This window comes from Neomonachus schauinslandi, chromosome 4, assembly GCF_002201575.2.
Source record: "Neomonachus schauinslandi chromosome 4, ASM220157v2, whole genome shotgun sequence".
Classification (NCBI taxonomy): domain Eukaryota; kingdom Metazoa; phylum Chordata; class Mammalia; order Carnivora; family Phocidae; genus Neomonachus; species Neomonachus schauinslandi.
The window spans coordinates 167,689,860-167,761,948 of NC_058406.1; the positions used below are offsets into that span (position 1 = coordinate 167,689,860).

At 38.4% G+C, this 72,089-nt stretch overlaps 1 protein-coding gene across 1 annotated transcript; it reads left to right on the top strand.

Moving 5' to 3' along the window:
• Window positions 1-22,712: 22,712 nt before the first annotated feature.
• Window positions 22,713-58,949, top strand: COLEC10 (collectin subfamily member 10). Its single transcript, XM_021688591.1, has 6 exons — window positions 22,713-22,935; window positions 45,012-45,083; window positions 46,746-46,817; window positions 54,808-54,861; window positions 56,596-56,691; window positions 58,558-58,949. Exons 1-6 carry the CDS (start codon window positions 22,788-22,790, stop codon window positions 58,947-58,949), a joined length of 834 nt encoding a protein of 277 aa, XP_021544266.1. The 5' UTR covers window positions 22,713-22,787.
• Window positions 58,950-72,089: the final 13,140 nt, after the last annotated feature.

The following is a 72,089-nucleotide window of genomic DNA, read 5'->3' on the forward strand; positions in this document are numbered from 1 at the left end:
CAGGGAATGCTCTATTGGTACAGTTGAACCAGCTTTTGGTAGGCTTTCAAGGCTGAAGTTCATGACTTGGCTTTTTGTAAGAATCTAGTTCATATATGTAAAAAACTTATATGTATATATATATATATTTTAAAGATTTTATTTATTTATTTGACAGAGAGAGAGAGCATAAGCAGAGGAAGCAGTAGGCAGAGGGAGAGGGAGAAGCAGGCTCCCCACTGAACAGAGAGCCCGATGCGGGGCTCAATCCCAGGACCCTGGGATCATGACTTGAGCTGAAGGCAGACGCTTAACCGACGGAGCCATCCAGGTGCCCCTGTAAAGAACTTATAAAATGGGATGGTCCCCTAGCACTTCATAGATCTTAGCTATGTTATTTTTTATGAGATTACTAAAAGTAAACATTCAATTTAAAGCACATGTCATTTATAATTTCTAAGAATTTCCACAGTAACCAGAGAATAACTGAGTTTCTTTTTAATATATTCCTGGATGTCAAGGGAAAAAAAATAAGAAAGTAAATTTTCCCTTTAAAATTTTAATTATAAATCCAGTTACTTTAGGAAATCATTTTATGGTAACCTTAAAGTGATACAATTTCTTGGAAGTTGATCTGTAAAGAGATTTTTCTATCCAAAAAAAATCTTATAAATTATTAGCTAGCATCTGGAAAAAACAGTATATACATATTTATAGTCTGATTAAATGTCTGGGTGGATATGTTTTTTTTGGAAAAAAATTTCATCTTCTTTGGCTTGATAATTTATTTTACTTTAATAAAGCTACCACCTTTTAAGACAACACAAAATTAAGTAAATGACTGCATGATTCTAAGACTCATGTGAAAAAAAAAATATATTTTTGGAGATAAAAAGGCCAATAAATCAGTCCACCTTCTGGTCACTAATGCAAAGGAATTCTCTGCCACTATGGAAGCACGTCGGAGTGGTTCTGTCCTGGGTTTACTGACTTGTTGGAATGGAAACAAGGCCAAAGTCATGTTTTTGCTGTGTGTGTTGGTCAGGCTGCTGTTTTGTGCCCATTACTCCTATAGGGCTCCATATTCAATTCACTCAATTAATTTTTCATACATCTAAAAAAATTCTGAGAAGTCTCCTCACCAATAAGAAAGACTAAAGTATCAATAAATACTTGGGCTAAGGAAAAAAGAGAATAAAAGAGAAAACGAAAGCCTTTTTTTTTTTAAAGATTTTATTTATTTATTTGACAGACAGCGAGAGAGGGAACACAAGCAGGGGGAATGGGAGAGGGAGAAGCAGGCTCCCCGTGGAGCAGGGAGCCCAATGCGGGGCTCAATCCCAGGACCCCGAGATCAATGACCTGAGCCTAAGGCAGACGCTTAACTGACTGAGCCACCCAGGTGCCCCAAAATGAAGTGCTTTTTAAAAACGAATGAACCCTTACTTCCATGCTTTTCCCCCCGAACTAAGTGTTTAAGGGAAACACATGTGTCTTTCAGAGCTATTGACTGAAGCTCATTTCCAAGTTGGTGGAGTAAGAGCTGCAAAATTCAAAACATACCTGCATTGACTTATGGACATTAAGAGTCTGTAATAAAATGAAATTTAAAAATTTAACCGATTGTGGGAATTGGAGTATCAAGAAAAGCATGAATTACAAGTAATGTACCCATTCTTGACTCTTCCCAAGTAACTGTTTTAAGTAGTACTTGGATGACTGCAACTTTTTTCCTTTTTAGGGCTGCAGGGAGATAAGCACAAGGTAGCAAATCAGAAGATCTGGTCTCAAGTTGCCTACTATTTCCTAACCATCTGGCTGAAGGCAAGTCTCTTGACCTTCCTGAATGTGAGTTATTAAGGCAAGTCTCTTGACCTTCCTGAATGTGAGTTATTATCTTTATAAAATCAGGTTTTTATGAGGAAGCCGGAGATTATGTATCTAAAGAAAATGTTACCAGTGTTTGACAACATCAACAAAAACACTTTACTCAGGAAGGCTGGGCCTTCATCACAAACGAGAGTGCCTGGCACACAGATGGAGCCAAATAAAGGTTCGTTGAATGCTCATCATTGCATGAATGAATAAATGAATGTACAATAGATAAAGGATTGTAACATTATCTTAGCATGAGGAAAAAAATAAAAAATGTATCTCATATTAACAGAGGCCGAAACATCACCCCCATGTGGGGCAGAGAGTGCATTATTTAGTTGTCAGTTTTCCCAATGCATCACATGCACATTGCTAAACATGGTGAAACAATATGGCACACTGTAAAGGTAAAGATTCTGAATCTAGTGGCAGAGCACGGAGATGCTCAGGCTCAGCCTAAGTACAGCCTAGATATGGTACAGACTTGAATCCCAGCTCTGCACCTCAGTTGCTGTACGTTATTAAGCCAGTCACTCAAACACTTTCTCAATTTTCTGTCATGTACAATGGGAAAGATAACAGTTTTATTTTTATTTGTTTTTATTTTTATTTTTTTTAAGATTTTATTTGTTTATTTGAGAGAGAGAATGAAATAGAGAGAGCATGAGAGGGGGGAGGGCCAGAGGGAGAAGCAGACTCCCCACTGAGCAGGGAGCCCGATGCGGGGCTCGATCCCAGGACTCCAGGATCATGACCTGAGCCGAAGGCAGTCGCTTAACCAACTGAGCCACCCAGGCGCCCAATAACAGTTTTATTTGTTATAGATTTTTAATATCTTATAGCATCAAAAGAGATAGCTGAGGCACTCAGTTCTCAGCAAAATACAACCTTTCCCGGGTAATTTGGTCAGCCCCTGAAGAACCGATAGAAAACACATCAGGCTGGTAAAATTGCTGTGATGATCCTCATCTACAGGATTATTGGCATTTCTCAGGCAGTCATTTGGCTTGGTGATTGCCAAACATTTTATTCAATATGGTTCCACCAACATCCTGTAGTTTTAGCTACAGCTTGCAAAACACGTGCACTTTTTTTATAGTAGGTCATAGCAGTGCCAAGTCTGTGCAAATGCTGATCTCTCACAAAGATCATGTTAATGCCACCTACTCATAGCTCTGAGAGCTACTTACAAGTCTTGCCTGCTGGGTAAGCGTTTTAAGATAGAAATGACAGCTCCTTCCACTATCTGAGGCATTATCTCATTTAATTTTTAAGGCTCCTACAGCTATCGTTACTGACCTCAATTTTTTTCTGACACATTTTATTCATTTTACTTTATTATCTTTTAATTGAAGTACAGTTGACATACAATGTCACATTAGTTTCAGGTGTGCAACATAGTGATTTGACAATTCTGTACATTATGCAATTCTCACCACAATGAGTGTACTTATCATTTGTCACCATACACCATTACTACAATATTATTGACTATATTCCCTATGCTATACTTTTCATCCCATGACTTATTTATTTTATAACTGGAAGTTTGCACCTGTTAATCCCCTTTACCTATTTTGCCCATCTTTGTACTCTCCTCCCCTCTGGCAACCACCAGTTTGTTCTCTGTATTTATGAGTTGATTTCTGTTTGTTTGTTCGTTCTTTTATTTTGTTTTATTTTTAGATTCCACATGAGTGAAATAATATAATATTTGTCTTTTTCTGCCTGACTTTTTACTTAGGTCCATCCATGTTGTTGCAAATGGCAAGATTTTATTCTTTTTATGGCTGAATAATATTCCATTATCTGTCTATCTATCTATCTATCTATCTATCTATCTATCTATCTATCTATCATCTATCATTTATCTATCTACATATCTTAATTTCTAAGTTTTGAACTCAAGTTCTGTTTGTGGCACTTATTAGTTAAACAAATTTATTATGTCACTTAAAGTTCCTGAATCTCCATTTCTTCACAGTTAATCAGATTCTCAGATTAATATAATATCTATGGAACAAATTATAAATAGCAAAGCAAGCTGATGTTCTCTCTCATTAGCTGGTGATGTTGCTTTTGTGCCCAACCCATTTTTAGAGGAGAGAAGAATAAGCATTTTTACACTTTAATTGAATTGAGAGAAATGTTGCTGGTGGCAATTCATACCAGGAGAAAGGTATTTTATTTTAGAAATCATTGGGCAAATTTAGTGGAAGGCACACAGTGAGAAGGCCAAAGTATCTGCAAAATGAAAACAAAACAAAAAAATGGTTTTGTAGCGTCTTTGGCAGCCCCAAGAAGATGGAAAGTGAGGGTACTGGGAACCAAGAAGAGAGGAGCAGGGGTAAAATTGCCAAGAAAAATGTCGAGAAGGAAAGCCAGAGAGAAGGTGGCAAAGAGGAAAATCCTAGTATGTCAAAGACTCCACCACTTTGAAGAAGAGGAACGCCTGCTATTCAGATTTAAGTTGCTTGATATTCTCTAAAATAGTCAGTCTCTGGTATCCTCAGAACTTCAGTAGAAAGACACTACATGTAACTACCTTGTGCTGGTGATGCTTCGGGAAAATCAAAGTAAAGGATTCACCTACCTGTGCGTGAAACAGGGTGGAGTGCTGAGATGAGGCACATGTGATGGACAAGGAGCCACTTAGCAGAAACACCATGGATCTGAGACTGAAGAACAGAACACAAAACCCAAATTGAGTAGAGCCCAGTGGTATGGCCCTAACAGCCTAACGCATTAACCTATATACATGCCCTCATGGTTCCCAGAAACATAAGCAAAATTATTTCTGGGAGTCACTGAATTCTGGCTTCCATTTTCTACAATGTGTTCTTGCCTCTTAAATGAACATGTTTAAAAAATATTTTTAGTCACAAAATGCTCATTTCTAAACAAACTTGTCCTTAGGTGTTGTATACATTATAACATGTCCTTGTGAGCTTTTGGAACCTTTGAATGAAAAAGTAATTACATCAGTAAAAGATTTCAAGATCTCTGCATGTTATCAAATAGACATTTGAGAGTAATTTATGGGAATTTAGGAAATGAAGGATATTTGCTTAGTTATTAAGTTTAGATATTCTCAAAAGTATTTCATGAAAATATGTTTGAGAATTATATATGATGTCAACGACCAAGATTTGTGATGTGAAGTCCCTAAAACATAAACAGGCCATTAAAAAAAAATAGCATGTTATTTATTGGTTACATGCTTCCCAGCACAACTGAAATAAATATTTATCTCCATAATGCAGGAAATATTTTCCCAGGAATGGGTTATATTCTGCATTTCCTCAGTTCAACAAATGCCTGATAGTCTCTCTTAACTCCTCTGTTTGAGTGTCAAACAGATACAGCAGGTCAACCACATACTCTGTCTGTGTGGAAACCCTGCTGCTTCAGGCTTTTCAGAAGCAAGGGGTAGGGCAAGAGTTCACAGTAGCGATTACCCTGAAGAATACTCATCCCTGACTTCTGTGCACAGGGAGGAGAGAGGCAAAGTTGCCCTTTAGTTACTCAATTTATATCTATTTTGTGCCTATCTCCTGGAGCTCAGGTACCGTGAACCTTTATCTGACCCATCTCCACAAGCAGAGCATGGGTGTTGGCTGGATATTTGCAAAATAGAGAAGTAAGATGTAGAACAAGTAAATAATCTTCCCAGAGGCAAAATCTGTGATGGAATTGAAAGTTGGGCTCAGGCCTCTTAAATGTCAAGTCATGACTACTGTTTAACAGAGTTTCTGTTAAACACATTCAGTTTAATCATCTATTTGTCCTAGAGAGCGTAAAGCAATTCGAAAGAGATCATGTATTTGAGCTGACCACAAACAATAAAAATGCCTTGTCAAAAAGAAAAAAAAAGTGCCATAAAGAATAATTTCTTTTTAGTGCTGCCAAAAGCATCCAAGCATCTCCCAGTTATAAAATGTGAACTCTCTTCAACACAGATTTGACAACTTACCAAACTCTATTGATACTTCCTTTAAAATACTATGACAGTTTTTTCTTCTCACTTTTTAATCTCTCAAGATCTCATTCACTCCCATGGCTTTAATTACAATCTATATGTGGGTGACTTTCTAATCTGTACCTCTGGCTGAGATATCTTTTGGCCATCAGATGCATCCCCTTGAATATTACAGAAGGATGTTGAACCAATTTAATTCAGCATCTTTTCTCCCAAATTTGCGTTCCTGTACCAGTAAATGGCACCACATCCAACTGTTCCAGTTAGGAACTTGGGAATCCCCCAGGCTCCTGTCCCTCTCTTCCCCTCCATTTTTGAACAATCAGCAAGTCTTGCTATCTCCACTTTGTTTTTAAAATCCATTCGCTTCTCTGTATTCTCATTGCCACAGCTAAAGTTCAGGGCATTCAGAGAGTCAGGCACTACTGGTTACCTACTTAAGATCCATTCTTGCTTCCAAAGCCCTGGTTTACCTAGCTGAAATATTTGATCGCTTTGCTGCTACCATAGGACCTAATCTTGCCTGACGAGATGTAAGTTTATTTCACCCTGGAAATTTTCAGGAAGGTTCTTTAAAAAAGTGACTAAGTTAGCAGTCTTGTTGTCTTCGCCCTTTGTCACAACAATGCCCTTCATCCTGCATGTAGGTGCAATGTGTGAACTGTAGCAGTCCTTTTGTGACTATGAGGAGAGAAGCCACAAATAAAATGGGAAAGGCAGAAAGTGGAAGTCACGGTCCCTGGCGATAGCATGGTAATACTCTGTTGGGATTCTCTGCCTTCAGATTTCTTATTATCTGAAAACAAAAACAAGCAAAACAATCATATCTCATTTCACTAAGTCAATAAGTTCACATTGCTGGGTTTCTATTACATGAAGCTGATGAAGTTTTGTCTCTGACACATCTCTCCTATTCTGATTACCAGTTCTAATAGTGACATCCCCTTTCTTAAAATCCTTCATGTGTTCCTACTGCCCTTAGGATATTTTTCAAACTCTTGAGCAGCACATACAATGCCTTGTTGGGTCTAGTTTTTATCATTAGCTTGAGCCTCATCTATCCCACCAAGTTCCAAACTCTAGTCTCAGTGAACTACTTTTACTTCTCACAGACTTGCATATGCTAGTCTGTGTACGTGGAATATCTTCCCTTTATTCCTTTTCAGATTTGTTTGGGTAGTTCTGACAGGTTTTCCAAAACCCTGCTTAGGAAACATCCCCTAAAAGAAACCTTCCTGATCCACCAAGCCTGGGCTAGCCCTCTCTCTTCTAGGCCTCCATGAGAACTGGAAGCCTGGTATTTATCTCTATCCAAATGGGACCAAAAAAAAAAAAAAAAAGTAATGGCAACTACTTTAAACTTCTCTGTCTTCTCAACAAGATGATGGTAAATTCCTTAAAAAAGAGACTGTGTCTTATGGACTAGCGTAACTCCAGATACTGTACCACAATATCTGATAAATAATATATAGTTGTTGAATGAGTAAGTGAATTAACTCATCTTTACCTCACATTTCTATCATTCAAACTCAAACTCCCATCATTTTGTGCCTGTATAATTATCCATTCTCATTCATCCAATATTATTCAAGAGATTAATATATATAATTAATCACAGAACAGAAATAATGAAAATCAAGAATTTGCCCCTTGCTCCCTTAGGGCCAGAAGAAGGTATTGATTCCTTAGTAAGTGAAAAAGATTAGGGATACCTGTGCTTTTTAATGTAATTAATTTTTGTAATTAACTTTATACTTAGACGTATTTAAGTAATATAATTTATTTGTGTGTCTAGAGTAATATTTTTTCTTTTCTCTGATGATTTTTTATTGATGTTTTAACTGAAAAAAAAAGTCTCACATAAAGACACTCTTTAGGTGTGCTAAACCAATACACACTGAACTGGAAACAATCTTGAGATTGATGACTTACTGAATCTATAAGGACTGCTTTCTAAAGTAGAGCAAAACCAAGTTTGTCTCATTCATGATTTCCAGGCTTATAAACACTTCTCGAGTATTAAAACATTCCAAGAGTTTTGAATACTGAATACAATTTTAATGTTAATTTTTTTACAGTTTTATGGAGGTATAAATTATATACCATATAATTAACCAGTTGTAAGTAAAGAGTTGGATTCTTCAGTGTATTTATATAGTTGTGCAACCATCCCTGTAATTCAGTTTTATAATGTAGCTATCATTTGTAGAAGTTCCATTGTGCCAAAATGCAATCAATCCCTGCTTCTACCCCCAGTTCTAGGCAATCACTAATCTACTTTCTATCTTTAAAATCTTGCATTTTTAGGGGTGCTTGGGTGGTGCAGTCAGTTAAATGTCCAACTCTTGGTTTTGGCTCAGGTCATGATCTTAGGATCATGAGATCGAGCTCCATGTCAGGCTCTGAGCTCAATGAAGCGTCTGCTTGAGATTCTCTCTTTCCCCCTCTGCCCCCTCCCTCCTGTGCTCTCTCTCTTTTTTAAAAAAATCTTGCGCTTTTAGAAATTTTATGTAAAAAGAATCATATAATATGTAGTCATTTTTTTCTTATTTCTTTCACTTAGCATAATTTGGAGAGGAGGCATCATCCATGTTGCTACATCTAAGAGTAGTTTGATCCTTTACTATTGAATAGTATTCCATTGTATGGATATACTACTTGATAGACAAAATACCTTCATTGCTGGAAGGAACTTGTATCGTTTCCAATTTTTTACTTCTATGAATAGTACTATTATGAACATTCATGTACACATGTTTGTGTGGACACATGTTTTAATTTCTCTTGGATAGATATCTAAGAGTTGAATTGCTGAGTTATATTTTAAGTTTATATTTAACTTTTCAAGAAACTGCCAAACTGTTTTCCAAAGTGACTGTACCATTTTACATTCTTACCAACAATATATCAGAGTTCTACTCTATTACATCCCAGTCAACACTTACTCCTATCACATTTTTTATTATTATGGCTAGTCTTGTCTGTGTGTAGCGGTATCTCATTGTGATTTAATAAATAATGATTTAAGGCATCTTTTTATACATATATTAGCTATTTGTCTTCTTTGTAGATATGTCTGTTTAAGTATTTAGCTCATGTTTTTTTAGTCATTAGTATTCTTATCATTAAATTGGATACAAGCCCTTTATTAGATTTATCATTTATAAATATTTTCTTCCAGTCTGTGACTTGTCTGGTTTTTTGCTTAAAGATGTGTGTGTGTGTATGTGTGTGTTTGAAGCACAAATGTTTTAAATTTTGAATTAGTATGGTTTATCAAATTTTTTTATGAACCATGGCTTTGGTGCAATATCTAATAAATTTTTACCTAACCCAAGGTTACAAAGATCTCTTATGTTTTCTTCTATAAGTTTTATATTTATGTTTAATTGCTTATGTTAAATACAAGTATATATAAATATATAAATTAAGTATAATATATACTTACCTATATATATATTGCTTATATGCAATTACTTTTTAAAAATACTTATATTAATCTCTTATATTTATGTCTTTGATGTATTTTGAGTTTATTTTTCCTTACAGTGTTAAATACGGTTCTAAGTTCATTTCTTTTCACATGGCTATCCAATTTTCCATGTGGCACTGTTTGTTGACTATCATTTCCTTCACCAAATTGCCTTGGTACTTTTGTCAACCTTCAATTAGCCATCAATGTTAGGATTTATTTCTGTACTCACGAGTCGCTTACATTACATTAACATATAACTGTATTTTCACATTCTATTCCATATCTCCCTGTGGCAGCAAAGTTGCTGGATTTTTTGGCCATCCTTGTGCTGATAAAACTGCTATTTTCACCAGCAGAGGTGGGGGAAGGTTGGAGTTGGCTCCATGCATGAAAGCCTCATGCTTCCACTATTCTTACACAAAGCTATGGCATTTTTTCAAGAATAAATGTTTCTAAGCTTGTCTTCTTTGGTCAATTTTCAGAATCCCTAAAGGCTATTTTTTTTAAAAATTTGTCTAGTTTCATACATGTTATATGGATAGCATACTCTGAACTCTTCACATGGTCAAGTTGGAACTCCCTCTCTAAGACTGATTTTTTAGGGGGAAGAATATCCTTGTTGAACCTCACTCATAAGAATTGCTTGAAACTGTATTATAAGGTAATTGAAATATCTGAGTCTATATAGCATATTGAATCTACATGTTTATGTTCTGCTCCCTACAGAATGTCACCAAAATAGCAGTAATGGAATAAAAAATAATAATAATCTACAATGACAAAGAGAAGAGAAGAAGCAACAGAAAAGTGACTACAGACTACCCAGTGCAGTGAATGCAAAAAGACCCATATTAAGGATATACTACCAAAATTTCAAAACATAGCATATAAAGAAATGCTCCTAAAAGTTTCCAGAGAGAGGGAAAAAGTATTCTGTACAAAGTATAGAGACGTTGTATGACATCAAACTTCTTAACAACACCATAAGGAGCTAGAAGAAAATAGAACATTTTTACACCTCAGGTGGAAACTACTTTCAACTTGGGATTCTATACCCAGCCAAAATATTATGTAATTTGGAGGTAGAATTATTATGTTTTCAGATGTGCAACATCTCAGAAACATATCTACAGCACCATGCTCTATAGGAAATTACTAGAGAACATGCTACAATAAAATGAGAAGTGAAAACCAAGGGAAAAAACAAATGATGAAACCAAGAAAAAAAAAAGATGTGGATACAGAAAACGGACTTATAACACAGATTTCTAGTCAATGGTGAAGACAAATCCCAGTTGAATAGCTCTATCAGAAGCCTGAAGAATATCCAATCCAGATGGAGCAAGAAGCATGAGCGTTCCGAAAGAGGTATTTCTCAGAAAAGCAATGAAAACTAGTTGAACATTTTACATTTTCCACAGAACTGACAAATCTCAAAGAATTAGTAGTTATTGTGGGATTGGTACATAGAAAACTATGCAAAAGAAAACAACCCAATTACTAAATCCTGTGAAAACAAAATTAGTACAAGCAACAAAATGTAATCATAATGCACCACATGATTCAGCTATGAATAATTATTACAGAGTCATTATGATATAAACATTGAATATTATATTAAATGATAATATTATTAAATTATAAAGAGAAAGAAAAGAAATGTGTGTCGAGGGGGATGTGGGGCTAAGAATGAAAGAGAAAGAAATCTCTGTCTTCCATATTAAGAAGACAATGAGTATCCAAATTGAATCAAATAAAAATCAAGAACATTAGCATAAATTTATTTTAAAATACAGAAGAGATAAAAGAAGAAACACTAAAATTATTAAAATAATTTCCTTCCAGAAGTCAGAATCAAGAATGAGACAGGAACAGCAGGAGGCTTCTATTTAATCTCAGAAGCTTGTTAAAATCATTTTTTAAAAATACACTTTTATAAATATGAAATTTCAAAAGCAAACAATAATAAAATAATTTTATGAGTGTGTTTGCCAGCATGTTGCTTTCTAACTATATGTCATTTTAAAAGCTGTTCTACTAATTCCCATTTTTTATAAACTGCATTCAATTAAATTAACTCACAAGAGAGAACTTTAATCCAATAAGATACTTATGTGAATGGACAAATACAAAACCATGTCCAAAGCTGAGGTTTATCAATTTGTCAGGAAATTCCTTCAGGAGAGGAGGTTGTCATTTTGTTGCTATCCTGTTTTAACTAGTAAATCACTTCTGCTTTAGGATGTGCTGGTTTCATATCCTGTATTTTATCTCCCTGCAGATATCATATAAGCTGGATGCATGATAATTAAAATGCACAAGAACAGATGTTGCTCAATCTCTGTTGGGCACTGAGTAAATGTTTTGATGTGTCATTCCTTCCAGTAATTGTGGATGAATATCACAAAAATGGTGCATTAATTTCCTAGGGTTGCTGTAACAAATTACCACAACGTGGTGGCTTAAAACAAGAAAAATTTATTAACACAGTTCTGAAGGCCAGAAGTCGGAAATCAAGGTGTCAGGAGAGCTGAGTTCCTTGTGAAGAGTCTAGAGGAGGACCCTCCCTTGCCCCTGCTAGTTTCTGGCAGGTCCAGATGTCCCTTAGCCTGCAGCTGCAGAACTTCAACTTCTGCCTGTCTTCACATGGCCTTCTCCTTTTGTCCCCATGTCTCTCCTTTGAGTGTCTCCTAAGGACACTTGTGCCTGTCACCCAGATAATCCAAGATTATTTTATCTTGAGATCTTTAGCTTAATTACATCTGCAAAGACCCTTTGGTCAAAGAAGATCACATTTACAGGTTCCAGGGATTAGGATGTGGACATATCTTTTATGGGCCCACCACTCAGGCCACGAAAAATAGGTAAAAGAATAACAGGGGGGAAATATCACATATTATTCACTTTCGTGGCATGTCATATTTAGACAAGCACAAAACCGAGCCTGAAATTTCAATGCTGCGGGAAATGGAAGAGAAGTTTTTGTCTTTCGTTTCAGGAAAATGTGGAATCACAGAGACAGTTTCATAAGCCAGTCACTGATGTCTGTCTTGTTAGAATTACCATTAACTTCTTCCAATTTTATACCTGCTGAAAACTTGATTGGCTTATTGTCTATTTCCAAACCTTGTTTCAAAGAAAAAAGCAGTGTCACTTGTAACTCTCAATGACTTTATTTTCTAAATAACAAAGTGGGTTGTTTTAAGTCTCAGTAGAAATCTTTCGGGGCATTAGATATTATCACATACTAAGAAGAATACACTTAACATAATTTGACCCCTTCCTTTCATTTATCCAATCATCTGTCCTATTTTAAAACTTATGCCGTTATTTACTCCACCCCGTATGTACTGGGTTATCAAGGAACCTGTAGAAAGTTCTTAAATAATGGCATCAGGCTCATGATTTTGATCCATATACACCACCCTTTCAATGATTCAGATAGGGTTCTATTAATACTTTCTTTACATTATTTTTTTTTCCCTGCATCAACAAGTTTGGAAACTTAGTCTAGATTCCATTGCCTCACATGCCACCCCATTCCATTTTAACTGCACTCTTGTTTAAACACTGTTTAGAGCTGTTAAGAAGAAAAAAAACATTCTGCGAGTAAGAGAAACCTGGTCAATAAAAGTAAGCATTATTATTACTAATTGTTTTTATCATTTTATTATTATGATTGTTCAACAATGACTTTCCCAGTGGTCACAGGACTCTGTCAGTCCTTTCCTTTCATTTTTATGAAATTTCTCCACTGAATGATCTCTTTCATTTATAAGGTTCTATTTGTATATTATTGACCCCTAAATCCCATGGCTTGTTGTCAACCTTCATCTTACGGTTCCATGCATTAATTGCCACCAATTATATGTTTAAACTTTCTTGTCCTTTGGCTTCCATGACATTTTGCTCCCTCTCTGATTTATTTGTTAGCTTCTCCTTCTGGCCCCTGAATATAGAATCTGACATTTATACTCTTGAACTTCTTTACTCACTCAACATTCTACTTTCATCTATAATCTCCATACCTTGTGACTCTAAAACTGAAATCTCAAATTCTAGATTTTCTCTTAGCATCAAGACCTGCATTCCAAACTGCCCACCTATTATCTCCATCCTGCTATTTTCCTGACCCTTAAACTCACCCAGCTTCATTATTGTCTTCTCAAAACTAGTTTTTTTCTTAACTGAATTTTCTTAGTGGCAATAGTGTTTTTCCAATCATCCAGATTGTAGCTGAAAAGAGATTTTTAAGATCACATTTCTTAGTAAATCCTAGCTAAAAGTAGAGCAGTCCTCTCCAGTTTATGAAAAGTATTCTTCTTTGAACATCCACCTAGTTATAAGCTCCTCATATTTATAAGTCAGGAAAAAAGGGGACTGTAATTTCTAAGTTAGATAAGAAAAAATCAACCATGGAATCCATAGTCAAAGGAGAAAGGAGAAAGAAAATATAACTATAATATATGAGTTTTGTTTAAAATTTTCTCCTTATATGTTGCTCTCAACATTCAGTGAGTTACCAAGCCATATACATTTGTCTTCTTCAATGTTCAAAAGGAATAGGCACAAAGATTGAGTTCTATGGGGCGCCTGGGTGGCTCAGTCAGTTAAGTGTCTGACTCTTGATTTCCACTCTGGTTATGATCTCAGGATTCTGAGATCAAGCCCCACTCAGTGCAGAGTCTGCTTGAGATTCCCTCTCCCTCTCCCCCCACTCACATGCTCTCTCTCTCCCTCTCAAATAAATAAATAAATAAAATCTTTAAATATGTTCTTTACAGTGTTACTTATATTAATAATATTATAAATGTTAAATTTCCAACAATAGAGCATTGGTTGAATAAGCAATATTTTTTTAAAAGATTTTATTTATTTATTTGAGAGAGAGAGAGCACAAGCAGGGGGAGCGGCAGGCAGAAGGAGAAGCAGGCTCCCCGCTGAGCAGGGAGCCTGATGCAGGGCTTGATCTCAGGACACCGGGACCATAACCTGAACCAAAGGTAGCCGCTTAACCGACTGAGCCACCTAGGCGCCCCTGAATAAGTAGTATTTTACATACAAAATATGTGATGAATAAACTGTAGCAATTTAAATCTTGGCATAATAGTCCATTCATATAGAAAGATATTTATATGCATTTTTTAAAGTTTTTATTTAAATTACAGTTAACATACAATGTAATATTAGTTTCAGGTGTACAATATAGTGATTTAACACTTCCATACATCATCTGGTGCTCATCACAACAAGTGCACTCCTTAATCCCCATCACCTATTTAATCCATCCCCCCTGCTACCCCCCCTTTCCTTATCAGTTTGTTCTCTATAGTTAAGAGTCTATTTCTTGGTTTGCCTCTCTCTCTTTTTCCCCTTTTGCTCATTTGTTTTGTTTCTTAAATTCCACATATAAGTGAAATCGTATGGTATTTGTCTTTCTCTGACTGACTTAGTTCACATAGCATTATAACCTCTAGATCCATCAATGTTGTTGTAAATGGCAAGAGCTCATCCTTTTTTATGGCTAAGTAAATATATATATATATTATATATATATTTATATATAATAAATGTATATATATTATTTTGATGTAGTCAAAATAGTTTATTTTTGCTTTTATTTCCCTTGCCTCAGGAACTATATCTAGAAAAATGTTGCTATAGCTGATGTCAGAAAAATCATTGCCTGTGTTCTCTTCTAGGATTTTTTCACCTCTTCTTTTTTTTTTTTAAGATTTTTTATTTATTTGACAGAGAGAGACACGGCGAGAGCAGGAACACAAGCAAGGGGGAGTGAGAGAGGGAGAAGCAGGCTTCCCACCCAGCAGGGAGCCTGATGTGGGACTCGATCCCAGGACCCTGGGATCATGACCTGAGCTGAAGGCAGACGCTTAACGACTGAGCCACCCAGGCACCCTTTTTCACCTCTTCTTTATCCATTCATCTGTCAATGGACTTTTGGGCTGCTTCCATATTTGGCTATTGTAAATAATGCTGCAATAAACATAAGGATGCATATATCTTTTTGAATTAGTGTTTTCATATTCTTTGGGTAAATACCCAGTAGTGGAAATACTGGATCATATAGTAATTCTATTTTGAATTTTTTGAGGAACCTCCATGCTATTTTCCAAAGTGGCTGCACCAGTTTGCACTCCCACAAACAGTGTACAAGAGTTCCTTTTCCTCCACATCCTTACCAAAACTTGTTTTTTGTGTTTTTGATTTTAGCCATTCTGACCAGGTGTGAAGTGATATCCCATTCTGATTTTGATTTGCATTTCTCTGATGATGAGTGATGTTGAGTATCTTTTAATGTGTCTATTGGCCATCTAAATGTCTTTTTTGGAGAAATGTCTGTTCATGTCTTCTGCACATTTTTAAACTGGATTATTTGATTAGGTTTAGTTTAGTTTTTGTTTGTTTGTTTTTTGTTTTTTTGGAGTTGAGTTGTACCAGTTCTTTATATATTTTAGATACTAACCCTTTATCAGATATGTCATTAGCAAATATCTTCTCTCATTCATTAGGTTGTCTTTTAGTTTTGTTAATTGTTTCCTTTGCTGAGCAGAAGCTTCTTATTTTGACGTAGTCCCAATAGTTTATTTTTGCTTTTATTTCCCCTGCCTCAGGAACTACATCTAGAAAAATGTTGCTGTGGCCTATGTCAGAGAAATTACTGCCTGTGTTCTTTTCTAGAACTTTTATGGTTTCAAGTCTCTCACATCTAGGTCCTTAATCCATTTTGACTTTATTTTTGTGTATAGTGTAAGAAAGTTGTCCAGTTTCAATCTTTTGCATGTAGCTGTCCAGTATTCCCAACATCAGTTATTGAAGAGATTGTATTTTCCCCATTGCATATTCTTGCCTCATTTGTCAAAGATTAATTGGCCATATAACTATGGATTTATTTCTGGGCTCTCATTCTGTTCCATTGATCTATGGGACTATAAGGGGTGACTGGGTGGCTCAGCAGGTGAAGCGTCTGCCTTTGGCTCAGTCATGGTCTCAGGGTTCTGGGATGGAGCCCCAAGTCGGTCTCCCTGCTCAGTGGGGAATCTGCTTCTCCTTTTCCCTCTGCCCTTCCCTCACACTTGTGCATGCTCTCTCTCTCTCTCTCACACTCTCACTCAGTCTGTCTCTCAAATAAATAAATGAAATCTTAAAAAAAAAAAAGACCAAGTTTTATCTACATGCTGCCTGCAAGAAATGCATTTCAGTCACATACAGACTGAAAGTGAAGGGATGGAAAAGCATTTATCATACAAATGGAAGTGAAAAAAAGGCTGATGTAGCAATACTTTTATCAGACAAAGTAGACTTTAAAATGAAAACTGTAACAAGAGACAAAAAAGGACACTACATAATCATAAAGGGAACAATCCAACAAAAAGATATAACAATTATAAATATTTATGCACCCAACGTGGGAGTACCCAAAGAAAGCAACTAATAACTATCATAAAGGAAGTAATTGACAGCAATGCAATAATAGTAAGAGATTGTAACACTCCACTTACATCAATGGATAGATCATCCAAACAGAAAATCAACAGGGAAACAGTGGCTTTGAACGACACATTGGACCAGATGGATCTAAAAGATATATTCAGAATACTCTTTCCTAAAAAAGCAGAATACACATTCTTTTCAAGTGCACATAGAACATTCTCCAGAATAGATCACATATTAGGCCACAAAATAAGTCTCAACAAGAATCATACCAAGCATCTTTTCCAACCGCAATGTTATGAAACAAGTAATCAACCACAAGAAAAAATCTGGAAAGAACACAAATACATGGAGGTTAAATAACATGCTCCTAACTAATGGATGTGTCAACCAAGAAATGAGAGAGGAAATCCAAAAATACACAGAAACAAATGAATATAAAACACAATGGTCCAAAATCTCTGGGATGCAGCAAAAGCTGTTCCAAGAAGGAGGTTTATAGCAATACAGACCTACCTCAAGAAGCATGAAAAATCTCAAATAAACAAACTAACCTTGCACTTAAGGAAGCTAGAAAAAGAAGAACAAACAGGAAAGAAGGAAATAAATAAGGTTTAGATCAGAAATAAATGACAGAAACTAAAAAGCTAAAAATTAACAAAGTTAAAAAAAAATAGAAGAGATCAATGAAACAAAGAGCTGGTTCTTTGAAAAGATCAACAAATTGATAAATCTTTACATGGACTCATCAAAAGAGAGAGAGAGAGAGAGGCCTCAAGAAAATCAGAAGTGGAAGAGGAGACCTAAGAACTGACAGCACAGAAATACAGATTCTAAGAGAATATTATGAAAAATTATATGTCAACAAATTGGACAACCTGGATGAAATGGATAAATTCCTAGAGACAGATAACCTCCCAAACTGAATCAGGAACAGATAGAAAATTTGAACAGACTGATTACCAGCAATGCAATCAAACCAGTTTTCAAAAAACTCCCATCAAATTCCAGAACTATATGACTTCACAAGTGAATTCTACTAAATGCTGCTTTCCATTACTCTGTCCTCCCAGTTGCTGATCTGTTCTTTGTCTTCCTCTAGTCTGCTCTTTATTCCATCTAGTGTCTTTTTAATTTCAATTATTGTGTTCTTCATTTCTGATTGGTTCTTTTTCATGTTTTCTGTCTGTTTGTTATGGGTCTCACTGAGGTCCTCCACACTTTTCTCAAGTCCATTGAGTGTCTTATGACCATTACCTTAAGTTCTTTATCAGGCATATTACTTACCTCCATTCCATTTAGGTCTCTTGCTGTGATTTTGTCCTGTTCTTCATTTGGGACATATTCCTGTCTCCTTATTTTGTTTAACTCTCTGTGTCTATTTCTATGTGTTAAGAAAGTCAGCTACCTCTCCTGCTTTTGAAAGCAGTGGCCTTATGAAGATGAGCTCCTATGGTGCCCTGCAGTGTAATGTGCCCTGTTCATCAGAACCTGGCACTTTAGGGATGTCTCCTATGTGTGTTGCATGTGCCCTATTATCATGGCTATGCCATGTTTACCTTCAGTCCCGTCATCTGCAAGGGCTCTCTTTGCCTGTTGTGGGCAGGTTTTGGTCCCTGTGTTGTGAGCAGGACAGTCTGGGGCCACCTTGGGCTTGAGTTGAGTCAGACCAGACATTTGCCAGAGATGTGGTAGCACCAAACTACTAAGCACTTTCCCTGTGTTGTCCCCTAAGAAATTTTCACTGTGGGCAGGGCCTGCAGTCAACCAGATATCTGTCCCCACCCCATTGCTGGGGCTGCAGTCAGACTGGTGTGCGACTGGGGTAGGAGTCACTTTGGAGTGGTACTGGCCCCTGTCAGGGGTGCTTGTACCCTGACAGGCCCGTGGCACCACTTTGGATTGGCTCCAGCCAAGGGTATTTTGGAGGGGGCAGGGTGTATAGTGTTAGCAAGGTTTGCACAAGTTTGCTGTGGGAGGGGTCCTGGAGCAGAGGCCTGGTTGGAGGGGGTGTGTCTGCAGGAGAACAAGGGGGTGCAGTGGGGTCTGTTAGCAAGTTAAGTAAGGAGTGCCTCGCTGCTTCCTGCAGGTGTCTGTATCTAGGCTAGGGGGAAGGGGAGGGAAATGGTGCCTACCAGCTCCTTTGTTCTTGGAGAATTCTCCCAAGGATCTCCGCCCCTGCAGCACATACTCTAAGATTAGGAAACAAATCTCCCTCCTGTATAGCCCAGGCATTTTTCAAATTGCTGCTTCTATGCTGTATTCTGTGGGGCTGTTTGTTGTGCTGTCTCTCTAGGGGTGGAGAACTCAGTTTCCTCTTACCCTCCTGGCTCTCCCAGAGCCTCCATTGCTGATTTTTAAAGTTCTAGGTGTTAAACCCTACTTATAGTAAGAACTCATGAAATTATGTCCCTCTGGTTTTCATGTGGGTTCCCCATGCCTGGGGTGCCTGGTGTGGGGTCTGGTCCTCTCCTCTCTCCACACCTGCAGTGTCCCTCCCTCCCATGGACAGTACCAAGGGTCCGTTTGGCTCCTGACTGCATCTTCTCCCTTCCTACCCTCTTCAATCTGGCCTCTTCTCTACACTTAGCTGGAGAGTCTGTTCTGCTAGTCTTTGGGTCATTTTCTGGGTTATTTTCACTGATGCCAGTGTTTTCTAGGTGTATCTGTGGGATGACTGAGTTTAAGGTCCTCCTACTCTGCTATCTTCCCTGGAAGTCTTTATACTTTGTTGAACTGAAAAGAGAGAGAGAGAGAGGTTGGAAAAAACAGCCATAGCATATCCCAAGGAAAAATACTAAGGACTATTATATGCTTCAAATTGTTACCAAAGAATTTCTACATATAAATGTAATGAATGCATTTCACTATATGCCAGGGAATGCTTGACAAAGAAATGAAAGAAACAAAATAGATTTAGAATGATTTAAACAACTTAAAGAACACCTATTTTCAAAGAATCTTAGAATTCAGAAAGTACATTAAATATCATGTCTAAACTCACTTTATATGCCTTATGGCAACTGAAGTTGAGTGATTTGCTCTATGTCATTTATCTGGTTATGATATAGAATTTGAGTTTCTCACACCATTCTATGGATTCCCACTATTTTCCTATCACTGTTAATATGACAAATGCAACCATTTTGAGGTTTTAGGAATGTGTAAAAATGAGTGCATCTTCAAAGCTTGAGCCTATTCACCTTTATGGAATACAAGTAGCATTTTAAAGCAGGAATTTTGGGAAAAAATTTATATTTGAATTTTCTTTGGTCCCTTTTTCAATTGGTGAATTTTAATCAGGGTTCTCCAGGGAAACAGACCATCAAGATATATCTATATTGATATCTGTATATATTAATATCTATATCAAGAGAGGGAAAGATTTGTTAGAAGAAATTGGCTCACATGAATATGGAGGCTGAGAAGTCCCATAATCTGACATCTGCAAGCTGGAAGCCCGAAAAAGCTGGTGGCATAGTTTCAGTCCAAGCTAAAAGGCCCGAGAACCTGGGAGAAACTGGTGTTAAGTTCAGACCAAGTCCAAATACCCAAGAACCCGGGAGATGATGCCAAAAGCTCCCCAGTCTAAGTACAGGAAAAGACCAAAATCTCAGCTCCACCAATGAAGCAGAGGGGGATTTCTTTTTTCCTCAACCTTTTCGTTCTAGTAAGGCTCTCCATGATTTGGATGGGGACCACCTAGATTGAGGAGGAAAATCTGCTTTACACAGTCTACAGATTCAAAAGCTAATCTCATCTGTAAACACTCTCATAAGCATGCCCAGAAATAATGTTTGGCCAAATATTTGGGCACCCCATAATCCAGTCAAGTTAACACATAAAATTAACCTTCACAGTGGTGTTAAACAAATTGCTTAGTTTTTCTGAGCCTCAAGTAATTTGTCTGCAAAATGGGGGAGTTACTATCCATTCCAAGGGTTATTTTAAGGCTTAAACAAGATACACTGAAGAGATCAACCTTATTTTGCACATAATGACTATTCAATTAATGTCAGTTCCTTTTGCTCCCTTTCCCTGTATTGCTATTTAAAAAATCCAGTTACGTCATACTGTAAGCCTGTTATGGGTTGAATTGTGTTTTCCCAGACAAAAAAATAAGTTCATGTGTTGAAGTCCTAACTCTCAGTACCTCATGATGTAACTGTATTTAGAGATAGGTTGTTAAGAGGTTTTCCAGTTAAAATGAGATCATTAGCGGGGGGCGGGCTAATCCATTACGAATGGTATGCTTATAAAAAGGGAATAATTTTGACATAGAGAGATACATAGATACACACAGAGAGAACGCTGTGTGAAGATTAGAGCTGTGCTGTCATAGCCAAGCAAATACCAGAAGTTAGGAGAGGGGCCTAAATTGATCTTTTCCTGGTGTCTTCAGAACAAGCATGGGTTTGCACCTTGATCTTAGATTTCCAGCCTCCAGAACTGTGACACAATAAATTTTTGTTATTTAAGCCCCTCAGTTTGTGGTACTTTGTTACAGCAGTCCTAGGAAACTCATACACCTGTATTTCTTAGGTTGACCATTACTTGTAATAACATCTCATGGAAATAATTCTTCATTGGCCCTTATGAGGATATATAAGGTCCGTCTTTTCCAATTTCAAGGAAAGTAGGTCTAAAACCCCTTGTGGCCTAACTCTCAGTTAACATGTTTCTCAAGAATAGAGAAGGTAAGGCATCTTCCTATTATATGTGATTTTTTAAAAGATTTTGTTTATTTATTTGAGAGATAGAGTGAGAGAGAGAGAGCATGAGCAGGGGAGAAGGGTAGAAGGAGAAGCAGACTCCCTACCAAGCAGGGAGACTGATGTGGGACTTGATCCCAGGACCCTGGGATCATGACCTGAGCCAAAGGCAGTTGCTTAATCGACTGAGCCACCCAGGTGCCCTATAAGTGATTCTAATTCTAGTTTTTAAATATCTCACTAAGATTAGGCTATTCGTACAGGCCATGCGTTGATGGGATAGATAGGTGGATGGATGGATGGATGGATGGAGAGAGAGATGATAGATGATAGATGATAGATAGAAAGATAGATGATAGATAGGAGATAGAGAAAGGAAGAACAATCTCTATTTCTATCTCTGTATATATGTCTATACCTACATCTCTATTATCTATATCTATACTGCTTTTTAAGAAACATAATAATAGCATAAGCTTCTCCCCCCCCATTTTATCAAAAACTTGCTACAAACATCATTATGATAAAATTTTCAAGTCGTACTCTCTCATATGTTTGTATTTACTATGATTTGTCAACCATAATGTATTGTTAGGCAGTTGATGCCCCCTCCTCTTTTTGCCATATTTTCTCAAATAAAACTTTGTTCACATTTCAGAATAATTTCTTAAAATAGTGTACCAGAAAGACAATTACTAGATCAAGGCTATAAACATTTTTAATATTCTTGATACTTATTGCCAAATTGCTTTGCAGAAAAGCTGGTGTTCCTTCCTTTGGAGTTTAATCCCAAGACGGTTCTTTATAACAAGAGAAGGAAATAAGGTCATGAAGAGCAGTGGGAGTGCTAGCATTCAGTTGCCACAAACAATTAATGAATATTTCCTTACAAAAAAGCTCAAAGCCCTGCATAGTGTATCCATAACATGCAGGTAATTCAAGCAATCTCTGGCTCCATCTTTCTGGAACTCAACATAAAAATGCAATGTGGGATATTAAATTGTCAGCTCATGTGCTGAGGAGAAGTCATCTCTATCCTCTCCATTCTCTGGGTTGTTTCTTCTCGAGTGTTTAGTTCAGAGATAATTTTCAGTAAACTGTTGTCACTTGAAAATAAACAGTCTGGACAATGTACGGTCCATTCAGAATACTGAGAAAATAAACAACCTAGGATAAGCTCCCTGCTTGTCTTTGGAGCCCTTTTTGGAATGTGTCCTCCAGATACTTTACTTTCTACCCTAAAGCAGAAGTTTTATTTAAAATAAAGCTACTTCTTTGGCACTTCTGGGCAATCCTTTTTTGAAGAACCACAGCAATGAGTGGCTTTGGAGCCCTACTTCGAAGAAACCAGTCCATCCTTCTGGTGCTCTTTCTTTTGCAAATTCAAAGTCTGGGTTTGGACATGGATAGCCGTCCTACCACTGAAGTTTGTGCTACACACACAATTGCACCAGGACCCAAAGGTGAGGAAAGAAAAACAAAATGTTCATATATAGTAAGTGAACTCTCTTCCCTCCTCCCTCAACCCTACTGTAACTCTCAATGACTTTCTCTTCTCCTTAGTGTGCGCCTTCCTTCTTTTCCTTCTATTTTGGAAAACCAGTGGCCTGTTATTTTTGTAAAAACCTTCCCTGATGCTAGGTAAGAGCATGTTGGGAGGGGGTGGACCTCACCCAGGGCACGGGAAAATTCCCTCCTCCATGCTGTTCTAGGGGGAAGGTACACAAGCCAAGACGTTAGTCTTTCAGGAATGCTTTCCTTAGGACCCTCTCTATTCTTTGGCTCTTTTTATTCCAACGCCTTTCTCAGCACTGATTTTGGTAAAGTTACCAGGCAAAAGCTATGTAAGGAGAAAATTAAATCTTCTGAATATTTCATTCAATGAGTGGGCTTCCTGTGAAGAAGAAAATTTTTGTCGAGGATGCAGGTAGTATATAAATGAAATTTCTTTATTGAAAGTGGAGTCTTTGGGGCCAAGTGCCTTCAGCTGAAGGGTGATAGACTATTGCAGAATTTTTTCAAGTAGAGCCAAGGTCTAAATGTGCTTCAAGCAACTGGTTGATAAAAAATGCTGTGGTTTTCCTGGTTTTAGTTCTGACCCTTTTGTTCTGGAAGTGGTCACTGCAGTGCAAATTGGTGCTCCCTTATTAGTAATTCATGCTATGTTTCTCCAGGCTATAGGGTGGAAGAATTGCAGCTGCTTAAAATTTTAAATAGAAAAAAAGGGTCTTTCAGAAAAAGCAGAAATACATCGCCCTATGCTTGTCAGTTATTTAAATGTGTATTGCTTAAAGTGCATTTTTCTTAATCAGTGAATTAATTTCCTCCTAAGATTGCAATCCAAGCTTTAACCTTTGATATCATAAAATAAATGCAGGGAGGAAAAATGAGACCTCGGGGCTTCCAAATAATTTCTTGGGTGAATAAATGAATAATGTGAGGGCAAATGTTCAGAAAAGAAAGTTTTGATTAGAATTAAAAGTATTTACTTAGAACTATTACTGGACTTTCCAATATTGTACAAGGAACTTTTGTGTTATTCCTGAGGTATCATGGAAAATGCTGAAAATTAAAGTTTTCCTTGTCCCTGCAAATGGGAGTGTCCATTTGAGAATAGCACCGTTAATTTTCCTTGCAGAGAAACTACAACTTTCAAGCTAGAGGAAGAATGGACAAAGTGTTGTCAAAATAACATCCCAAATATCATGCATTCCAGTACAACAATTCTATTTATTCCAATTCAGCCAACATATATCAAATACCTATTAAGTGCCAAGCATTATTTTAGGCATAAGAGATGCATTAAATAACATATATTAGTGTCATGAGCAGTAGAGAAAGAAAAAATTTAGGAAGGAGGAGTGGGCAATTAATTTTTATTGGATACCAACAGCCTGTTCATCATGGTCTTCCTACCCTCATTTCTTAATGCAAAACATCCCCCTTCCCACTAGAAACCTTGCTAAGATTTCAAACAATGTAAATCTTTCATTCTTTTCCTGAGCTTGTGTCATCTAGAACCCTAGGGGTTCCAGAACAAAGTCTGCTAGGAACCTGGTATGATTTTTTCTTCCCCCAGAGTCTGAGGACTTTGCATCAAAATGAATTCTAAGTTCCTTTCTTATTAAAAATATTCCACAAGTCTGGAACAGAATGTACTGAATACCTCCTACATCTCAGGCCTCATGTTCAGTGCTAAAGGTTTCAAATTAAAGCCCTTGTCCTAGAACATGTCTACATTTCAAGCTTTGTATTAGATGGTAAACTCTTGGACTCAGGGCTCAGTTAACTTGGTTTTTTCTTTGCAAATTGCCTGTATTCATGCATATGGAGCACCATGCCTGTGCTCATCACCGACTCTCTGCCACCCTAGGCATTGGATGTTGTGCCTACAAATGAAAAACAAGACTTAGTCTTCGTCTTCTCTCAAGATATAAACTGCCATCTACCCTACCTCATTCCTTCATGAACATGGTAATAGCACCTCCCTACCCTTGAACAAGGCAGATTTGCATATTTATTTCTAAAAAAATACTAATAATAAAGAAAAGGGGGAAAAAAAGCTTGATGGCTAAGGAAATATTTAAAGGATGGAATTATTGCTTCTGTTTAATATATTTTTCCTAAGAGCAGGCTGGTGTGTATTTTTCTCCATGGCTAATCATGTCAATACCATAGTTACCAGCACTGTGCTCAGAAACTTCTAGGAGCTCTGAGAAACAATAAAAGGAGTTTTCCCTAAATTCATTTGGGAGACTGAGAACTAAATAAACTATTTAGAGTTGCAGGTGGAAAACAAGTAATGTTAACCAGTCATATAATATGTTGTCCAATACAGACTCACCATTTTCTTACTGCATTATTTCCTAAGCATGACTTGGTGGTAAGAAGGATATGGAATTAAATCTGTTTTGATCTTCAGTATGCTATTACATCTATTTATGCTTTAGTTTCTTTATTTGCAAAGTGAGCTTCATTAGAGAACTGTTTTAAGAATAATATAAGCTAACAAATATAAACTTTAAGCCGTGTAGACAGTATAAATAGATAATTAAATTCTATTTGTCTTTCCTTCCTCTCCCTATTTATCTGTCTGCTAACAATTTTGGGAATAAGCAATGTTCCAATTATCAAAACTTCTTTGTTGAAAACCATCTTTATTTTTCTCTCTATGCCTTAAATTTATTATTTTATGCTGTTCAGTAGAAAATGTTCCCTTTCCCACCTGTGTCGTTTCTTGAAACTATTCGTGTACAATTCTGACCTCTAGTGGTTTCCCTTGAGAACAGCAGTGGCAAGAAATTTTAACAAGAAATGTAAGAGCAATAAGAAATATTTGAGTGATGATTCACAATTTCCAAAGTATTTTCAAGTAGATTATCTTGTTTAATTTTCATAATTGCCCTATGTGGTAGCAATTACTTTAAACTTAAAAGATAAGGAAACAATGTCAACAAGGCCAAGTGAAACCCTTAAGGTCTCTCACATACTTACAGAACAGATAAGCAATTTGAAAAGCCCTGGCCTTCTGGCTCTGGGTCCAGTGCCATTCCATGACACCCACTGGCTTCTATTAGAATCAGGTTTGAGAATATAGTCCACTGACCCCTATGTGATAAGAAATGGATGCGACGATGCCTGAGAACATGGCATTCATGCCACCTCACAGCTCAACATTGTACTGGATACTGAAATATGCTGAAAGTAATGATATGCCTTCTTTTTGATAATCAACTCCATTACTTCATTAGTTTGCTTGGAAATTAAAGATATTTTGCCTTATTGCTTATGCTGGCTTCCGTTAACCTTTTTGTTTAGGAGCTTTTTTTTCAATGACTTTTGTGTGTGTGGCCTAAAAGTTGCTTTGCATTCCATCTGGCTTCTCCCTACTTCTCCCACATCAAACTGCTTTTCCACTTGTAGTCTGATTCAGGCATCCCTGCTTTGTCTCTCATTCCTGGCCCAGGATCTTTGTATTTGATGCTCCTTCTGTCTGGCCTAAACTTAGCCCAGCCCAGATCTTCCTTCCCAAGGATCGTTCCTTCTCCTCATTTAGGTTTTAGCTCAAATGCCATTTGCACAGTAGGCCCTACCGGATACCCCCTCACTCTCTGGATCCTAGCTATATCGAGTTATTTCCAGGAATCTTTTCAGCCTCCAGTGCAAACAAGCTTCTCATGACTTCCCCAAACAGATGGCCAGATATGCCCAGGAATGTCTGGATCACTTTCACAGCCAATTTGGAAGTCTCACGACCTGTAATGTAACTATCAGAGGTAACTTGGTTTAATTCCATTTATTTTTGCATTTGTTAAAGCTGAAGCCCAGAGAGTTAAGATTACTTGTTCTAAGTCATACAGAGATTAACTGGCAGCAGGACTAGAATTGGAACTCCTGTTCTAATCACCAGGCCAGTCATTGTTCCATTCTGCCAGGTTGTATCATCACCCTCACATTTCATCAGTCTCATTAAGCATGAAATGATCCTTCCTTTAGCTTTCTAAATTAACATTAGAAAAGGAGTTCTGTGAGGTCAATGCATAAACATCATACGGAATTGTTTTAGCTCGGTCACCTTGATATAAATTAAGTTGCTAATTTCTTTCTGGTGGCTTTATCAGAGAGGTTAAGCAAGTAGGTATTTTCCCAAGACCTTTATATTAACTATATTAATTCACTATATTCTTTCATTGAGAGTTTTAATATGTATTTTATGCATAAAGACAGACCGAAATTTTAAGTGGCTCGGCCAGGGTGTTCCAAACCATTTTTTCCTCTCCTTTTCCCTTTGGGTAGATGCCAAGAAAGCATCTCAAGGTTAGACCAGAAAGGGAAGAGTAAAACTCCAGGCAATCAAGGTGTGAGCAAAGATGATTCAGGAGATATGATGATAACGTTAAAAAACATTTAGCTTGTTTCATTTTAATAAGCATGTATCCTTTCCCCAGGCTTCCCCTTTCCTCAACTCCCTTGCACAATAACTTGGCTATCCATCTATCACCTCTAGGGCCATGGTAGTAGTAGGTACTTGCATGTTGGCAAAGATCATGGACTTTGAATTTGAGCTCTGCCACTTACTGTCTTTGAGACCTTAAGCCTCAGTGTTTTCATTCTTTAAATAGAGATAATGTTATTGTCCATCTCAAATGCTTAATTTGAAAATTAAAACATGTGTAGCATATAGCTTAGCTATCCTCATTTTTCCCATCAGCTTCCATTTTCCATTACCATAAGCTCCCTCTCTCCCCACATCCCTAATGAAAGGCTCACAGATTGTAAAGTTGGCTCCTTAAATAGAAATCCATCAGGGAAACGCCACCACCTTCTGCTCCTTGCTGCAATTTCCTTTCTATTGCACTACCCCTGCAAAGTCAACTCTTGTCAGTACTTCACTTGAGATCACCCTTTCTCTTCACTCACGTTGCCTTCTTTCCCTTGTTCTCCAACTGAGTCTGGTGTTCTTGATCAATTAAGTAGGAATAACAATAGTGTAAATACCCCTAGGGATGTAATGGGATTAAATGAGCTAAAACTCACAAAACCAAACCTCAGTTTTCTTTTCAGCAATAAAAGATTGGATGATAAGTGTGACTACCTTAAGGGGTCTTGGTGAGGAGAAACGAGTTAAGCCACACAAAGCACTTAGTACTGTCCCTGACATATTGCCAAGGACCCTTTAAATATTCGAAAACCATGGATTAGCAAAACTCAAGAGAAAATGAGAATGTTTTTCCTGCTTTCTGGTCTTTTTTCGTCCTTTAGGGAATATTTTCCTGTGCCCCAGGCAGGCAGTTTTGTTGGCCTTGGGTCACCGACCATACATGTAGGCCAGATACAACTTAAGTCTCTCACTCTTTATTTGTGTTTATGAAATTCTACGTCTGTTAGAAATGGTGTTGTTTAGCCTTTTCACATATTTTCTGGATATTCTGATCCATAAGCAGTCTTGTCTGGTTTTTGCACCACATATTTGATCTGTAATATTCTATAATTTTACAAAACTATTTAAATTATATTCTAGAACATTCTCTGCTCTTTTATAAATTATAATTATAAGTATGTGCAGTAAAAATCTGACACTCAGAGACTCAACTGAAGTCGCATCTAAAGAATTTAATTGTTTTCAAATTATTTACTGTGATTGGTCTTGACTTGAAAACTCTAGAACCATTATTTCAGATCTCTTGTGGCCCCTTGAGAATACTTTTATCTGTTAAACAAATTATATGAGTATGAGTCTTTAGAATTTACCAAGGATTTATCAATTATTTTTCTTTAGTTCCACTGACATACTCTAGGAATCATTATCCCTACTTAAAGAGAGGGATAAATAAATAAAGGAAGGAAGCAAGGAAAGAAGGAAGGAACGAATGAACGAACGAACGAACTAAAGCCTGTGCCTGTGACTCTTCTGAGGGTCATTTGTTTGACATCAGCCAGGGATGAGTGTATGTGCAAGACATTACAGTATGGAGTGCAGTCAAAAATAGTTTAAATGATGTTGTTCTGCCTTGCTTGAGATGAACAAAAATCTAGAAAAGGATTTTGACGTTCAGAGCCAAAGTACCCTCCCCTTAGACCACATGCTGAGTGTCCAAAGAGGCCCTTATGTCCAAAGGGAGCTTGGGAGATGGAGAAATGTCACAAGTGTAACAATATGCTGCAGACCAAAGTGAAAGTCTCCAAAGAGAAGGAGGGACTTGGATATATTACAAAGGAAGGTCTCTAGAATGGATTTATCCTAGCATTTGAAGAGCAAGGCTAGACCATGCCACCAGTGATCTTGGGGCAAACTACTAACCCATAGACACAAACCAAATACACTGAAATAATGCTCACATGGAGTGTACAAAGGCAAGGGATATGACCTTTTTTCTTAGCTTAGAGGACCCTGAAGGGAGGCAATATCATGTTGATATTATTCTAAGGTGACCCAACCATGCTGTGGAACTTTCTCCTGATCCCTCATCCTGTTTCTCTAACATTGTAGCTCTGCACAGATGAGGGTATGCAAAATTAAAATGCTCAGCATTCATTGATGCCAGGGTATTCCTGCACCTGCCTACAAGGCTTTACCACTGAGAACCGAATCACCCAAAATGCATCATTTTACTGCCTGTTTTCCTGTATTTCTTCCTATCTTACTCTTTGGAATTAGAAATATGGGTGGATATGGGAGGTTAGGGCACAGTACTCTGCCATGTTGAAATGCATCACTAATGCAACAAATTTATTGACTTAATTTGCAGGTCAGTGGAGACTTACTCTTAGAACAGGGGTGTCCAAAGGAGGAGAAACTAAGTGTTATTCTACCTCAATCTTTTAATAAGGTGGAGCACAGAATGTTTTCCCTATTCTAGCTCCAATGGCTTCATTGTAAATGGAAACTTACTGCACTTTGTTAACCTAATTTTCATTATACCTTGGGTTTTCTTTCTTCTTCTTTTTTTCTGGTTTTGGTTTTCACAGCTACTCTGTAGAAGTTTTAAAATTGTATCAGGTCTGACTAGCCAAATGGTAGTTTAAAGCAGAAGAGTCAATGGAAGTCTGAGTAGGAGAATGAAGCAACTTAGATATTTTTTTAGGTAGACAAATCTCTTGGCAGGGCTGAAGATAGGCTGAAGGACTGAAAGGATGTGAGAAGATCCTGGTGGGACATGAACTAAAAATGAGAGATGAATCAGGGCTGTTGGGATAGGGAGAAAGAGGGGAGATTAGAGAGAGATTTCAGAAGCAAAACTGGCAGATGATAATGAGTTCTAAACAGTTTGAGCTGCCTTTGGACATCCATATGGAAAAGTCCAGTAAGCAGTTGAAAATAGAGGTCATAAATATTTTTTAGGCATTTCTTCTCTACAAAAACAAATCACACTATTTGTCTTGACTCATGGTTTTTGTAACTTGTTTCATTTAGTGGAATCATCAGGGAGGACACTGTCATTCTCACAGATGGGTGGGGTGTCCATGGGTTGGGATGTTGGGATATAATCGCATAGCTATTACTTACAATGCTATTCTTTTTCTTTACATTAGCTTCTGCCCCACTTTGTACTGAAAGGAATTTTAGACAGAATATTGTGTGTTACATCTACAGAGTGCTGTAAATGTTTCAATGCCAGATGCACAAATCTCTGGAAGCAAAAATACACATCAGCCAGGGAGTTGCAAATCTGCACAGCCAAGGTATGGGCTAAAGAGGCATTGCCTGCCCTTGGCCTCTTCTTTGTATCCCTCTAATTTCTAGTGGCTAGAAATTCTGGGTGACCTAGTGGATGATACTATCATATCATAAATTTCTCGAGCGCTCACTGCATTCCAGACACCGTTTGACCCTTCATATGCATTAGCACATTTACTCCTCTCAAAAACACTGTGAGGGAGATATTTCAATATTCTGGTTTACTAGTGAGGAAACTTCGACTTAGAGAACTTAAGTGGGTTGCCAGTGATGGAACCAGGACTTGAACTAAGCCCTCAGATCCCAGATCTTCCGCTCTTAACTACTGCCAAATAAAAATGTATTGCAGAAGCATGCCACTTTGTCCTGGATGGATGGGATTCCTCCTTGCATTTGTTTCTACTGACTTGGCTGTGAATGCATTTTAATAATGAATGATATGTGCAGGAGGAAGAAAACCTGCCCAACAAAACTTAATATTGTATTTTTCATTAAGTACAATGTTAGTTGTTTTCTTTTTTTTTTAATTTTTTTTATTCTTATGTTAATCCCCATACATTACATCATTAGTTTTAGATGAAGTGTTCCATGATTCATTGTTTGTGCATAACACCCAGTGCTCCATGCAGAATGTGCCCTCCTCAATACCCACCACCAGGCTAACCCAACCGCCCACCCCCCTCCCCTCTAGAACCCTGTTTGTTTTTCAGAGTCCATCGTCTCTCATGGTTCGTCTACCCCTCCGATTTCCCCGCTTCATTCTTCCCCTCCCGCTACCTTCTTCTTCTTTTTTTTTTTTTTTTCCTTAACATATATTGCATTATTTGTTTCAGAGGTACAGATCTGAGATTCAACATTCTTGCACAATTCACAGCGCTTACCAGAGCACATACCCTCCCCAGTGTCTATCACCCAGTCACCCCATCCCTCCCACCCCACCCCCCACTCCAGCAACCCTCAATTTGTTTCCTGCAATTAAGAATTCCTCATATCAGTGAGATCATATGATACATGTCTTTCTCTGTTTGACTTATTTCACTCAACATAATACCCTCCAGTTCCATCCACGTCGTTGCAAAGGGCAAGATCTGATTCCTTTTGATGGCTGCATAATATTCCATTGTATATATATACCACATCTTCTTTATCCATTCATCTGTCGATGGACATCTTGGCTCTTTCCACAGTTTGGCTATTGTGGACATTGCTGCTATAAACATCGGGGTGCACGTACCCCTTCGGATCCCTACTTTTGTATCTTTGGGGTAAATACCCAGTAGTGCAATTGCTGGATCATATGGTAGCTCTATTTTCAACTTTTTGAGGAACCTCCATACAGTTTTCCAGAGTGGCTGCACCAGCTTGCATCCCCACCAACAGTGTAGGAGGGTTCCCCTTTCTCCACATCCCCGCCAACATCTGTCGTTTCCTGACTTGTTAATTTGAGCCATTCTGACTGGTGTGAGGTGGTATCTCATTGAGGTTTTGATTTGGATTTCCCTGATGCCGAGTGATATTGAGCACTTTTTCATGTGTCTGTTGGCCATTTGGATGTCTTCTTTGGAAAAATGTCTGTTCATGTCTTCTGCCCATTTCTTGATTGGATTCTTTGTTCTTTGGGTGTTGAGTTTGATGAGTTCTTTATAGATTTTGGATACTAGCCCTTTATCTGATATGTCATTTGCAAATATCTTCTCCCATTCTGTTGGTTGTCTTTTGGTTTTGTTGACTGTTTCCTTTGCTTTGCAAAAGCTTTTTATCTTGATGAAGTCCCAATAGTTCATTTTTGCCCTTGCTTCCCTTGCCTTTCACGATGTTTCTAGGAAGAAGTTGCTTCGGCTGAGGTTGAAAAGGTTGCTGCCCGTGTTCTCCTTTAGGATTTTGATGGACTCCTGTCTCACATTGAGGTCTTTCAACCATTTGGAGTCTATTTTTGTGTGTGGTGTAAGGAAATGGTCCAGTTTCATTCTTCTGCATGTGGCTGTCCAATTTTCCCAACACCATTTGTTGAAGAGACTGTCTTTATTCCATTGGGCATTCTTTCCTGCTTTGTCAAAGATGAGTTGACCATAGAGTTGCGGGTCCATTTCTGGGCTCTCTATTCTGTTCCATTGATCTATGTGTCTGTTTTTGTGCCAGTACCATGTCTTGATGATGACAGCTTTGTAATAGAGCTGGAAGTCCGGAATTGTGATGCCGCCAGCTTTGCTTTTCTTTTTCAACATTCCTCTGGCTATTCGGGGTCTTTTCTGGTTCCATACAAATTTTAGGATTATTTGTTCCATTTCTTTGAAAAAAGTGGATGGTATTTTGATGGGGATTGCATTGAATGTGTAGATTGCTCTAGGTAGCATTGACATCTTCACAATATTTGTTCTTCCAATCCATGAGCATGGAACGTTTTTCCATTTCTTTGTGTCTTCCTCAATTTCTTTCATGAGTATTTTATAGTTTTCTGAGTACAGATCCTTTGTCTCTTTGGTTAGATTTATTCCTAGGTATCTTATGGTTTTGGGTACAATTGTAAATGGGATCGACTCCTTAATTTCTCTTTCTTCTGTCTTGTTGTTGGTGTATAGGAATGCCACTGACTTCTGTGCATTGATTTTATATCCTGCCACTTTACTGAATTCCTGTATGAGTTCTAGCAGTTTTGGGGTGGAGTCTTTGGGGTTTTCCACATAAAGTATCATATCATCTGCAAAGAGTGAGAGTTTGACTTCTTCTTTGCCAATTTGGATGCCTTTGATTTCTTTTTGTTGTCTGATTGCTGTGGCTAGGACTTCCAATACTATGTTGAATAGCAGTGGTGATAGTGGACATCCCTGCCGCGTTCCTGACCTTAGGGGGAAAGCTCTCAGTTTTTCCCCATTGAGAATGATATTCGCTGTAGGTTTTTCATAGATGGCTTTTATGATATTGAGGTATGTACCCTCTATTCCTATACTCTGAAGAGTTTTGATCAAGAAAGGATGCTGTACTTTGTCAAATGCTTTTTCTGCATCTATTGAGAGGATCATATGATTCTTGTTCTTTCTTTTGTTAATGTATTGTATCACATTGATTGATTTGCGGATGTTGAACCAACCTTGCAGCCCAGGGATGAATCCCACTTGGTCATGGTGAATAATCCTTTTAATGTACTGTTGGATCCTATTGGCTAGTATTTTGGTGAGAATTTTTGCATCCATGTTCATCAGGGATATTGGTCTGTAATTCTCCTTTTTGATGGGGTCTTTGTCTGGTTTTGGGATCAGTTGTTTTCTTTTTTTCTCCCTGTTACTCGGACATGCAATGACTACAAAAAACTTGCAGGTTCCAGGTAGTAATTCTTCTTAAACCAAATAAACCTGGAAACAAAGAAGAGGTGCTTTATAATTCAAGTAGGAAACATTGCAGGATCCTTGAAATCCTCACTTTTTTTGCTAGGTTATACAGGAAATAGCTGAAGGGGGAATAAAGTTTATGGATCTCTGAGATTGATGGGGCACAATAAAGGGATTGGTTGACATCATGGTCATGCACATCAACAACCTGGGTTGGATCATAGGAAGCACCCAGTAAACATAGTTGTTATCAATATTGTCATTGATATTGTTATTAGATAAATTAATCACAATATATGTCCTTACATATTATATTTCCTTACATTGTTTAGAATATTAATATAGAAAAAGCATTTCTATTCTATTTCCTTATTTGATACATTATCTTATCATCTGAGGAGAGAGCCTATAGATGAATAAAAGCCAAATCTCCTTACCAGGGAGAAGAAAAAAGATCATCGATCTTTTCAAAATCTCACCTTGTTAGATGCCAACAACACACATGGTAATTTCCCATTCATAGTACTCATAACATTTATAAGACCTTGTTTGGTGTCTCCTTCCCACCAAACTTTTAGGCTTAGATCATGTCTAGTCTGAGACAGTGTTGTATGCCTAGGACTCAACACAGGACTTAGCAGCTGGTAGAAACTCAATAAATATTTGTTCAAGGAATGAATGAGTGAGTGAGCAAATTGTGAAGCTTTGAGCAGCTCTCGAGAACAGAGTATAAAATACCTGCCCTCAAAACAAGGAACTTGCACTCTAATTGAGTAGTTGACATTAATACAAAAAGTTAAATAACAGTGTGCTTTAAAATAATACTCTAAGGCAGTAATTAGAGAGTAGTAACAAGGAACCAGATGGTGAATTACCAAGGAAGTAATTCTATCAATAAATTCAGAGAATTTAGAATTTGAGACAAGACTAATAGGTAAAATTTACAAAAGAAGAGAAGATCCACAGTTTCTTTACATTATTTATGATTTATTTTTCAAATTGCAAGAGTATTTCATGCTTGTTGAAACACATAGCCTGTGTATTACGCTAAGCGAAATAAGTCATTCAGAGAAAGACAAATACCATATGATTTTACTCATATGTGGAATTTAAGAAACAAAACAGATGAACATAGGGGAAGGGAAAGAAAAATAAAATAAAATGAAAATAGAGAGGGAGGCAAACCATAAGAGACACTGAACTCCAGGAAACAAACTGAAGGTTCCGGGAGGGGAGGTGGGTAGGGGAATGGGGTAACTGGGTGATGGGCATTAAGGAGGGCACTTGACGTAATGAGCACTGGGTGTTATATGCAACTGACGAATCACTAAATTCTACCGCCGAAACTAATAATACAGTATATGCTAACTAAATTGAATTTAAATAAACAATTTAATTAAAAAATACCATGTAACATGTGTAAATATGTGCAGAATAAAAATGTGTAAAGAAAAAGCTAATGATTTCACTTTTCACTGTGACTCTTCCATTTTCCGAACCATTTCACCTATGTAACCATCATTAATAGCTTGGTATTAACATGTTTATCTATATTTTTTCTGTTTATTTATTTTTTCTTTTAAATGGGATCATATGCAAATGACTCTCCAAGAGACAGTCTTTATATAATATAACATGGAGATCACACCTTCTTCAGAGGTCTTTCTCGCACTCATTATTTTTGGCAACTGCACAATATTTCTGTTTCACGATGATGATACACTTTCAGATTGTTTATGGTTTTTGTTTTTGCCACTATAAACATTCTCATATATATAAATACACACACATGTATATACATGTATATATATTAGTTCTTATAGTTATTCTCATAAAATAGGTTCCCTAAGGTACAATGGAAGGTGTGGATTCTTTATTTTAATCCTTATTGACAGACTAGCTTCCAGAAATGCTGTAGCAATTCATGTTACCCCAAGCAATGACTGAGTGCTCTCTGCATCTATGGCATCTTCGAATGCTGTTAGTTTTTTAGATTATTACTAAATCTGATGGCAACATATGATAATAGACATTTCCATATTACTTTTCTGACTAATAGTGAGTATGGACATTGTTCATCTATCATTTATTGTTTATATTTTTAGATCATCTTTTTATTTCACTTATTGTCTTTTTGCAAAAGCTGTTCACATGTTAACAATATTAATCACCTTATATATGTCTTAGTGCTTGATTTTTTTCCTTGTTTGTCATATATTTGTTTATAAACTCTATATAGTTATGTGACTTCTTTTACCATATAAAAACTTTTAATTTCTCATATGGTCATATATGTCTTTCTTCTCTTTTATGACTTCTGCTTTTTTCCTCTGGAGAGATGAACTTCAAACAGAGAGAAAAGTCTTTCAATGGTGGCATGAATTGAAAGACCTTTTAATGAAAAATGAATAAACAAGTTGAACAGGCATAGAAGGTTATGCAAGTCAATGTCAGAAAATAACACCAGAAAGTTCCATTGATGCCAGTCTGTGAAAATCCAAACTCTAGACTAACTAGTTTGGACTTGGCCTATAAACACAGAGGAACTGCTGAAATGTTTTGAATGGGAGAGTTTTGTAATGAAAATGTGATTTTTATAAAGATTCGTCTGCAAGATGGCTTGAAAAAGTGAAGCTCAGATCTAAGGAAACTAATATTTCAACAATTATTCATTGAACAGACACTATTCTAGGCACTTGGAGTCACCAGTGAATAAAACACCATGAAGACCATTTAGGGACCACCTGCAAGGAATGGGGGTTAGAGTATTAGCACAGGGAAAGGTAGAATAATGGCAGCAGGGTTGGAGGAAAAAGAAAGAACGCATGTGAGAAAAAGTAAGAATCAAGGTGGGAATTCAGAAGGAGGAAGTGCCAAAACCCATTTGGGGACTGAGCCTGGCAGATGAGAGCATGGCGGTGACATTGGGAGAGATGGGCAAGTAAGAGGAGGAAACAAAAGCATGGGGTGGAGGGAACAGTAGCGCCAGGCTGGCTGCCTTCCTAGGTTACGAGCCATCACACAGACCTCTCGGCTGCCTCAAGTCCATTCATTAATCAGCCATTTGTGAGAATAACATTTTAATCAATGACTAATTTATTTGGCTGTATTGTCATTAAGCTCACATTTATCGATCTTCACTTTAAGGGTGTTATTCCTTTCCTTTTGAAAACCTTCTGAGTGGCTGTGCCAAGTGCTAAGGATATAAAGGAAATAGTGTATCCTCCCTGACTTTTCCCAGAATCTGACAGGGTGTGGTGGATGCTACGAAGTACAAGGGCTGTTCCCTTCAGGGAATGAGACTCTCCTGATGCTTAGGGAGATGGCAGCAGCAGCAAGAAAGTCTGCACTGAGCAGACTCCTGGGGAGAGGAGGTGACATGTGAGCCAAACCCATGCATAGGATGCATGGTTTGGATGGAAGATAAAAATCCACACGAACTTTTTTTGATGAGAACGTTTTAGTACCAGCCTGCCCTCATCTAATGACAAATTTGTATTTTAGCTTATTTTCTTTTTCACTTACCTGAAGATATAAATTTATTCTGGTGGAGCCCAATGCAAGGGATCCCATTTACTTCTTCCTGAGAAAGACCAGGGAAGAGTTTCAGGTATGAGCAGGTAGAGGCAGGTATTTTGTCCTTCACACTTCCATAACAGCTGCTCTCCCAGCATTTATCCCAGTAATTATAAGCTTACGTGCCCATCCTCTCCTGAGGTTTCCATCTCCTCAGAGGAAGGCCCTTATTTTCCTGATCTGTGTCTAGTAGTTATATTAGTAAGGAAACGTGTTTGCAGGTGAGAGAAACCAAATACAAACCAAGCTTATACTGGTTAATCAAACAAGCAAAGAGAGGAGAGAAGGGGCATGTTTAGTCTCATGTGACAGGGAGGGACTCAAGCTGTGCTACATCCGGTCTGGAGTCAGGTGCTCAGGACTCAGCCTCCGTACCTTGGTTCAGCTTTCCTCGATAATGACTTCATTTTAAAGAAGGTTCTCCCTTCATGGTGGTAAAACAGATTCTGACACTCCAATAATAGTCTGTCTTCTCTGCAACCCTTGCAGAAAGAGCAAGTCTCCATTTTCGGAAGTTGTAACTGCTTGAGTTATTGAGGAGGCTTATCTACAAATCGAGACTCACTGGCTCTTGTTGGGTCCCATGCCCACTGCTGAGCCAATCACTGTGGGTTAGGTTCAAACCACATGGACTAAGAATAAGCAAGTGTGGTTTCCTATGGAAATTTGTGGAGCTGTTACCAGAAGCACAGATCGAGGATACCAGGAAGGTGAAACCTGTAGGTTCCCACTATACACTTAATATTTAGTGGATCAATAAGGGCAAACTCAATGCACAGGGATCCTCTGTGAGCTCTTCCATCCATAATATCATCTAATCTTCAAGCAATCCCATAAGAAAAGTGTTAACTACCTCAATTTTCTAGTTTAGGAAACAGAAGCAGAGAGAGAACATATTTAGTATAATATTAAAGAGCTCTTAAGTGGCGATGTAGGATTTGAGCCCGGGTCTCTGGGACTATGAATTAGTTTGCTAGGGCTGCCATAACAAAATACCACAAACTGGGTGGCTTAAACAACAGGAACTCATTGTCTTGCAGTTCTGGAGGCTGGAAGTCCAAGGTCAAGGAGTCAACAGATTTGGTCTCTTTTTGCTAAGACCTCTCTCCTTGGCTTGCACACGGCTGCCTTCTCACTGTGTCCTTACATGGCCTTTTCAGGGATTAGTACATTCATCCCTGGCATCCTTTTGTGTGTCCAAATTTCCTCCTCTCATAAGGACACCAGACGGATTGGATCAGGATTGTCCGAACAGCCAGAATTTAACTTAATCACCTCTTTAAAGGCCTTCTGTCTAAATACAGTTACATTCTGAAGTACTGGGAGTAGGGCTTCAACGTATGAATTTTGGGGGTGAAGAAACAATCCAGCCCATGACAGACTATAAAGCTCCTGTTCTGCCCATAGCACCAACTTTCCAAAGACCTGTGTTTCCAAAGGCTGAAACCCTTGGCAAACTGCATCTTGGTTAAGAGCTGCTTTCTTCCACATAAGATTCTCCCTTGGACAGCTTTTCTCCTTAGAGGCAGGCAGTTTCCTACTGACTAAAATGAACTTGGTTCTTTTGTAACCATATCCCTGCTCTAGGACTAAAATAAACATTTTGCAAATGCTTTAAATGTATTAGGAAAGGTGTTGTTTTATAAGGATGGTCTTATTTCATATACACTCCTCATAACTGGGTGAGGTAGTGTTAGGGAAGAGCCTCAGAAAATCTCTTAGATGACCCCTGCCCCACTGTCATAGAAAGATTTTTTTTCTATTCATAGAACATAGTGTTTATTATTATGTTGTTGTTGTTGTTAAGCCAGGTTAGCCAAGGTCTTGTCTCCCTTGACCACAGATCAGTTGCCTCATGGCAATGAAGATGCAAAGTAATGTCTACAAATCATTCTTCTTTTGGAAACCATGCCTGCTCATTTTTTATGCTTTCATTAAAATAAATATGAAGAAAAACCCCTCAGTGTCTCAAATGAGGAAAGAGAGCCATGATGAAATCTCACCACGGGCCTGTAATCTCTCCCCAGTTTATGACCACTGCTATCTTTAAGGGTCAGTGACCCATGCTTGCAGATGCCTGGTTTTAAATTACAGATCACCTTCTCCTGCTGGCTCCTGTCAACCAAGTGCTTGGCACCAGTTCTAGGGTATAAGACCCTTGGAGAGCTGAAAAATCCCACCTTTGGGGAATGGGCAGGAGCAATCCAGGTAAGACTACACATTACCTGGCAGTACATTTGACAGGGAAAAAAGGAAATAAGCAAACTTTTTATTGATTTCTTCCTCTACCAGCAATTTCCACCACAAAACTATCAAAATAAATCAAAGTACCATGTGTCTCATAGTAAGCAAGTAGCCCTCAATTTGGGAGACTAAACAGGTAGGTCCTCTTTTATTTCCATTTACAGATAAAACAGGAACTTTGAAAGGTTAAATACCACACCTAAGTTCACAGAGCTGGAAAGGGATATAATGAGGAATTGAATTCAGGACCTGTAAGAACAAAGCCCATGGATTTCACCAATATATCACCCCAGCTTCACAGAAACTGCAGTTTTCTATGACTGACCAATGGACATGTGTCTTCTTCCAGCCACTCTGGTCATGACAGCTTCTTGATTTATTAGTAGTCCTTCCAGAAGAAAAAATGGAATTTTTGTCATAATTTGTATTCACTGAACCCAGGTTTACTCCTCTGAATGTCTGCTCCTTTTTCTAAGGGCTCACTCCTTTTTATGAGTTTATATACAGCAAAGTAGTATGGGCTCAAGATGAACAAGGTCACAGAGCTCTATAAAGGTGACTTTAGCAAATCCCCATAGCCAAGTCGAACTTAAGATTGGCATAATGATATTATGTGTACATAGGAGAATGTTCTTACCTTTTAGAGATTTGCTGAAGTATTTATGGAAGATATGTCATCGTGTCTGTAATTTACTTTTTTAAAAAGTCAGTAAAAATACATGGATGAAGCAATGGCAACATGTTAATTGTTATGTCTCAGTAATGGGTATACATTTATTTCTATTTATCTTTAATTGTGTGAAAATTTACTTAGTGTACATAGTCAAGTACAAAAGTAAGTGATGATTATAGGATAAGGATTGAGGTAGTGAATACAAAGGAAGGTTAAAAAAAGATGTCTTTTCTGGTGATGATGATGATGATGATGATGATCATTCTTATACCTCCTTTCTGTTCTGATTAAAAGAAGAACAGATAACCTTACCAAGCACCAGGCACTGTGCGGAACACTTTTCATGCATTGTCCCCATTAGGCCACAACAATCCTATGAAGTGATGATTATTTTTTCTCCATTTAATGGATGAAACGGAGACTCAGAAAAATGATATAACTTGCTCCAAAGCCCTCTTCACCAAAGGAGGGCACTCCTTTTGCCTTAGGGAGATCTGTGTGGGAATGACTGAGTTGAAAGAATTCAGGACACGTAGGGAGGTAGGTAAAGGCACAGAGGGACTGATAAAGTAAGTGATGGATAGAAAGCAAACACAGTAGTTCCTAAGGATGGCTTAATATTTCAGTGAAAGGATGATGTTGTGATCAAGGAAGTCAAAGCACTGGGAGATAGTCCATTTTATGACCATACTGATATACCTGGTATGTATGAGCAGTCCAGGGAATAATCGATTTGACTACAGAGCTTTCCAAGAGTGAGAATGCAATAGGCAAGAAGGGGTAGTTAGAGATGGGAAGGATATATTTTAGGGAAGAGTCCTGGCCCCATTAATAAAGCACACCATACCACCCACTCCACTCAATTCTAAGGCTGATCAGGAAAAAGATCACTAACAACTTTTCCCTAGTCCATAAGATTATTTTGGCAGTGAGAAAAATACAGGTCCTGGTGAATTTTCTTTAGTATTTCCAAAATCAATTCACTAATTTTTAATAATTGTTTCCTTTGAGCAGGGGGTACTGACCTGGATTCAGCTATTTCATTTCAAACTAGAATTTAATTTTAAAAGACTTTTTGCTTGTTGGGAAAAAAAAAAAACTTTACCTAAGAAAAATTGGTCAACTGTGTGCTCTGCTGGAATTCTGCTGGAAAGATTATCACAGCAAGCTGGTGGCCTAGGGGGGCCGAAACAAATCATTTTTGTAAAATTGAAATGAGTTCATTTCAACTGATAGCTTTTCATTTAATTTTAAAATGTAAGTAGCTATTTTTAAAAGAAAAAAAGAAAGTCTAAATTGCACTACTAACCCAATGAAATATTGCCAAGAGGATGAAAGCAGACAACTGTGAACCATGTGGAGGATCCTTTCCAAAAGCTTGCATATATACCTCTCTTCTGTTCTCATTAAAGCAAGTCCCAAAGATCAAATGATCCCGGGATACAAGCTGAAGGCAAGGGCACAAGTTGTTTACTTCATCTCTACCAGAAGCCTGCTCACCACCAGGTTAGGAGGCAGGCACACAAGTCAGAAGAATAATCCTATTTTCACCCTCCCAGGTCTCCATCAGGAGCCACCAGGGAGCAGTAGATGACTAACTCACTCATCTGGCTGCTTTCAGTTAGATACTTGCTTGAAAATGAATGAGAAAACTCATGGGGGGGGGCAGAAGGAGGAGAAATAATGGCACCAATAGTTCACATTCATGTGGTTTCATGATTCACAAAGTGCTTCACATATATGCCTATGTTTGATCTTGCCCTTTAGTGAGCAGGACATACATCTTTGGTCCCATCATACAGAAGAGCAATCCCAGACCCAGAAATGAATTTATTCCCAATCATCTAGTTTGTTTAGAGCAAGGGCTTTGAAGGCAAATGCCCTGGTTTGAATCCTGGCTTTATTACCTGCAAGCTATGCGACGCTGGGAAATTACTTAACCCTTCTTTGACCCATTTCCTCGTCTGTAAAGTGGAGCTAAGAATAGTATTCTTCTCAAAGGTTGTTGAAGAGACCAAATGACAGAATGCATATCAAGGACTAGGAACCCCTTTGGCACATAGTATTCAATAAACACTACCATTACATTTGTAAAATGTTTTATGGCTCACAAGATATATCCAGTTCAACTATATTTATTAAACATCAGAGCCAAACACTGTGTCAAATGATGGGGATGCTAGAATAAATCACCCATGACCGCAGCCATTCCACAGGTGACAGATGAGTATAAGGAACAGAACCGAAAAATGGGCTTCCTCCTTTGGTAGGTGTTATTAGTTCAATTTGCAGGAGGGGAAAATGAGGCTCAGAAAGGGAAGTCACATATCCAACTTTCTCCAGATAATGAGTGGTCAAGCTGAGAAAGACCAGATCTGTCTTACTTCAAAGCCAATAAGCTCTATCACTGACTTTTGAAGGTTTGCTCAACCCATCAGTGACTAACATGATGTGAAAATCCAGGGCTCCTGATTTGTAGTCCAGAACACTTCTCTTTTCTTTTTTTTTTCTTTTTGTAAAGATTTATTTATTTTAGAGAGAGAGTGTGAGCAGGGGGAGGGTCGGGGGAGAGGGAGATAGAATCCCAAGTAGACTCCCTGCTGAGCACAGAGCCCAAGTCGGGGCTCAATCCCAAGACCCTGAGATCATGACCTGAGCAGAAATCAGGAGTCGGATGCTTAACTGACTGAGCCACTCAGGCACCCCCAGGACACTTCTCTTTTTCTTTTTTTTTTTTTAAGATTTTATTTATTTGTTTGTCAGAGAGAAAGAGAGAGCACAAGCAGGGGGAGCGGCAGGCAGAGTAGTAGAGGGAGAAGCAGGCTCCCCGGCGAGCAAGGAGCCCAATGCGGGACTCGATACCAGGACCCTGGGATCATGACCTGAGCCGAAGACAGATGCTTAATGACTGAGTCACCCAGGTGTCCCTCCAGGACACTTTTCATTAAGGCACTCATTCAGTCCTTGACTGGGCAGGTACCAGAGCTAGACCCATCTATGACTAAGATAGTTGCTGCTCACACAGAACTGCTTTGCTTCCCCATTCCTAGCTGTCTTCTGTTCTTAGCTTCCTGGTCTATGCCTACAGTTTGGGGGCTCTCAAGCATGCAGTCAGAGAGTAGTAATTTATAAAGTGTAAATTATCATTTATATATTTTTATGTATTTAGATAATTATATATAAATATATATATTATTTATATATGTATCACACATCAATATACATATTTGTACATGTACATGCTTCCAGAACTGGCCAAATTCTCCAGCAAAAATAAATATTTGTCACACCAGATGTTTTATATACACACACACTCCCACATGCGTGTATATATATACACATATAATGTATACAAATATATATATACACACCCACAATGGAATATTACTCAGCCATAAAAAAGAATGAGAGCTCACCTTTTGCAACAACATGGATGGACCTAGAGTGTATTATGTTAAATAAGTCAGTCAGACAGACAAATACCATATGATTTTACTTGTACATAGAATCTAAAAAACAAAATAAACAAACAAATAAACAAAAAGTAGAAACAGACCCATAAATACAAAGAACTTGCTGGTGGTTGCCAGAGGGGAGGGAGGTGGAGAGATGGGTAAAATGGGTGAAGGGGATTAGAAGGTAAAGGTTTCCAGTTATGAAATGAGTAAATCACAGAGATGAAAGACACAGCATAGGGAATATAACTGATGCTATTGTAATAGCATTGTATGATGACAGATGGTGGCTACACAATCTATAGACTTTTCAGATCAGTATGTTGTAACCTGAAACTAATGTACTATTGTCAACTACACTTCAATTAAAAAAAAAAAAGATTTGTTAAACCAAATAAAGTTCTCAGGAAATCACCAGCAAAGATATTTCTTTAAACATAATAGGTTTGCAAATTTGGGAATTTCTTGTGGAAAATTTGAAACTGCACCCCCACCCCATACACTGAGGGCAAGGGGAGACCAAGGAAAGAGGCAGACCAATCCAGATTGGTAGGTGGTGGTGTTAATAAGCAAGGGAAGTTACAGATGAGGCTTGTCTTCGGTGGTGGTAAGATGAGGTCTCCACACCCGTATGCCAGAATCTCAAAAGTTCATATAGAACTTATCAGGGTTCAGTCACATATACCAGCCAGATGGTCTCAACAACACCTCACCTGCTCAAGGCTGCATCCTTGAAATGGTTCCCACTGTGGGAATGGTGGACAGCTCATACATTTCAAGACAAGGGAAGGGGTGAAGAGCTTTTGATCGGTTGCCCAGGTCTAGTTCAGAGGTCACTGGGCAGTCACATCCTCTTAATGGATCTCTCCCAACAATCTGGAGAAAAGTGAAAGACAAAAGATCCTGGAAGTGTCCTCTCTTTCCCTGAGTGTCCAGTTCATGTGCACCTGTATACATAGTCACATCAGAGTTATAGGGCAAGCACTGGGCTGAGGAATGGATTCCAACCATGTTCACCACTATATCCTGGGGAGGATGTGCTATGTTATTATCTGAGCTGCTCCACTCTCATTTTCCATTTCAAAAGGAGATGATGGTGAAAAGGGAGATCCAGGAGAGGAGGGGAAACATGGCAAAGTGGGACGCATGGGGCCAAAAGGTAAGTGCAATGACATGAATTTGACACTCTAATGTTAGAATTGCTTTCCTCTCTCTACTGGCCTTGCCCTGGAAATTGGCAGCTTTCCTAACACTCTCTGTCCAAAGATGAATGACATGTATTTCAGACATGAATTTACTCACCACCAGAGAGCTCCTATGACACTGACTGTCCCCAAGATTCGACGCATTTCTCAAGCTACCTCCTTAGGGTGGGCAGGAGTGGGACACTCCAGGAGCCTAGAGAGTAGTAGTCTCCAGAAATATCTAAGAAACTGTGAGTTTTAGAAACACAGCTGGGTTGATAGCTGTGTCTTCTCAGAAGCCACTGCTAAGCAACTCATTTTGGCTGGACTAGAGTGTAAGAGAACAATAAGAAGGAACAGAAATAGTTGCCTGATCCATTGACTTATCCATCTATTTCCAAGGTCTGTTAGCAAATGGTGGGGTGGGTGAAGAGCAGAGCAAAGAAGATGAGAATGACACAAAGGCTTTTAGGGAGTGTTTTCACTCACAAAGTCAAGAGCAACCTCCCCAAAATATAGCTTTAGATTGTGATGTGTAAGTGTGTGTCTTTCAAGCACGGGACATAATTCCTGCCAACTGCTACAAGGTGGTGGCCCTAGACCACTGATTTCAAAATCTTTAGTATGTTAAAGAGAAAAAAAGACTCACAGGCCTTTGAGACCTCAGTTTGAGAAATGCTGATTTAAACTCTTCTTATTCTATAAATATGTACAATATTCTTTTTTTAATTAATTAATTTATTTTTATTAACATAAAATGCATTATTTGTTTCAGGGGTACAGGCCCGTGATTCATCAGTCTTATGCAATTCACAGCACTCACAATAGCACATACGCTCCCCAATGTCCATCACCCAGCCACCCCATCCCTCCCACCCCTCCACTCCAGCAACCCTCAGTTTGTTTCCTGAGATTAAGAGTCTCTTATGGTTTGTCATCCTCTCTGGTTTCATCTTGTTTCATTCTTCCCCGCCCCCCTATGATTCTCTGTCTTGTTTCTCAAATTCAGTTGCAAAATTATTATCACAGGGATATAGCTTTATAAAGGGTAAATTTTTTTAGGTCATCATAGAAAAAAACAAAATTGATAACAATTTTGGAGGAACTCAGTTATCCCCGATCATATATATCTATATATATCTCTATATATATTTTAATTAAAACTTGGTGGGACAATCTCTGATGTCCCTTTGATCACTAGGTTTTATGATATGTTCCCTCCCCTTTTTAAAATAGCAAATATAGTCAAATCTTAGGGAGGAAATAGACTCCCAAAATGAAGCCAAAATAGATCTACAGAGGAACAGAATTAGAATAAAATGTAAGAATTCTTCCACTCAGCCCCTTATCTGACCTTTAGATTAAACATCCTCTGCTATAGACCTTTTAGAAATATCGTGTTGGTAAGCATTTCAGTATCACTGGGTCCAGGATTTTCATACTTACCCACATTTAGTTTTAATACATACACTATAATGTGATTAAAGTAGATAAGGAAGCACAAGATATATGTCACATACCACAGATAGAAGAGTACACTTTTTGGTATTTCCTTCAAGTGACTATCATGCATTAGCCACATCTTCAAGGGGAGTATAAAACCTTAGGATATAAAGATGACATGCTTTGCTTTTCAGGAATTAAGGGGGAGCTGGGTGATGCAGGAGACCAGGGCAACATTGGCAAGACTGGGCCCATTGGTAAGAAGGGTAAGCTGCATTTTCCTTTTCTCCAGTGGCAATTTGAAGCAAATCATACATAACCTTGATATATTCTGAAATGTTCTGTATCATGAAAATGATCCCTTTTCTTTCTTTTAAAATAGGAGTTTTTCTCTTTCTTCGTATCTTAGCTGTTCCTTTCATATATAAACAATGTGTCTAAAAAATAAAGGCCTTGAACAAGATTAAACAGAAATTCAGGGACACAATCAAACATAAAGTTTTGGTACTTTCTGTATTGAACTATACATCCTAGAATCTGTTGGTTGTAATCCTTGATACAACTAAAATGGGTATCAAGACCATGAAGCATGTTCAGTGGTAGAAAACAATTATTAAAATTCAAGGCAGCAAAGGATAGTAGAAATTTCTTTCTTCTTTCTTTCTTTCTTTCTTTTCTTTTTCTTCCTTCCTTCCTTCCTTCCTTCCTTCCTTCCTTCCTTTCTTTCTTCTTTTTTTTTTTAAAGATTTTTAAAAAAATTTTATTTATTTGAGAGATAGAGAGAGTGAGAGAGGGAACACAAGCAGGGGGAGTGGGAGAGGGAGAAGCAGGCTTCCCACTGAGCAGGGAGCCCAATGCAGGGCTCGATTCCAGGACCCTGGGATCATGACCTGAGCCGAAGGCAGACGCTTAATGACTGAGCCACCCAGGCGTCTTTCTTTCTTTCTTTCTTTTTTCTTTCTTTCTTTCTTTCTTTTTCAGATTTTATTTATTTGAGAGAAAGAGAGCGAAACAGAGCAGGAAGGAGGGGCAGAGGGAGAGAGAGAATCTCAAGCAGATTCCCCGCTGAGCATGGAGCCTGACTTGCGGCTTGATCTAATGACCCTGAGACCATGGCCTGAGTTGAAATCAAGAACCAGACACTCAACTGACTGAGCCACTCAGGCACCCCCATATAATTTTCTTTCTTAAACTGAGTGAAATAATGAGGATTCTGCATCTGGGATTTATTAACAGATTAGAAACTTTAAGTATATATATTCATACTCTTTTGTGTTCTGTCCTGTCCCAATCCTTCACAAAATTACTGCTTTTCTATTATAAAACAGAGGTGACCTCCTCTTTATTATCTAAGCACTCCTGCAACTTATCTTCTCATAAAGCTCCACAATGATAGCAGGTTCCAATGGCTCCTGATGGTCAGCAGTTCATACTGGCATTGTCCCACTTGGTTTGAAGATACAAAGCCTAATGAGAATGCAGTTTTATTGCAAGGAACTCATAGACTATTTAGGAAGATAGGACATAGGACTTTCTCAGAAAGAATTAGAATACTGAGTAACTAAATGACTACTATAGGAACCATGTGGGAGAGTAAGGCCAGATTGATATAAAGACCTGAGCTAGGTCTTGAAGAACAGTGACATGTTTATGGAAACGGGGGGAAAGTCCTTTGAGGGATGGCAAGAGATACTTGTGCAAAGGTACAGAGCTGAGGAAACTCAGTGCCACAGGTAACAGAAGTATGCAGCCTTGAGGTGTACCCTGCAGCTTTCCTTCCTTACATGCCCGAGCAACTGTATGATCAGGCGTGTGCCTCCCATTACCCACAGTGTGTTCTTGGGCAGGTTGATTGGTGCAGTATAAGCTGACGCTGTGGCCCCTCACTTCTCATCCCATAGCTTGGTATTTCCTCTCTCCCTGTCCTTTTCCAACTTATTCCTTTGAGATTTTTCCTTCTGCCTGCATTTGAGGGCGGGGACAGTGTAGTACCACTGAAAAGAAGTTGCTATGCTTATTTCTGATTCCATGACCTATAGCGTATGTTCACCTGTGATTGAAATTCTCATAGCTGGGGAAGAGCTAGATGGACTCCTCATAGATGTTGACTCTTTCCGTAGTATGGATTTTGGGTGGTTTTACCATGAAGTTAATGAAGCTTTGGCTTCAGAGCCCCCCACTTATTGGTGTTCTTCCCAAGACCCTGAGAGGAGCCTTATCAGTGCACATGGCCATGTCTTGGTAGAGTTTGTAAAGTAAGGCATTTTATCCTCAACTGGTTAAAAGAGTGCCTCTCAACATTTTTTTAAAAAAAACTATTTCCTCCTTAACCAGCCTTTTTAGACATATTGCCTCCCAACCAGCTTTTTAGATATATTTTTTTCTAATTGCCCTCCCCTATGAAATTTTAATACCACCTATGGACTATATATCTGTTATGCGTTGTATGTCTATTTTTTTTTAAAGATTTTATTTATTTATTTGAGAGAGAGAATGAGAGACAGAGAGCATGAGAGGCAGGAGGGTCAGAGGGAGAAGCAGACTCCCCGCCGAGCAGGGAGCCCAATGCGGAACTTGATCCCGGGACTCCAGGATCATGACCTGAGCCGAAGGCAGTCGCCCAACCAAGCCACCCAGGCGCCCTGCATTGTATGTCTATTTGGCTTCATGTATAAAAGAGAGTAAGATTTTTCACCCCCCTTGAACCAACTTTCATATCCTTGAGCCGATATTGTCCTCATTGAGAATGCACAGCTTAACGCTACTGTATCCTTCTGCTCCAGCTTCCCTCTGTCAGACTTCTCTTTGTATCAGCTGGTTATGGGAGTGGACACAAGTATTTTGGGAGCTCATCAGGAGGAACTTGAGTGGGGGAAGCATTTAGTTTGGACTTGCATGGGATAGGCTTACATTGTTTGCAGTTACTTCCGTGTATAGTTATTGCTAATAATTTCAATCTAAGACTAGTTTCCAAGAATATGCTTACCACTTATTGTGCAGATCTATCCAAAGTCATGGTGAAAAAGTGCAGGGGCAGAGATCAGATCCTCACAGGAATGTGTCTTGGGGCATCCAGCACAAGAAATGTGTGAGTTGTGGAAAAGAAACAATGTTTGAAATGTACAGGGTCAGAGCTAGGCTATGGAAAATGTTTCCAAATCCAACAGCTCATATATGAAAAAGAAGTTAGAGAAGGATTCTCAAATTTGAAAATATTCTTAATTTACATAAATCAATACCCAGTTTTAAAGGTGAAAGAAATTTCTTACACCATTAATAATAAAACAAAATTCAGATTTCTGCATATAAGCTGTGAGAAATTCACTTGCATTAATCCTTCTGTTAAGAATGACTACCTGAGTCAAAAAAAAAAAAAAAAAAGGCAAAAAAAAAGAAAAAGCAGATACAAATTTGAAGGCCCAGGAGAGCTACCAAATTGAATAGGACTTTAGGGGCCTGATCCAGAGAAGAGAACCCCACTAAGGTGAGCTATGCATTCTGTACTATTTTTCCTTTCAAGTCATTCACCAATTCATAAGCAAGGCAGCGCTATGAGACTGAGAAGCTCAAGCAGAAAGTTGCTCAAACTGAACTGGTATTCAAGGCCTGCCAAAGAAGAGTGACCCAGGAAAAATGCCACTCTTTTTCACTTCAAAAATAAACATTTTCAGTTAGGCCTCCAGAAATTCTGAAAAACATTTAATTAAACATACACCCTTTCATGTTTCAAAACATAATAGCAAGCTAGACACAGAGGGTACCATACTTAATATGAAAAGGAATATCAACAACAGCAATAGAAACCTATTAAAAATAATACTCAATAATGAAATCTTGACCACTTCTCTCCTGGGGTTGGGAATGACATGAGCACAGCCCTCATCAACAGTTTTAACCAACATCATAGCAGAGGTTCTAGCTAGAGAAAAATTGCAAGAACAGGAGATAAGAATCACAATAATTGGAAACAAAGAAATAAAAGTGTCATTATTTGCAGATGATGTGAGTGTATATCCAGAAAATACAAATGAATCTACAGATTAACTATTTGTATTAAGTTTTTTACACAGTTTAGCTGTACAAAATCAATTTTGTTTCTATATACCAGAAACCGTTAAAAATGAAATTAAAAAGATGCCACTAATTACAGCATCAAAATTATTAAGTTTCTAGAAATAAAGCTAAAAAGGAAGGTGTCTAAGCCTTCTACAACAAACAAGACATAATGATAATGAGAGAAATTAAAAAATGTTTAAGAAAATGGTGGCAAAACTACATTCATAGATTGGAAGGCTCAATAAGGTTAGGATGATCAATATGGTTAACATGACCCCCAAATTTATGTGTAGATCAATGCTATCTCAATCAACAGCCCAGAAGTAGCTCTCTTGGAATTTAACAAGCCAATTCAAAATGTATATGGAAATGATAACCTTGAAAAAAAAGAAAAACAAAGCTGGAAGGCTGAATTTAAACATTTGTTTTAAAGCTACAATCATTAAGATAGTGTTAATTTATGCAGAGACAGATAAATACATCAATGAAAGGGAATGGAACATGCAGGAAGACTCCTAAATTTGGTTATGCAAAGTTGATGTTACTTTGCAATGGGAAATGATGTACTTATCAATAAGTAGTGCTAGATCAATTGCATATTCATGAATGCAGCCAAACATATGCAGCCCACAAGTATGAAAACGGAATTATAGAGGTACAAATTTATTCATTAAAATGTTATGATTCTTAGTGAATTTTGTAATGTGGTGTCTAATTTTAAAATTCAGTGATTTACTTTTGTTTCTTTTCTTATGAGTATTCATTTTTATACCACTTCTCCATTTGTAATTGGAATAATTTTTCTTAAAGAGGGCTCCTCAAATTGCATAAGTTCAGATAAAATGCATCGTGGAGATCCACGATGTGGAGATCCCTGGCTGTACCAGCTTCATGTAACAACTGGTTAAGGGATGGAAAGATGTAGCCAGAAAGTGGGATGCTGGACTTCTAAGATTTCTGAGATGTAGCCATGTTCCATGTAGTTGAGATCCCAAGTATCACCCTGGAGATGAGCAGAAGTGTGAGGGGGAGGAGGAGTTACTCTCATGAACACGTCCAGAATTCAAGAAGTTCATTTTTCAATTGAGAAGATGACATTATCTAATTTATCCTCCTTAACAATCTTCTGATTCTAGGCACCATTATTTCCAATGAAAAAATGAAGAAATAGAGGCTTAGAGAAATTAAGCTAGTAAATGACAGAGCCAGGATGCAAGCCGTGGTTTTTCGGACTGCCATGGTTGTTCACACTACCACAGCGCCTTGACTTTCCCATCTGTTAAAAAAGGAATGAAATTCATGTGAAAATACTGGAAAGTAGTTGCAGTGCTTACATCTTGTCAGACAAAAAAGCCATTTATCAATTCAAAAATCTGTTTTCCACACTATTAAGATCCAGCTGAAGGCTCTTGCTTCAGAGAACATCTTCTCTGCTCTGATCCACAGCCATTTTTGCCAAATACCTGGCAGGAACTTCCTTTATTTCACTCTGTGAGTAGGTAAGAGTGATAGTGTCCCATTTCCTTGGTTTCTGATGTGTGCTTTGTTTTCCTTAAAACCCCCATTATTTTTATAAAACAAATACTCCATTTAGGCTTCTTTGATGTTCACCATTGGGTTTAGCCCAGAACTAGGATCACAGCAGGACTAGAATCAACTTTCAGCCCACATTGAATTAAAAGGGATCCACATTTAAAGAAAACACACTATTTTCAAAAGATAAAATATTAATCTATATTCATATGATTTTTTAAGTCCATCTAGTTTCTGGTGGTGACAAGGACTTCGCATTCCTTTCAACTACTGATAACATTTTTTTAATACTTTGCTTTCATTCATTAAATCATTGGTTCACTCATTTGGAAACACCATGAACTGGGGAGCCAGAAATTGTTGGGTTTCGATACCAGGACTGCCACTGAATTGCTAGATGTGCTTGAACAAGTTATGTTGCCTCTATGATCCTCCATTATCTCCACTGTAGAATAAAGATAATGATAATAACTAACTCATAGGATTTAATTTGATAATATCTATAAATAATATGATAATATCTATAAAGTATCTGGAAGAGTACTTAGCAAATGTATATTTCCTTTCTTCCCATTAATATATTCTCAAAATCTATTTTCATCTTTAACAAATTACATATGAGAGAAATTGAGGAATTTGCAGACACAATTTAGATGTGAGCAGATCTATCTTCCTCATCAGGGTGCATGGCATATTTCCATGCTTTTTTCCAACTGTACCTCTGCTGTGCATTGTCCCCTATCTTGCTCCCATCTTCATCTGCTGAAATTTTTCAGAACTAAGTTCCAGTGCTATCTTGCCAGGAGAGGCTTCCTTCCTCCTTCCAGCTGAAGCATTATGTCATTTACCTCCCTCTCAGAATATATTATCTCTGTTCAATATCTCTCTTACAGTTTTTACCACATTCTATTGTCATGGATTTCCACCATTGTCTTATTTCATTCAAGTGCAAGTTCTGAGGCTTCCTCCTACATATTTAAATTGCATTCTGAATGTCAAGGACCTCTCCTTCTGTTTGGGGAGCTCATGAATGTCCACCATCACTGTAAAGAGAAGTGTCCACATGGGTCAATTTGGAAAGGCTCAGTAAATTCTTGGGGCCCTGGCAAGCAGCCTTTCCTGGAAGATCAAGCAATCAGCAGACAGTAATAAAAAGAACAGGTAAGGGGCGCCTGGGTGGCTCAGTCGTTAAGCACCTGCCTTCGGCTCAGGTCATGATCCCAGGATCCTGGGATCGAGCCCCGCATCGGGTTCCCTGCTCAGCAGGAAGCCTGCTTCTCCCTCTCCCACTCCCCCTGCTTGTGTTCCCTCTCTCACTGTGTCTCTCTCTGTCAAATAAATAAATAAAATCTTAAAAAAAAAAAACAGGTAATGAGCAGGCAACATGGGCTACCTTATGGGTTTTAGAGTGCCTCCCATTTTTTCCCCTTTTGCTGGTAAAGGTTGGGGTTAGGCAGAACCTCAATCCTGACTCTGTTTCCCCTCACATTGCCCCCTTGGGTAATATAACTAATTCCCTGGCCTCGCCAAACTCCTATAAAGGTAAGCAAGCCCCCATACTCCTCTAACCTGGATGACCTTCATCCTATATTCATTCCTCCCAAATTCTTTCTTTTTCTTTTTCCAGTTCATAATTGAAGCCTAAACTCTATTTTACTACCATCAGGATCTTCTCTTTTGATTCTCAAGAACTTCAGCCAAACATTTCCTCTTGGAAATCAAAAGCTTTTGCTTTCAATTATTGTGTCTGATGTAGGCTTCAAGGGCTTATTTTGAAGTTGAAAAAAAAAATCAACATTTTTTTCTCTCTGCTTTAATAATCCTGATTCTCTGAGAATTATTTTGTGGATGTCTCTGACTGAATAAGAAAATGGCCACATACAAAGCAGAGCAGAGGGGAAAATTATCAAGGTTGATATTTCAGCATAATATATTTGACACAACTTTATATTACAGATATTTGCATACATCACATCTTTTCAAAAAGCATAAACCCCTTCAGGTCAGTTTAATCTTGTCTCTCTTTATATCCTCTCAAAGTGCCAAGCTTTTTGTCTTGCATAGAGTAAGTAATAAATAGTAAATATTTGAATTAAACTAAGCAGTGGGTGTTATACGAAAACAATGGATCGTGGATCACCATATCAGAAACTAATGATGTATTGCATGGTGACTAACATAACATAATAAAATTAAAAAAAAGAAAAAGAAAAAGCACAATATATGTTTTTGAAAATCCAAGGGCAAAGCCATATGGAAGAACATGGGAGCATAATAAATACACAGACACTACAATGTACTAATCAATTAATTCAGATATACAGAACAATGGTACTTTGAAAGTTAAAAGCATGCAGAGAATTGTATTAGCCTTTTTCAGAAGGCCATGTTAGTAGGACATGTGACACAAATTTAAATGTTTCTTTGCCCCCCCATCAGAATTCTACCTTCAATCTAAATAAATTATGACTTGTTTGATTAGTTGTATCTGTGCAGCCAACTCAAAATCGAATTATTTATATAAAACCAGGGAATATTAGTTGGAGATATTGTAAATGAAATTTAAAAACTCTTTCCTATGTTTTTAGGTATGTAAGATATTGTCTGCCAGAAATGATTCCACCATTTTAGTTAATTGTTCCTTTCATGGCTGTTGTTTTTGTTCAGGTGACAAAGGGGAAAAGGGTTTGCCCGGGGTACCAGGAGGAAAAGGCAAAGCAGGTATGACAAGCTCATTTTTCTCTTAAATTTCTAGCGTCATTCCAAATGTATTCATCTTTAAAAATAAATGCATTTTTATGAAAAAACAATAGTCCTCTCAATGCTTAACCTTATTTTGCTTGGGCTAGAGGGAAGGAAAGAAGGGAACTTTCCTCTCTATCTGCTGGTGACTTTCCAAGCCCTGGGGAAGGGAATGATGGCACATTCCATCCTAGTCATGCTTAGTGGGAGGAAGCAAGCCCAGCACATCAGGAAGCAGCCCTCATCGTCCTAGAGCAGAGGAAAACCCACCATGGCCTCAGCAGTTAGGACTGTACCAGTGTGCCCTACATTCCACCAGCATCTCAACCAAACAGGGGACAGCAGTTTGCCCACAGCAAACTGGCCCGATCTGGAAAGACCCCATGGATACAGAATGTGCCTTCAGTGGTCAGGGAGAGTCTCCCTGAGTCCTGAAGGAATTTTATTTCCAGTGCTATGTGCAGGGAAAAAAGTAGATTGCTCTGGGGGAGGTCACAGAGTTGTAGTGAAGACTAATTCTAAGAACTGTTTTAAATTTCTTTTTTTTTTTTTTAAGATTTCATTTATTTATTTGACAGAGAGAGACACAGCGAAAGAGGGAACACAAGCAGGGGGAGTGGGAGAGGGAGAAGCAGTCTCACCGCCGAGCAGGGAGCCCAATGTGGGGCTCGATCCCAGGATCCTGGGATCATGACCTGAGCCGAAGGCAGACGCTTAACGACTGAGCCACCCAGGCGCCCCTTAAATTTCTTATATTTAACTGTGAATGTGGATAAATAAAGCCACATATTTTTCCCCCCTTTGGCTAATGAAATTCTTTTTGCTTTTCAACTGCCAAAGAAGAAAGCAAAAGGGACTGATTACATGAAGCAGCCATTAAATAGAAAAAGGGGATCATTTGAATTTCACATCATTTTCTTTACATTTCTTTCTCTGTCACGGTATCAGCAGGTAGTTGAAAAGGTAAATGAACAAAGAGGGAATTAATGGCAGAAATTAAAATCAGAGTTAATCCACAAATGGGACAACTGGCCCTTGAAATTATAAGTTGAATCTATTCACAAGACTTCAACTTAGTCCTTGAAACATTCAAGGATCATTCAAGCTGTACTTGAAATGGATAATCAGAATTATCATTTGGTTTCATCATGAAAGTTTTCTCCTGTCTTGGGAGAGTTGTGTGGCCAGTGAGCAATGCAATTAAGAGAAGAGGAGACTGGCTAGAAATTTGTTTTAAGAAAGCTGTAAAGATTTTATTTTGAAATTGGATGGACACATTCTGTGTTCAACAAAAATGCCAAATGGTCCACAGTATGTGTGCAGGGGTTGGCCATATTTATTCTTCTCTTTAAAAACCTGGTTTAGAGCTATGTTTTAACCCATCCAAAATACTTAAAAAGGTATTTTGTAAATTCCTGAAGACAATGTAATGTAGAAGCCTTGTTTTAAGTAAAAGACTAAAAGTATTAGCCTTTTTCAGAAGGCCATGTTAGTAGGACACGTGACACAAATTTAAATGTTTCTTTGCCCCCCCATCAGAATTCTACCTTCAATCTAAATAAATTATGACTTGTTTGATTAGTTGTATCTGTGCAGCCAACTCAATATAGCCAGACTAGGAAAAGATAGTAAAGATTGAGAAGAGAGCAACTGCCCTTTCCAACTGATCTTTATGTGCTCCAACATGAATTCACAGTTTTTGTCATTTAAAAGGCACCGTCTGTGACTGCGGAAGGTACCGGAAAGTTGTTGGACAACTGGATATTAGTGTTGCTCGCCTCAAAACATCTATGAAGTTTGTCAAGAATGGTGAGTATATCGTCTTTTGCCTTGCGCTGTCTACCAATTTAATCTCTTTTGACATTGCAATTCCAGGATTCCTAGTGGGGAATACCTAGGATCAGGCAAAGACCTACTGAGATAGTATCACCAATGTATAGGTGTCTCAAAATGCTAATTATCTCTCAGACTTCAGGGCACTCTGGGACCACCACCTACATATATTCACATGTATCACATTGCCTATGGATAGAAAAAGATACTTTCTGGAGAGAGGGGAATGGAGAAAAGGGTAGAGTTTGGCAAGCCACGCCTTAAGAATAAAAAGGGACAGGAAGAGCCAAACAGAGCTAGCATCTCAGAAAAGAGAAGTAATGGTAAAAGCAATAGCTATTTTCTTGAGTACTTGAATTTATACCCAGGGTGTAGGTATTGTGATTACCCTGAAGCTTAGAGAAATTACCTTGCCCATGGATACAGAGCTAATTAACAGGGGATCAGGGATTTGAATACTGGTTTCACAGATGGCCCTACCCTCAAAACACATCAACAGAACATTATGCGTTTCTCTGAATTGTGCATCTTCCCACATTAGGCATTTTTGTTACCCCTTGCCATTTCCCCATTGTAGTTAGCAGTGAAGCCCTTAAGGTGGCTTAATGTGTTCTCTTCTGAGACAGTATGAATGAAGAATCTATTGTAGTTACAGTTGAAACTGGTCTTCTTTTGTTGTACTTTTATTTATTGTAACCCAGCTATGTTTGTTGTACATTATTAGAAACACACATATGCCATCTTGTGTTCATCTTCGTCTTGTAATACTCTTAATTATAAATCTGGTTATAATTAGTACTGAGACGCTGTCTCTGACATGACTTGGATTCTCATTAAAAAAAAAAAAAACAGACCCTAGAGCTTCCACATAGAGCAACAGTTTTTGACATTTATTGGCGTGGTCACAGATTTCTTAGTAAATTTTGATTTATAGACCCAAAGAAATATATGTAGATGCCCCCAAAGCCTAAAACATATTTAACATATTATGAGCTCAGGATGATTCTGAGTCCCCAATTCTGTCCTGAAGCTTATTCAGTAGCTTAGTACTTCATGTACATGGAGTGAACATGGACAAACTCAATCTATGTACATGTTCATAGCCCAGGAATTCAGCCCAAAGGTGACAAACTTCTATATTATTCCTATGTCCATTCAATAAGCTTTTACCATCCCATGCCCTCTTGCGGGGTCTGAGGCTACAGAGTGGTAAAGACATGGTCATTGTCCCCAAGACATTCATGGTTTAGTACATGAGGCATGCGACCAACAATTACACTAGAATGTGTTGAGTGATACAAAAGAGGAAGAGGAAGAGCTATGGAAACATGGGGGAGTGTGCACAAGAGCCCCATGCCTGTCCAGAGACACTGGAAAGGCTCTTATGGGAGAAAATATTTCCACTGGGATCTAAATGACAAGTAGGAGTTTTCCAGGGAAAGCAGTGAGAAGACTTTCCAGCCATGAAAGTCATGGAAATGGAAAAGAGAAGGGCATGATCTTGGGACTCTAAGTATGGCAAAGCATAAAGTAGGATGGGAAAGTAGCCTGAGAGGAGCTAAGTGGCAACTCATATAACAAACCTTTGTCAAAATAGTCTCTTCTCCACAGTTGTGTGGGAAGTTAAGGAGGAAGGACAGGGAGGACAAATGGCAGGGCCTTGTTTTCCATTTGATAACTACAAAGGTGATAAAAATATCTAACCAGTGCCTACCTCAGACTAGAGACTTGCAAAATAATTGTTGAACACCAAATAAATGAATTTAAATCCAGCAATATTATATACTTGCCTTTTCTCCTTTTGAGATGCTTAATCATGCTCATCTTTTCCTCTCTGCAAAGTCATAGCAGGGATTAGGGAAACTGAGGAGAAATTCTACTACATCGTGCAGGAGGAGAAGAACTATAGGGAATCCCTGACCCACTGCCGGATCCGGGGTGGGATGCTGGCCATGCCAAAGGACGAAGCTGCCAACACACTCATCGCTGACTATGTGGCCAAGAGTGGCTTTTTCCGGGTGTTCATCGGGGTGAATGACCTTGAAAAGGAGGGACAGTATGTGTTCACGGACAACACTCCACTACAGAACTACAGCAACTGGAAAGAGGGGGAGCCTAGTGACCCCTATGGTCACGAGGACTGTGTGGAAATGCTGAGCTCAGGCAGATGGAATGACACAGAGTGCCATCTTACCATGTACTTTGTCTGTGAGTTTGTCAAGAAGAAAAAGTAACTCTGCAGATGCTATACATTCGTTATTTCTCTGTGACTATCATCGCAGTTATTTTTATACATCCTTGTCTTTCTAATTACACCAAATGCATTCTGACTCAAGACAAGTAGAAAATGCTGAACTGAGGTTTGGAATCCCCATTGCCATGGTCTTCTTTGATGATTTTGAACATTTTCATACACAGTATATTATTGAGCCTATAGCTCACCAAGTTACATGGATCCTCAGAGAGAGTTTGAATTACTAGTTGTGCAGGATGTGGTTGTCTATGTGTCAAATGAAATGTTCTCTTGGCATTTGCTCTGCCGCCTCTCCCTAGACCCCTAAGCGACTGTCTATTTAGCCCAGTGGATAATTGGACAGTCGGATGGTGATGATTAGGCTAACTTGCCCTTGCTCAAAGCCAGACATATGGGAAGGCCTTCTGTTAGGAATGCATAGGTATTTTCTGTCTTTGAAGCCAAGATCCCCTACTTTTTGGTCATTCACCATGGCTATAGCCACACTGGAAAGGTCCTCCTGTTTGCACAGATATAAAAATACTTCAACCCCAAATCTCTATCTGAGAAACTTCTAGCCTGTGACCTGTTCCAGACCATATGGAATCACACAGACAACTTCCGTGCTTCTGATCGATGACTTTCACTGAGGTCTACCAAGCAGTTGCCTTGGTCTCTTTCAATAGGCCCACAGCTGAATCCCAGGGCTCCAGGTTTTAACTCTGATTTGAGGAAAGAGGAACTTTAGAAATTGAAAAGAAAAAAAAAAAGAGAGAGAGGATTTTTTCCAAATAATATTATTTATAATCCTCCTGTTAAATTGCCCCCTGTTACTAATATGGCCCCATTTTTCCTTGTTTTGGGTTTAGCCATATCAACTTTTCTCCCCTTATGCATGGGGAATGAAGGAAGGAGTTTGTGAAGCTTTCAGAAAACTCTAGAAGTTTCAAGGTGCTACCAGCCAAGTCCTCTCCTCCTTGTCTTTAATATACCACTTATGGTGACATTTCATGGGAGGCATTTTACTTTCTGTCACTGTATTTTATAAAAACCCCATACCAGAGACGCCCTTTGTAGTACTCTGACATCACAGGAATGTGGTAGGTGTGGAGTCTGGAACATGCCTATGACACATTTATCGAGGTGGTAAAATTCTACTTTGATCTGCCAATCAAAACTCAAAGCAGCTTTCATTTCAAATTTGAAAATAATATAGTTCAACAAAACTCTAGATTTTCCCCTTATAAACTGCTGCTCTGGTTATAGTTTGTGACATATGATTAGATGGTTTAAAATGCTGGCAAATGGTTAATGAAATAAGAGAAACGGATCAACAACATATGTTCACCTTAAACCATCTGTCCATGATTTCACCCATGACTAACTGGTTATGAGATAAGATTTAATTAGGTTATTTCTGTGGGTTTATCGAGAGTCACAAACTCAGGTCCTACAGGGGCTGTACAAGATGACATAAATAAATCAAGTGGAACTGGTGGGGATCCTAGTACTAAATACAGCTTATTCTTCTAAAGGAAACAGCTTCCCTCCTCTACACTCCCCTGCCTGCCCCCCCCCCCCCCCCCCACCCACTGCTATTTTTTCTACTGAGGATCCAATATCATGGCATGCTCTGATATTTCAGGAGAAGTCAGAAAGCTGTAACTTTATGATATATTTTCATATTTTTAAATATTGGCAACTGATCAATTTTTAGCCCAAGTTTTAAGTTACACAAAACACTCTACTAGCCAGAAAAAAAAAAAAAAAGTGAAATTTTCATTTCTCATCTCTGGGGAAAAGTTCTGAAGGTTCTAACCATGCTGAATGTCATTAGGATACAGTGACATCAAAGTCAAGGTCTCCCATTTATACTTCAGTCAATTCAGCTCAATTACAGGAATTTGTTCAATGTTTGCTATTCATCAGGTTAATAAACTAGTTACGTATTCAGAGTTTTGAGAATGTGGCATATGATATTTTGAAGACAAGTCAGTTTAATAAAAATTATAAAGCAGGACACAATATCAAAGCCAGTAACCTTGGGTGGAATGCCATCCAGTCAAGAGCATGAGGGATAAGAACCTAGGAACGGTTGGAGGAAAAGAAAGGGATAAGCGGAAAAGAGAGAGGGGATGGACAGCAAGCATTGCTTACAGGCAAGTGGCAGTGGGATCCATGTTCTGATTTGTTCTAGGGGGCCAAAGTATGAATATTTATTAAGTGTACTATAAGTACTATTATTATTATTATTATTAAAGCATTTCTTTTAATGACTCATCTTTGCTGCCAATGCTTCCAAAAGAAGATGACAGAGTATCTAAGGCACCACACACCTAATTAGATTTACTATAAAACTTACTTAAATTTTGTGAAGCCCTTTGTGCTTTATAAATACCCTCACACATCATTTCTCATTTGAGCCTGATGAACTTTGTGCAGTAGGAAGGGAAGACGTTTTTACTGCCATTTTCCCAACGAGCATACTGAGGCCCAAGGAAGCTAAGCAATTTACCAAAGTCAACTCATTTGGGAGAAAAGCAGACTCCAGCCTGCTGATCAAAACTGCCAAGCCAGTGTTCTTTCCAGCCTGTTTACTGCTCATATGAAATGGAAGCTCATCCATGATTCTCTCATGACAGCGGGAACTCAACTAATCTCTCTTGATTACTTTCCAAAGCTAAACAGTAGAGGTAATTAACAGAGATACTGGGGATTTGGAAACTTACCTTACAAAATTTGGTGTTCACTGGTTTATTTTTGAAATCATACATGTCTATACCTGGCATGAATGTTGGGGAGGTGGCTCAGTAGAGCCTCCCTCTAGTTCTGCAGGTAGCTACAGATACGGGGAAAGCAAAGCAGACATATGAAAATCAAGATTTGCTCAAAATAAAAATGAGGAAATAATTTATTTGCCCCATGAAATTCATGAGAATTCCCTTGAATGATTAGCATTTAAAATCAATTTTATTCTCAAAAAGTTAAATTTACACTCAACTTTTCAGAGATACATCTGTGTACCTCTCAAGGACTACATAAAGTTTCCAAGGAAAGAAAATTAAAAAAAAAATACATTTACACAGCCCTGCCTTCCCAAAGCAACACATTCCATACCTAGGTAAGAAGAAATATCTTATGTCCAGAGTTCTTGCCCAAACACTGTGGAAAAGTGTATACCCAGTGTTGAGACAGATGTAATAGACATTGATCACACTTTGCACAACCCACCCAGAAAAACTGTTGGCACTAAAATTATATATATATATATAGGGAGAAATATATATAGAGAGAGAGAAAAAAATATATATATATAGAGAGAGAGAGTCCTGCTTAGATTTATGTTAACCATATATGGGTGCCTGGGTGGCTCAGTTGGTTAAGCGACTGCCTTCGGCTCAGGTCATGATCCCGGAGTCCTGGGATCGAGTCCCACATCAGGCTTCCGGCTCAGCAGGAAGTCTGCTTCTCCCTCTGACCCTCTCCCCTTTCATGCTGTTTCTCTCTCTCTCTCTCTCTTAAATAAATAAATAAATAAATAAAATCTTTATGTTACCCATATATGGGCTGATTTGTTATTAACCAACTAATTTTCACCTTTCTGGATTGCATAATTTGAGACAATAAGATATTTATTGAATAGGAAAGATTAATTAAATAACAGCACCCACTGCATCATTAATAGATTGAGACTGAACGTCTGTAGGTATTTTTTCTAAGAAGAAAAACATGATAGCATTCCATGTAGTACCTTGCAACTTTAAGTGTATCACTTTAAAAGTAAAAAAATCTAGATCTCATGTCATGATGTCGTCAATTCCAATGTCAACTGTGCCACTTATTAGTCCTATTAGGGGAAAATTTCCATGCTCTAAACCTTGTTTTCCTAATCTGTATAGTTCCTCCTCACAGAGTACGGTGACAATTAAAGAGGTAACGTGTAATGAGGTAAGAAACAGGGTACCAGCCAGACACATTACATGGGGACAATAAAACTTAACAATCACTACAGCTACCTGTTGAAAAGAAATGTCATATTTTAAGATATAGGGTTCCCCCTACTCTCCAAAAGTAGAGCGTTCCTATGAAACCTTTTGCAAACTGAAATGATGTGAAGCAAAGAAACAATCACCATGAATTTATATAGAACATTTTTGAGCGTTCCCACCCTGCCCTCCCCCCCCCAAATCACCTCTCTTAGGCTTTTCTTTTCTTTTTTTTTTTTTAAAGATTTTATTTATTTATTTGAGAGAGAGAGAATGAGAGACAGAGAGCACGAGAGGGAAGAGGGCAGAGGGAGAAGCAGACCCCCTGCTGAGCAGGGAGCCCGATGTGGGACTCGATCCCGGGACTCCAGGATCATGACCTGAGCCGAAGGCAGTCGCCCAACCAACTGAGCCACCCAGGCGCCCTCTTAGGCTTTTCTGATACCTTAGGACACATCTTGCTAATGATGCACGAAATAAATCAAGGTAAAGCACAGATGCTCACAGACACAGGTCAGAACTCTGGCAGTTGATGCTGGGATGCTGAGTGTAGGTCCTGGGAAAGGAGCTTGGTGGGGTGACTGTGGCTGCTTGGGGTGGAGCTGCCTCTAACACAGCTGCTGCCAAACCAACCCTGAACCCTATGTTCACTTTCGGGCTGTTTTCCCATAAAAGTGAAAATTCTCTTCAGATGTCTTTCAGTGAGTGAAAGCAGGTACCAGTGCAGGTCTTCTGTAAAAGCAAAGTGGCGTAATGTGAACTTACATACAAAAACGTCCTTAAGTGAGAAACTATACGTATCTAGCATATACACTATATGTATGTATATATGAATAGGCTGTATATGGGTCCTGTGTGTGTATACACAGACAAGTCACTTTTTTTATCCCCATTTCTAGATAAAATTTTCATCTTCAGGGCAGTGAATAAACCTGCCAAAAGTTGAGCCGCTGGTTAGAATTAGCATTGAGATTGATTTTAAAACCATTCCTACTTTTTCTAAGATGCAGTTCATCTGAACTCATGCTTAACACAAAAAAGTAACTATTTTTTTAAGCTTAAAAATTAAACCATCAACTTGCACCACCTTGGGGTTGTAAGACCTTCATAATCTAGCTGGTAAAATTTGAGGGGAAAAAAAGAAGAAGGAAGATGAAAGGAGAGGAACTATTTGCCACTGATACTGTATACACAAATCTTGTTATGAATATAAGAATTTCTTTCACTGCACTCCTAATAGATAGTCATGCAATTTATATTTGAAGGTTTTTGGTAATTTGTTAATCCCATTAGAGAAATTGTCCTGATGGTGAACTAAAATATTCTTCCTTCTAATTTCCACCCATTGTCCTTTTCTGCTCTCTGCTCTTTATAACTCTGAGAGTTCTGGCCCAGAGACAAGCTGGAACCAGCTCTTAATGAAAGTACAGATCCAGGCGGGGAGAACTGTCCTCATTATGGCACTGACTACTAAGATGTATATCCAGTTTTTTGTTTTGTTTTCTTTTGTTTGCTTTTTTTAAAGATTTTATTTATTTATCTGTCAGAGAGAGAGCACAAGCAGGGGGAGGCAGGCTCCCCATTGAGCAAGAAGCCCGATGCAGGGCTCCATCCCAGGACCCCGGGATCATGACCTGAGCTGAAGGCAGACGCTTAACCAACTGAGCCATCCAGGCATCCCAGATATCCAGTTTTATACGTTTCTCTAAACCTAGATTGTATGCCCCACATCCTATGAATTCAAATTTTGTTGATGAGGCATGAGAGGCACAGATGTAGAGTATGAATGGTATTCAAAGTCATCTGGGGCATCTCAATCATAAAAAATCTATTTATTAGGAAGGTATATGGTGGACGGGTTCAACCCCCAGAGAGGAGGCTGTTAAAAGGTAGATGGTTTGATAATGCCTCGTTGAAAGGGTTCAGGGCAGGTGGCCAGTGCTAGTGGGAGAATGAAGTCAAAATCTGAGTCCTTGTGCATAAAGCCTACATGATGCGCAATTGGCTTGGGTGGATAGGAAAGTTCATTAATTCATTAAATATATTTGTGGAGCACTGGATATGTGTTACATGGCACCATGATAAGAGCTGGAGACACAATGGAAAATAAGTTGAATCAGGTTTCTAGACTCATGGGCAGAACTCCCCTCAGGCTCACTGAACATCAAGCCTACCACACTGAAGCCCAAGATTTATTCCATTATCAAGGATGGAATGCATAAACCTGTCCTATTTTTATATGTACATCCTCTTCAACATAACACCTCTTCAAAGATATATTGAGATAAGTTGAACAAGGAAATTTTTTTGTAATAGTACCACACTACCCTTTCTCAAAGAGCAACATAGACACACCTCGTTGAATACATGTACACATTGACTCATTTTGATGTGAACAAAAAGTTCTTATATCAGTGTGTATACTCACCTACACCATTTTCTAACAAAGAATGTATCCTTGTGGTTGTGCATAAATGAACATTGACACCTGGTAAATGTCCTCTTGCCTTATTTTTTTCCTGGCGACTTACACCAGACATTCAGTGAAACTCAGATTTTCCCCAGATTGTCACTTTCATAGTAAAATAAGAACAGACAGGAGGAAGGGAGGAGAATTGAGTCAGCCATTTTACAATTTATTAAAATGTGAGTACAGCAACCCCAAATTAATCACCATGTTGGCCTCTGCATTTGGGAGATCATGGAGATTAATGTGTGTCCATACAATTTTAAAGCTATATAACCCTTTGGCATTTGTATATTTCTTTTCACATTATAACCCTTAAGCAGACTAATTTATCAATAGTTAACAACTTACTCTTTGTGTAAACCTGGTTGGTGGGCCCATGGGAGAGGGGAGGGAGACAAGGATCTGAGGACTGTCTACAATAAACTCCTACATATATTGATAGAATGTCAGCCCCAGGGAAGAGTACTCATAAGCTTTCCCATGATGTGTGAAAATCACAGGCAGGCACAGGAACATTTTCTAAGTCTTGAGAAAATAAGGTAAGAAGAGATGTAATTGCAAACACATTTAACTTAAATACAATAAAGTCTAGATGGATATTTTTACTAAGTATAGTCAGCATAACATAGAATTATGGGAGACTCTTCCCATAGCGGATCACAATTTCACATGGATATTTCCTAAATCAACTTGGAGAAGGTGATTCTGGAGAAGGCTACCAGGAGAAACATAGGTGTTTTATAAGTGGATGCTTTCTGGGGATGTTTATGTTTAAAAACATTTTTTCCCCCAATTGCCTATTTTGTATGATCTTATCTTTGAACTTGCGGATCTTGGTGCTTCTCAGGGACACAATCTCCAGGACGGATGAGGATTTCTGTACTGGCACTTACAAGCACCATAATTCTCCCTTCCACAGAATAGGGATATTCTCTTTGCCCTAAAGGACCCTTAGGACTTAAAGAATAGAGTGAACAAACACAAGAGTCTATTTCCAATTTTGGTCTCTACATCTGAGAAAAAGGAGATAAGTTGATAAATCCAAAAATACATATTGAGACACTAAGATAAAGTATCAAAGAGCACAGTTTTTAAAGAAGCTTGAAAATATTCCTTCTGGGTTTCCTATAACACCAAACACTTATACATGGAGAGATTTTATAAAAAGAGTAAGGAAGGAGGTAAATATATATGTTTGTATCCCCACCTTTGAAAGTGCAAAAGAAAAAATAGATAAACTCTTCTTTTTTCAGATACTCCCTTATTGGGAACGGGATGGGACATGATACTACTGCTTCTCTTTCAAAATGTTGTGTTACAAGTTTCCCTCATTCTTACATTTTCAAAATTTCAGTAGCTTGATCTGCACTAAAGTCCTTGCCTCATTGATTCATACCACTATGAAATATCAAGATAGTATTTACAGGGTGAAATTATACACAGTAAGGAATGTGCTCTTCTGATCACCACAAATAAGCCCTCAGATCCATATGGACAAAAATTCCATGATATTTGGGTCCTAGTATGCAAACTCCTTATACTAGAAATACTTACTGTTAAATTGTCTGCAAATACTCCTAAATAATTTGCTATGCTTGGGATTCTAAAACATCCCTGCATTTAACAATCCTTATGGCCCATTATTTCCTGGGAATTCCTAGCCATGGTTGTTGGAAAATACCCTCATCCTTTGCTGAAATATAATTACCACGTAGCTATTGGGATTATGGGTCCTTAGTTCCTTTACTCTTAATATGTTTTTTTCCACTGGTACCCAGTGATGATGAATTTCTCAGCATGAAGTCATCCAGGAACTTAACAGAAGTCTCAGGAGTGTGATGGCGGCAGAAGACAAAGTACAGTTGGGTTGATGGGGAAATGGGCTGTAAGAAGGTAGAGATGGCATATACAGAAAACATCCCAATATACAGAATTCCAGAAAATAGATCATTTTTTAAAGTGCCATGTGAGAGGCATGTTTTAATTTAAAACCATGGGATTTAACAGAAAAGGAAAGTCATACCTCGTGATGGGAAACATTTTCAGGAAGCTTGCCTGTAAAGGAGAGTTAAAGCAACAAGATCAAGAGTGGTGGTCAGACATTGTCAATCAAAATTATGGTAATAACGGATATAATTTGAGTGTAACACTAAACATTTGACATGTGGTTTTAATTTAATCCACAAATCACCCCTAAGTGGTACATACTATTTTTACCTCTGTTTTGCCCATGAGTAAATTGAGGCACAAAGACTAAGTAACGTTCCTAAGGTCACCCTGCTGGGATTTCAAGGCAGGCAGTCCAGTCCAGTGTTTGCATTATTAACCACTGCACTAGTCCATCTCACCATAGGATCATGGGCATATTTGGAAGGTCGAGTGTTTCTGTATTGCTACTCATGTTCTATGTGACTGCTCACAACTCACTTAACTTTTCTAAGCTTGTTATCTGTGTGTAAAATGCACATATTGTTGGACGCATGGAAAAGAAGGAAAACTACAAAAACATGACTGTTTCACAACACCTCCATTAGTCATGAATAGGTTGGAAGCTTAGGAATATTTCATCCATTCTCCAAAGGGAATAAATAGATATTTCAAGAATTCTGAAGACAACTCTTTTTTTTTTCTGTCCTTCAGAAGGCAAGGAAAAATACCGCCTCACGTAAAGGAGGAGATTCTAATGGAGATAGAGTGTTCCAGGGGGATCTGGTTGAAAACACTTGAAGTCAAACATGAGGTTTCTGAAAAGAACCTTGAGGAGCAATTGCTCTGACCAAGAGAAGGAAAAATGACATAATTAGGGCCCCCTGGGCTGAAGTGATGTGATCCTGGGATGGAGTGTGACAGGAAGATGTAGAGCACAGGATCATCCTATAGGACACCGCCAGTCCCTCTGGAAGCAAGCACGGCCTGTGGGTCCCACGAGGTAAGGACGTCAAGTCCTCTGATTAGAATTATGAAAGCATTCAGGTCTCTCTGCTGTAGAGATAGTATTCTCGACTGAACAAGCAACTCCCCAGAACTTTTAAATGACTCCTATTTTCCTCTCTTATTATTGTGAAGTATGTAACAGGATATGTTGTTTTTAGTTAATTTTAAGAATGAAATATCACATATTCCATGATGGCAACAATTTTTTAACTTTTGCAGGTATACGGTCACTTAAGTCTTGTGTCCAATCCTATCTCCCACTCTTAGAGTCCTATAGAATAGAGCCACAAATTCATAATATAATGTTTTATCAAACATAGATATTTGATGAATGAATATGCACTCCTTGTAATACAACTTCGGCCCACCTTTTTAAGCCCCTCCTTTTGCTACCCACTTCCAGGTGCATACCTCCAAGTCTACACATGTGCTAGAAGTTTCCACAACAGGTTCATCTCTCTGATTTGTGTATTTTGCCTGTATGTATAATTCCCTGTTGTCTGTGCAGCAACCTCTCATTCATCCAATGAAATGTGGCTCACAGTCTCAGCTTCCCAAAGGCCCCCAGGGCTTCTCTCCATGTTCCTGTCATGGCATTTTCCGTTGAGGACAAGGATTAAAGACAAAGGCAACGTGTCCAGGATATAACAAGTAACCAGTGCATGCTTGTTCAATAACTATCTTATAAGTGGCAATTCCAGGAATGGAATTCAAGGTGTCCTGGTGCCCCCTGGTCCTACTACGTTCAGGGCAGCACTCTAGGAACCAGAGGTGTTTTAATCAAGGTCCTTGCAGGAGAGAAATGATGCACATTAATGAGGTAATTGAGAAGACTCAAAAGGGAAACCTTATACAAAGGTGTAGGCAAAATTAAGGGAAACCATCAAGGGGTCTTGACGCATGTAGGGCAGCAAGTGTAGGGCCTGTAGGGCCAGTGGGAGGGACAGGTTACCAGACCCGGAGAGAGCCACATGTGAGAGCCACCTGACGGGACCTATGACCTTAGCAGTGAGGAAACAACCTGCTACTGCGACCCCAGAGAAGCCAGGAAGTCATTATCTGACTCATGTCTCCCACTGCTCTCTGTTCTCTCACAAGGGCTTCCCATTGGCCAATCCCAACTGGAAGCCAGAGAGGAAAGGATCCAGTTGTTGGAAGCTGTAAAATTCAGCCTCCTGAGGCTTCCAACATGGTGGAGCCACACAGAGATGGAACTGAAGGTCAAAGATATTCAGTGCAGAGAGTGGAGTCCAAACTCTCTCCTTCAGCAAGCAGAGTCTGATGATGGCTTATTATGGGTTCTGGTGACGAGGATGCAATGAAGAAGTTGGAAGAGCTTCAATGTTAGAAAGTCAACAAACAGCGGACAGCCAGGATTAATATGAGCAGTCCTAATAAAGCATCGGAGTAAAGAGCCAGGCAGAAAGGTGGCAACCAGATATGAGGCAATGGGACAAGAACCCAGAATTGAACAGGAGCATTTTAATGAAAAATAGAAGGTGTGACCAGGAGAAATTCTCTAAAACAACACAGTTGGTTGTAGCACCTTTTTTCAAAAATATATACAGATTTATTCATAGGTGAAGAAGGATCTGGTAGGACTGCAGAGCTTGTTTTGGCAGGTAAAAAGAGGACTAAGATATGACTCCTAACTTTAGGAACTCTCTAAATTCCTAAAGCCAAAGGGGCCAGACATAATCTAAGAGTGTTGTCCCCGCCTTGGCAGATCCTGCCATCTCAGGCCTATTAGGTCTCTCCTGTGACCCAAATCCTTCAGAACTATTTTTAAAGATATCCACAAGACTCTGAAATTCTTTGACATCACAGCCATCATGCTTATAAAGTGGAGATATATATGTATACATGCATATATAACATAAAATATGATAATACAATAAATTATTAATATCATATATCAATCATTAATTAATCATGCCATTATAACCATTAATTGATATTATTAATTATATGTTAATTATAATATATGATTATATGTTATAATTATAAAATAAGTATAATTATAATTAAGTATATAAATATAATTATAACATATGTAATTATACTCTTATATACTTCAAAAAAATTACCAGTAAGTTGGGTTTTTTTAAAGTCTATTTGCATTCTAATAAAATCTCAACATCTAGGACATGACTCAAGATTTTACTTTCAATCACAGTCAGCTCAACCAAGAAAAAGGCCATTTGGAAAAGTAATGGCTACTTTAGAACTACATCTCCCTGTTCCCTCTGCACCACCGGTTCTCATAGATTCCCTTTTGTGCTGCTTTAGCCCAGAATCTTTTAATGGGAAGAAACAGAAACTCGACTCAGACTAACTGAAACAGGGAAAGAAAGGAGGAAACACAGGGCTGCAGCTGGACTGTGGCTCATCTAGATCTGGGCCCCGAAAAGGCTCGGCCTTCCCTGGGTTCTCTTTGTTGGGCTCCTTTCTACATACTCATCCCAGGATAGGAAAGAGGATCACCTGTAAACCCAAATCCCCATTCTTCCACTTCACCAACTCCAAAAAAATATGGAGTGCCCCTCTGTCTGTGACACAATGTCCTGTTGTCCCCAAGTAGCTCAGTCTTGGTCTGGTACCACCACTGTGGGAGGAGAATGTGTGAGATGGGGGCAGGTTGGGGGTAGTAAGGATTTCATGAAATCATGGAATCTCTTTCTCTGTGCCTCTCTTTTTCTTTCCATTTTCTATCCATACATCCACCCATTGATCTACCTATAAAGAAATATACCTTTGTTTGGAGTAGTAGCATTTTGAATTATGTTAACTTGAATTGAACTGAAGGGCTTAATGAGAGAAAGGGAAATAAATGAAAAAGGATAAAGAGCATAGGAGTCCTGTTTCTCCACCTTCATTCTGCCAGGAGACATTACACATCCCAATTACTTGGAACATTCACCCCTCAGAAATCCTAGACCTGAAATTGCTCTTCTTTCCAGTGGCCTAAGACCATCAGGATTTTAGATCTAAATATCAAGAAGCACGAAAACCCATTTTGTTAAATTGCAGGATGCCTCCTACACCCCTTCTTTCCTTCTGTTCCCTCTCACCTCCCAGCTTCTCGGCTAATTCAGACTCACAAACTTGGGTCTGCCAAGTGATTCAGCCCCGGGCAAGCGAAGCCTGTCGATGAGGCAAAAATAAATTTATTTGTAGTTCTAGATCTTATCTCAAACATTCATCTAAATGTTCGAATCTAATCCACAGTACAACGTGTTGGTTTTAATGTGAAACAATGCATCTACCAGTCATTTAAGTACAACTGGTAGTAGAGAAATACACCCCATATTTCTTCTTTGCAGGGCACCTCTCCATCCCCGGCACACTGCTCTGAATACCTAAATCCAACAGGCAAGGTTCTGCGTACTCCCTCACAAAGAAACTAAACTTGGGTAAGCCCATAGGGATATAACTGCCAGTCAGAAATCAATCCTATTGTTCCAGTGTTACTTTCATATTCATTGAAATTTCAGTTTCCCTAAGTATTTTGACAATTACTAGAAATTTCCCAAATGAGAAAATAGCAATTATAGTTTTTCAAAAAGCAATGGCCATGAGATAATTTGAAATTCTTGTGATGTCCATGGTGATCTTATTGTCTGTTATTTTTTTATCAGGTTGGCATTTTTGAGATGAAAAGAGCTTTTTTTAATGACTTATAGTGAGATATTTTTGTGAAATTGACACATTGTACCTGGCCATAGAACAGGGCCAGCAGACAATTTGAGGA

Coding starts and splice junctions, on each gene's coding strand:
- COLEC10 (XM_021688591.1), top strand. CDS start 22,788: ATGAGTGGCTTTGGAGCCCTACTTCGAAGAAACCAGTCCATCCTTCTG. Junction 22,936..45,011: donor AATTGCACCAGGACCCAAAG/GTGAGGAAAGAA, acceptor CCATTTCAAAAG/GAGATGATGGTGAAAAGGGA. Junction 45,084..46,745: donor GGGACGCATGGGGCCAAAAG/GTAAGTGCAATG, acceptor TTTGCTTTTCAG/GAATTAAGGGGGAGCTGGGT.